At 31.5% G+C, this 72089-nt stretch overlaps 1 protein-coding gene and 1 pseudogene across 1 annotated transcript; one reads left to right on the top strand and one right to left on the bottom strand.

Annotated features, from left to right (window-relative positions):
• Positions 1–39649: 39649 nt before the first annotated feature.
• LOC137834358 (uncharacterized) lies at positions 39650–40534 on the bottom strand. The gene has a single exon (XM_068642416.1). It carries the CDS (start codon positions 40532–40534, stop codon positions 39650–39652), a length of 885 nt encoding a protein of 294 aa, XP_068498517.1.
• A 23128-nt stretch (positions 40535–63662) lies between these two features.
• Positions 63663–66208, top strand: LOC137834357 (probable terpene synthase 11; annotated as a pseudogene).
• The last annotated feature ends 5881 nt before the right edge of the window (positions 66209–72089 follow it).

The raw sequence follows: 72089 nt of genomic DNA, 5'->3' as shown, positions 1-72089 counted from the left end.
GGTGAGAGGAAGACTTTTGGCTGTAAAATATGCATATATGTCCTACGTGGCATATACGTGATTTAAAATAAATAAATAAATAAATCATAAAGTTGAAAAGTAGTTACTTTTAAAATTTTGAAAGGTAGTTACTTTTCAAATTTGAAATTTGAAAAGGTATTTTGAAAAGTTTTTGTTTCTATATTTAAGCACATTGATGGGATGTGCTAATTATGGTTTTTTAAGAGAAAGAAATTGGTCCTCCTTCTACAAAGTACGTGAGACTTTTTCCTCTCCATCAGAAAGTCTTGTTAAAGTGAGGAAAGGGTCAAGAAGGAGAAAACCAGTTTTGTGATCATCTTTTATCAACATATTAAAGAAGAAATCTTCATGGATCAAGGTACGCATATTTATGTTAATGATATTGTGAAAATCATATAGTTCTAAGATCAAACACAATAAAGAAATTATTACATGTGGTATCAGAGCAAGGTTTAAGAACGTATGATTTTCCATTATTTTTGTCAATTATTTCCACTAATTGATAACCCTAATTTTGTTGATGAGAAAATTGATAATTTTATCAATTATATATTTCCGCTGCTTAACGCCTTTAAGGGTTCGTCAAATTAATAATTTATTGCATTGAAAAGTAGATTATTCTTCTTTATGATGATTCCAGATTTATTTGATTGCATAGATATAAAAGTAATAAATTGTTCTTCAATAGTATAGTATGAACGAGTTACATATAATAGCACTAAAGACTAAAGTACAATCATAGAAGTGGAAGCATAACAAATTATACTTTGTTATTGCGACTAGTGACATGAAATTGAAGCCATACTATGTAAATTTTGTTAATAGTTAGTATTGTTTTCTCAAAATCATGGTAGTAGGATGAAAGTAACACAAACAAACTCCACAATAAAGAACATTGTCCTTCATTAAATTATGTGTACATGACAAATAATTTGTTAGTCACCATGGTGGCCAAACTAGAATGTTTTGATAAATGTAAAATTAAATAAAATTCAATTACCCATGATTATGTGATGCTATTAATGCGATGACATGATGATTTATACATGTTTGTATTTTATAATGGGTATATTGAAGTTCATTGATTATAAAATGTTTAAGGATCACCCAAAGGTTGATTAATTGTTTTATAAAATCATGAACATGATAATAGTTCATTAATATATTTAATCAGATATGTTCAGTATATCCAAAGATTGCAAACATGTCTAATTGAAGTATATCTAATTATCATTTACGTAAGAAAATATATGTATATATATTTTATTAGCATCAATTATGATTATTGAAATGCATTGTTGGATCATCCAAAGGAGAACTTCAATGTACATTTATTGTCTATATGAATGCTATATGAATCTCTATTATTTGTTCTATGCAGCATTTGATTCCGTCTCTCTTCATTTGCAAGCCTCGTCTATTGTGAAGTTCAATGAGCTTAATTTTCCTGAATGGTGTGAACAAGTTTAATTTCACTTAGGTGTTCTGGATCTTGATTTGACACTCTTAACTAATAAGCCCGCTGCTATTACTGAAACTAGCAGTACTGAACAAAGATCTTTCCATAAGACTTGGGAAAGATCAAATAGACTAAGTTTAATGTTGATGCGAATGGCAATGACTGAGAGCATTAGGTCAACAATTCCTAAAACTGGTGATGTTAAGAAATTTTTGGAATCTGTGGAAAGTATGTCTCAATCTGATACGGCTGATAAGTCAATTGTTGGGACATTAATGGGTACGTTAACTACCATGAAGTTTGATGGTGGTCGTACAATGCATGAGCACCTCATTGAAATGAAAAACATAGCAGCAAGATTGAAATCCATGCGATTGGAAGTGAATGAAAATTTCCTTGAACAATTCATCATGAATTCCTTGCTTCCTTAGTATGGTCCATTCCAAATAAATTACAACACTATTAAAGATAAATGGAATGTGACAAAATTGCAAAGTTTACTTATTCAAAAGGAAGCAAGACTCAAGAAGCAAGGAAATCACTTTGTCAATCTTATGGGTAAGTCAGGAGTTAAGAAGAAACTAGAAAAGAAGAATCAAAGGGGCAATAAAGGACCATTAAAGGTTAATGAGTCATCTGCCAAAATCCACAAAGAACAAAAGAAGGATGTGTGTCATTTTTGTAAGAAAATTGGACACTATAAGAAAGATTGCCTGAAACGTAAGATATGGTTCGAAAAGAAAGGTAAGCCTAGTGCTTTCGTATGTTTTGAAACAAATTTGGCAGAAGTTCCTTATAATACTTGGTGGATTGATTCTGGTTGTACCACTCATGTTTTTAATACGATGCAGGGATTTCTTATGACCCAGACCACAGGCCCAAATGAAAGATTTGTGTTTATGGGAAATCGAGTTAAAGCTTCAGTTGAAGCCATCAGAACTTATCGTTTAATTTTAGATACTGGACATCATTTAGATCTTTTCCAAACTCTTTATGTTCCTTCTATTTCTAGAAATTTAATTTATTTGTCTAAACTTGATACAATTGGATATTCTTTTAAGTTTGGAAATGGATGTTGCAGCTTGTTTAAACATAATCATTTTATTGGTTTTGGTGTTCTTTGTGATGGTTTAGAAAAATTAAAACTTGATAATCTGTTTGTTGAGACTCTGTTAACCTTGCATCATAATATTGGTACTAAACACGGTTTAGTGAATGAAAGTTCAACTTATTTGTGGCATAAACATTTGGGTCACATATCCAAAGAAAGAAGAATACAAAGATTGGTAAAGAATGAAATCGTACCTGATTTGGATTTTACTGATCTTGGTATTTGTGTAGATTGTATTAAGGGAAAACATACAAAACACACAATTAAGAAAGCAGCCACAAGAAACACACAACACCTTGAACTTATACACACTGATATATGTGGACCTTTTGAAGCTTCGGCTTTTGGTAGAGAAAAGTATTTTATCACATTTATTGATGATTTTTCACGTTATGGATACATCTATTTGTTGCATGAGAAATCTCAGTCAGTAGATGCCTTAGAGGTATTTATTAATGAGGTTGAAAGACAATTAGATAGAAAAGTGAAAATTGTCAGGTCTGATAGAGGTGGTGAATATTATGGAAGGTATGATGAAATGGGACAACATCCTGGTCCACTAAGTTCCTTGAAAACTGCGGCATATGTGCACAATATACAATGCCAGGAACACCACAACAAAATGGTGTTGCAGAAAGGCGCAATCGTACTTTAATGGATATGGTTAGGAGTATGTTGAGTTATTCTTCTTTACCCTTGTCATTGTGGATGTATGCTTTGAAAACCGCCATGTATTTGTTGAACAGGGTTTCCAGTAAGGCAGTTCTAAAGACACCTTTTGAACTGTGGACAGGAGGGAAACCCAGTTTGAGGCACTTGCATGTTTGGGATTGCCCGTCTGAAGTAAAAATATATAATCCACAAGAAAAGAAATTGGATTCAAGAACAACTAGTGGTTTTTTCATTGGTTATCCAGAAAAATCTAAAGGATATAGATTTTATTGTCCTGGCCATAGTCCGAGAATTGTTGAAACTGGAAATGCTAGGTTCATTGAAAATGGTGAAATCAGTGGGAGTGTCGAACCACGTAAGGTGGAAATTGAAGAAGTTAGGGTGGAAATTCCTTTACCTATAACTTCTTCTCAAGTTGTTGTTCCTACAGTTGTTGAAACATTTGACAACATACAAGAACAACAAATAAATGATGAAACACCTCAAAATGAAGTTGTCACCAATGAACCTGTACCAAATGAACCATATGGGGCAGTATTGAGAAGATCTGAAAGGCAGAGAAGACCTGCTATTTCTGATGATTATGTGGTTTATTTACAAGAGTCAGATTTTGACTTAGGTATTGATGAAGATCCAGTTTCATTTTCATAAGCTATGAAAAGCAATAATTCTATTAAATGGTTAGACGCCATGAAAGAAAAGTTGAAATCAATGGATCATAATGAAGTTTGGGACCTTGTGGAATTGCCTGGAGGATGTAAAAGAGTTGGGTGTAAGTGGGTCTTTAAGACCAAGCGTGACTCTAAGGGCAATGTTGAAAGACACAAGGCTAGACTTGTTGCTAAAGGTTTCACTCAGATAGATGGTGTTAATTACAAAGAGACCTTTTCTCCAGTTTCTAAAAAGGATTCATTTCGAATTATCATGGCATTGGTAGCTCAGTATGATTTAGAACTTCATCAAATGGATGTAAAAACCGCTTTTCTGAATGGGAATTTAGAGGAAGAAGTCTATATGGATCAACCTAAAGGTTTTGCAATTAAAGAAAAGGAACACATGGTGTGTAAGCTTAAGAAGTCAATATATGGACTTAAACAAGCTTCCCGACAATGGTATCTTAAGTTTAATGATATTATCACTTCCTTTGGATTTATGAAAAACATTGTTGATCGATGTATATATCTAAAGGTCAGTGGGAGCAGGTTTATAATTCTAATTATGTATGTTGATGATATTTTGCTTGCTACTAATGATCTTGGCTTATTACATGAGACCAATAAATTTCTCTAAAAAAACTTTGAAATGAAAGATATGGGCAAGGCATCCTATGTGATTGGAATTGAAATTATTCATGATAGATCACAAGGATTATTAGGTTTGTCTCAGAAAGCATATATTAATAAAGTTCTAGAGAGATTTAAGATGGAAAAATGTTCTACAAGTGTCGTTCCAATTCAGAAAGGGGATAAGTTTAGTCTTATGCAATGTTCAAATAATGAGTTGGAACGCAAAGAAATGGGTGGACTTCTTATGCATCTATCGTTGGCAGCTTGATGTATGCTCAAACTTGTACCAGACCAGATATCAGTTTTGTTGTTGGAATGTTGGGCAGGTATCAAGGTAATCCAGAATTAGATCATTGGAAAGATGCAAAGAAAGTATTGAGATATTTGCAAGGAACAAAAAAAATTGCATGCTCACTTATAGGAGATCCAATCACCTTGAGGTGATAAGATATTCAGATTCAAATTATGCTGGATGTGTGGATACAAGAAAATCTACATTTGGCTATTTGTTTCTTTTAGCTGAAGGAGCAATCTCATGAAAGAGTGCGAAACAATCTGTCATTGCTGCATCCACTATGGAGGCTGAGTTTGTGGCATGTTTTGAGACCACTGTTAAGGGATTATGGCTGCGAAACTTTATCTCAGGACTTGGAATTGTCGATAGTATTGCCAAGCCGCTGAAAATTTATTGTGATAATATCTCAACCGTCTTCTTTTCTAAAAACGACAAGTATTCAAAGGGTGTTAAACACATGGAATTGAAATACCTTGTCGTTAAAGAAGTTCATAAACAAAGGGTGTCAATTGAACACATTAGCACCAATCTTATGGTTGCAAATCCTTTGACGAAAGGTCTGCCACCAAAGACATTTAATGAACATGTTGAAAGAATGGGTGTATCTAAAAACCCTTATTGACATATGATTAAGTATTATGTTCATTATGAATTAACACTCTGAGCTCATTAGATTATTGTTTCTGATATATAATGCATCCTGTTTATTTAATTAGTTATTGTATATACATAATGAGTTATGTTGATATAACAAGATTTGTCTTTGACTAAGACATTATTGTTGGACCATCATGAGCCTTTCATTTATAGGTCATATTAAGTAGAAAACTAATATTGTAGTACTTAGAAAGAATTATGTTGATCTAATGGCATAAAACCGCTAAGACTCATATTAGCCTATACTTAGTGATGATATAATGATATAACCAATGCTTAAGATATTTCAACCTTATATTTATGGTTTATTTTCAATTAACGTAGTTCTGCCACATTGGCCAAGTGGGAGAATGTAAAATATGCATATATGCCCTACGTGGCATATATGTGATTTAAAATAAATAAATAAATAAATCATAAAGTTGAAAAGTAGTTACTTTTGAAATTTGAAATTTGAAAGGTAGTTACTTTTCAAATTTTAAATTTGAAAAGGTATTTTGAAAAGTTTTTGTTTCTATATTTAAGCACATTGATGGGATGTGCTGATTATGGTTTTTTAAGAGAAAGAAATTGGTCCTCCTTCTACCAAGTACATGAGACATTTTCTTCTCGATCAGAAAGTCTTGTTAAAGTGAGAAAAGGGTCAAGAAGAAGAAAACCAGTTTTGTGATCATCTTTTATCAACATATTAAAGAAGAAATCTTCATGGAAGGTACGCATATTTATGTTAATGGTATTATGAAATATATATATATATATATATATATATATATATATATATATATATAAAAGATCAAACACAATAAAGAAATTCTTACATTGGCCTTATTTGGACAGTTCTATTTGTAACTATAATTGTTAACAAAGAACCATGAACCATAACTCTATAACATCTATACTAATGAAATTGTAATCTTCTAACATGGTTTTCTCCTTTCAAAGCCTTTGTATTTTAATTCTATAACTATGAAAGTATTTATCCCTTCTCTAAAGTCTAAAACACTAAAATCAGTAGAGGGGAACATTTGTAATAAATAAGAAGGGTGTGAGCAACAAATACCTGTTTTTTCTTTGGCGTTCTTATAGATTATGTGACTAAAGAAATCCAATTGAAGAAATTAATAAAACTGAATGCAATATTGAAAATATGATTGACGTGTGAGTGAAATAATTGTTTATTTTGTTGTTATTATTTCCTAATTATGCACTAATATACTATGTATGGATGAAGTTATAATAAGGCTTGCACTAGTCAAATTATGGTTTGAAATCCCAAGTCCACTCTCAACTTCTAGTACACTTTTTTGATACAGGTCTTGAACCTACTAATTGTGCTTGACTCATGAGCATGCCAATGTATGCACTGCAACTTCGCTCACTCAAGATATGTTAACTTATTCTTATGAAACTATGTACAGTTTAATTCTCATTCACAGTTAGAAATTTTATGATGTGTTTCCTTTTCTCATTACTGCAATGCTCCAGCATATGTATGCAGAGACACTGAGTTTTATACTAGTTCCAGCATAGAGGGGATGACAAGTGCTAAATGTTTGTAAAATAAGTGTTGTAACTTGGAATTGACATTCTAGTCCTACATTTTCCCTTGCTGCAAGTTCTTTCTAGTATCTTGAGATTGTTGGATTTGCTGTGTTACCTACTTCCTCAAATCTATTATATGTGGGTTTGTCACAAATAAAGTAGTAGTAAGCATAGATTCAAATATTCTAGTGTTGGTGTGCTTCTATAGTAGAACAACAATAGTATGGTGTTTCTATAGAACAAATTTTGACTTGTACTAGTAGAAAGGCTGAGAGAGTCATTTTAACAACTTTTGAAATTTGTATCTTAGTGTGCATACTTGTACCTTCTTAATAAATAATTTCTTTTTGCTAATCAAAATGTTTAGATAACTTTATCCACTGGGTAAATGTGAAAGAATTTCATCAAACACTAGAATTATGTACAAATTAATTTTTTAAATTTTCTTAATATAGTTTTTCTACTTTATTTTTATTTTATTATAAGTTTATTTTAATTTGAAGACAAATTTATTTTATTTTTCTCTCCTAACTATTTTTTCTGAAAAAAAATCGCCAACCATGTTTCCATAAAAATTATAGGAAAATTTCCATTTTAATTTATCTGTAAGTTAATTGTATCTTATGAAAAATATTTTTTATATATATATTTTTCTTCTAAATATTCTTAAATTTATAACTTTTTTCCACAATTTTAGTTCACGGAATGTAAATGGTAATCTTAGAAGGTGATTTTAGAACTTATAGTGGTAATGTTAGAGGTTCTTTATCAGTGAATTCCTTAAGTTTGATAAGTTTTATGTAATACTTCATTTATTAGTTGCATAACAAGAATTTACTTTATTCTTTTTAATTCTTTTCACAGGTTCTCGGAATTCAAACTTGAATTGATATCTCCAGCGTATATGTTTAAATTTTTCTTTCTTTAGACTGATATTATTATTTTTTGTCTAAATTGATTGCATTATAAGAATATCTCCCAGTCATGTACAGTATTTTTGGGTGAATTCCCCTCCAAAATCTAAGATACTACTTTATAATATAAAAACATGTTTTATGAATGCAAAATGTTACTCTCACTTACTCTTTTTGAAAAAAAAAATTATTAAAATGTTGACCTCTAATTTATGATCAATCCATCTTGTACCTATTCTCATTCAACACAACAACTTGAAAAGAAAAAGAAAAAAAAAGGTAGAGTTGAAAAAAGTGACGTGGAGATAACAGTGGCATTAGACAGATATGATAGTCAGAGATTTATAGAAACGTGATAAGACATTATAAAATTGAATTTTTATAGTCTTAAATTGATTGCATTATAAGAACATCTCCCAGTCATGTACAGTATTTTTGGGTGGATTCTCCTCCAAAATCTAAGATACTACTTTATAATATTAAAAACACGTTTTATGAATGCAAAATAAATATTAAAATGTTGACCTCTAATTTATGATGAATCCATCTTATACCTATTTTCATTCAACACTGTTACTTGAAAAGAAAAAGAAAAGAAAGGTAGAGTTGAAAAAAGTGATGTGGAGATAACAGTGGCATTAGACAGATATGATAGTCAGAGATTTGAATGGCATATTAGGATACCATAAAACTACAACTATTATTTTTAGATGATTTTAGGAAAAGGGTGAAAAGAAAAGACCATGCCGACATCCAATGGATGTGTACACTTTCAAAGATTTGTTTGTTGCTAAGCAACTATTTTCCAGACACTAATAAAAATAATTGAATCCTAAAGTATGAAGACTTATAGAAACGTGATAAGATATTATAAAATTGAATTTTTATGGTCTTAACTTTTAGGTTTTGTTTGGATTAGAGGTTGTGGGTGAGTGGAAAGTTAAGGGTGTGGAGGAGTGGAAGTGTGAAGAAAGCATGAAGAAAGTTGAGGGTATTTGGATTGAGATATGTTAGAGTGGATGTGTGAAGAAAGTTTATTGGAAATTGTGAATGATATGATAGTTGTGAGAGTATTTTAATATATTTTGAATAGTATAAATTGTAAGATTACAAATTTACCCTTGTATATAAATAAATAGGAAAATGAAATATTAATGTTAAATTTTGTTTGTAAATAATTTTAATATTATTAATGATTATTTAATATATTTTATGTTATATAAATATATAATTGTTATTAATTATGATTTTGATTACTATTAATAATAACATTAATATAATTTAAGAAAAGATGTCATGAACATTAATTAGTTGCAAAAATATATAAAGTCATTACATTTGATGTAGAGAGAGATAAATACATGTTAATTTGAAATTAAGCAAATTATAACAATATTTTTTATAATTTTTTTAATTTTAACATTAATAAATTATGTTAAATCTACAAAAATTAAAATCCTAAAAATTATAAATTTTGAATTCCATTTTGTCAAAATAAATTTTTAAATAAAAATTTCTATTTTTTTATAAACAATTAATTTTTTTAAAAATAATTACTTTCTATATTTATTATTAAAAAATCAGATTTCTTCTCAAAAGTGTGACTGGTTTTTTTAATTAATACAGATTTTTTATAAAGTTTTTAATTATAACATTAACCATTTATGTCCGATATAAAAAAAACCCTACAAATTTTTAATTCCATTATGTAAACATATTATTTTTAATTTCATTAGGTAAACATATTCATTTTATAACATAATAATTATCTACATTTATTACTATAAACTGAAATTTCTTATCTAAACTTTTTCTGCTTTCTTAACTTACTAAAAACATTTATTTTGATTTTTTAATTTATAATATTAATTTATAAAAACCCTACAAATTAAAAATTTCTATTTCCAGTTGTAAAAATATTCAGTTTAAATAAATAATTTCTTTTCTTATAAATAATTAAATGTTATAAAAAAATGACTACAACATTTTTTTTAATGTTTCAATGATAACATTAATAATTTATGTTAAATCTAAAAAAAAATTAACTAAACATTATAAATTTTTATTTTCATTATGTAAAAATATTATTTAGAAATAAAAAGCTATTTTTTTAAAACAATTTAATTTTTAAAAACTAATAACTATCTACATTTATTATTAGAAATTTAAATTTTTTCTCTAAACTTTTTCTGCCTTTTTAAATTACTATAACATTAAAATAAATAAATTAAAAATTAAAAAACCTGAATAGGATGGAGGCCCTGTGATTTATGGTAGCATGTAGGAGAAAAGAGAAAAGAAGAGTAAAAAAGTAATTTTATACATCTGATGTGGCACTTGCTATGCACTCTCCCCTTTCTCTTCATTTTGGAGAAGATGCAAGATCCCCTACACTTTTCCTGCAGTCTCTCCCTCACCGGTACACATAATTGGAAGCAAACGGGGTGGTACTGTGACTTCTGTCGTCGCAAACAGTACCACCCCTAGAAGCAAACGGTACCTTAGGCTCTTTACTTCCATAGATGTACTGTTCACATGGAAAGAAGTGAGAGAATATCACAGGTTTGGATCCAAGATTTTGCAGGGAAGAGGAGGAGAGGATATACTTGTTAAGAGTAAATATCCTCTCCCCTCAAAATGAACAGATGTAGAGGAAAAACCACATCAGCATGTGCTATTTACGTATTTACCCTCATTCATCTACAAGGATTTTTAATATTAAAAAACAGTCTTTTATTTATTTATATAAGATGTGATTTTTTTTTCTAATTGTATAGTATATATTTAATATTTAAAGAAATTATTTAAAGTTCTTTTTTATTTAATTTGTTGTTGCGTTTATATTAATATATTTTTTATAATTATTATATTTATGAGTTTGTAATTTATTTGATAATAGTTTTTTATGAAATTATTTTCTATTGTTAATTACGTTATATATTTTTAGTATTTTTAGTATTTTTTATTATTATATGATATTTAATAATAAAAAATATTATCTTTATTTATATAACATCTAATTTTATTTTTTATTTTTTATTTTTATAATACATGTTTAATATTTTAAGAAATTATTTGAATTTTTATTTTTATTTAATTTGTTGAATTTTTTTTTTCTAATTATAATTTTTAAATTATATATATTTATATTTAATATATATTTATTTTCTAATTTTAATTTTTAAATCTATGAAATATGTGAAATTTGTTTATTTCTAAAAAAAATTAACTCATTTCATTATTAAAAAAAGTTAATAGGCATGGATAAATTTGTAAAGTAACATTTCACAATTAAAAAAAAAAAAAGAACTCCCTCACAACCATCATATCACTCACAAACTCCCATAAACATTCCTCACACATCTACTCTAACATACCCCAATCCAAACAACTTCACTTTCTTCACACTTTCTTCTCACATCCTCACATATCCACTCCCTCAAATCCTCACACATCCACTCCCCAATCCAAACACACACTTACCCTAAACACACACTTAGGGTGTGTTTGGATTAGAGGTTGTGGGTGAGTGGAAATGTGAAGAAAGTGTGGAGAAAGTTGAGGGTGTTTGGATTGAAAGATGTTAGAGTGGATGTGTGAAGAAAGATTATTGAAAAGTGTAAATGATGTGATAGTTGTGAGAGTATTTTAATATATTTTGAATAGTGTAAATTGTAAGATTACAAATTTACCCTCTTGTATATAAATAAATAGGAAAATGAAATATTAATTAGTTTAAAAATATTTAAGTTAATTAAAATAATTAGTATTATATTATTTTATAAAGTTTTAAATTATAACATTAACAATTTATGTCATATAAAAAAAACCTATAAATTACAAATTTTTATTTTCACTTCTAAAAATATTCATTTTAAAAAAATAATTTTTTTTCATATAAACAATTAAATCTTATAACAAAAATTACTAAAACATTATTTTTTAATGTTTTTAATGATAACATTAATAATTTATGTGAAATCTAAAAAAATATTAACTAAACATTATCAAATTTTATTTCCATTCTGTAAAAATATTATTTACAAATAAATAACTATTTCTTATAAACAATTTAATTTTTAAAAACTAATAACTATCTACATTTATTATTAAAAATTCAAATTTATTCTCAATTCTGTAAAAAATATTTCTGCCTTTTTTAATTCTAACATCAATAATTTATGTAAAATAAAAAATAACCCTAAAGAATACAAATATTCATTTTAAATAAATAAATCTATTCTCTTATAAACAATTAAATGTTAAAAAAAAACTATGTACATTTATTATTAAAAATATAAACAATATTTATCTAAACTTTTTCAGTTTTCTTTAATTTCTACAACATTTTTTTAATTGTTTTAATTATAACATTAATAATTTATGTTAAATATAAAAACACCTAAACTGTACAAATTTCTATTAACATTCTAAATCATTAATTTTATACAAATAAATATTTTTCTTAAATGTTCAAAAAATAATAACTATCTACAAAAATTAAAATAAATAAATCAAATAAAGGAATTAGAAACAACATTAATTTACTAACTAATTAACTAAACTAAACCATAAACAAATTATATTGCAAAACAATAATTATCCAAACATAAATATAAAACAAAAATTAAAAATAAAAACTTAACATCAAAAAATAAAAAACCTGAAGAACAACAGTGAAGAACAATGGAGATGAAGAACAGCACACTAGGAAGCACAATGGGGATGAAGAACACACCAGGAGAGTGCCTAAAAATTAAGAAAATTATAAGCAATCCAAAAAATTTCACAAACCAAAAAATTAGAACATAATCGATTATCCCATCAGTTATAAAGAAAGGATAATCGATTATCCAAAAATATCAACCATAATCGATTATTCAACAAGGCAAAAAACAAGGATAATCGATTATCAAAAAGCCATAATCGATTATCACCATTTATTAAGGCTTGAGATAATTGATTATGTCTTCATCTCTTAACACATAATCGATTATGTGGCCAATGCATTTTCACCCATAATCGATTATGCACCATTGCATTTTCACCCATAATCAGGAATCTCACTGTTTCATATGGCATGCATGCGGGGCAGTGGTTTGTCCTGGAATGGAGAGCAGAAAAGCAAGAAAGCAAGGGCACAGAGGTAACTTCCAAGGTTTGACGTGACACTCCCTCTCATGACCCCTACTTTCTCTTCAGCTTGGAGAAGAGCCCAAATTCACTCAACTTTCTCCGCCATTCCCCCCTCACCCGCATTGAAACCTGGAAGCAAACGGGGTGGTACTGAGACTTCCGTCGTCGTGAACAGTACCACCCCCAGAAGCAAACAGGGCCTTAGGCTTTGTTTGGATTAGAGGGTGAGGGGGAGTGGAAAGTTGAGGGTAGAGAAGTGGAAGTGTGAAGAAAGTTGAGATTGTTTGGATTCAGTGTTAGAGTGGATGTTTGAAGAAAGTTTATTGAAAAACGTAAATGATGTGATAGTTGTCAGAATATTTAAATATATTTTAAATAGTGTAAATTGTAAGATTACAAATTTACCCTTGTATATAAAAAAATAATTTTGTGTAAATTTTAGTTAATTAAAATAATGTAAAATTTAATTATAAATAAAAGAATAAAAGAATATAAAATTAAAATAATAATTATTAATAATATTATTATTTAGTACATTTATTTAATTATTATTAATTTATTTAATTTCTATTTATTATCATTATTTTAAAACTTTAATTTTAATTAACATTATTATTTTATAAATTAATTTTACATATATTTTTTTTTAATATTTAAACATTTATATTATTAATATTAATAAAAAATTTACTGTTATAAATATATAAATATTTATAATATTATTATTTATTTTATTATTATATTATATAATTATATTATATTATTATAAAGTCTAAAATTTCAAATTATTTATTTTATTAATTCTGATTAATAAGGAAAAAATAGATAAAAAATAGATGTATAGGATTAATAAATACTTTTTTTAGATATTTACAATTTACATGGAATAAAATCAAATAAAATTAAGTAATTTAAATTATTTTTTATTATATGTGAAGGGTAAAATTGTATTTTTAAGAATGCTTACGTGGCTTTCTCTCCTTCCTTACTATTTCTCTTCAATTTTGCAAAACCCTCAAAATCACTCCTCTTCCCCTTTCTGCGTCCCTCCTCCCTCATTGATCTCTAGATACAAATAAGGGGATGACTCTCACATCCGTCCGCATGAGCAGTACATTCCCTAATCCAAACGGTGCCTTAGAGAAAAAACTATTGTCAGTCTCGATCTATGGCTTCAAGAAATAGAAACAAAATAAGTAGTAGTAATATATATATATATATATAGGTAAGAGAAGACACACTGATAACAAAGATTTTGGTTCGTAGTAAATATTTAAATGCACATAAAAAAAATCTCTTGCTTTCCCTTCATCACGCAGATTCATCCGTAGATACAACCACAGAGAACGTTGATTCAACACCACCATTAATTGGTAAGCATGTATTAAGTTAAACAACTTCAAACTTTTTTGACTTATATGAATGTGTAGTGGGATTGTTGAACCATGCACTTGAATTTTAATATTTTATGTCTCACCAACACGGGGTTGGGTTGGGTACATGACGTTACTAAATCTGAAACATTTAGTAGATGGGGGTAAAGGAGCATCACAACGTACGTGAAGTATGATCTTGGATCCTTTACTTTTTTAATAAAGAACTATTGTCGAAGTAGCTTTCCTAATTAAGTTAAAATTAAAAACAACTACAGTTTATTAAGTGCGGCTTTATGAACCGACGCAGTCTTTAAAAATGCGGTAAAATTTTTGAAATTAAGTTCATTTACAAATAGTCGCATTCTTAAATAATTTTTACCCTAATTTCTAAAACACACAACTTACTCTTTCTTATTTTCTTTCTCCTCTCTGCGTTTCGCGTTTGCACTCCTGCTCGCATTTGCGCTTACTGTTCATCTCTTCTTGCAGCTTAATTGATTTTGCTTTCGTGCCTCTGTAAGTTTCTTTGAGCTCTCTTTCTTCTTCACCAATGTATAAAATTATTTTTCCTTTATCTTACTTTGTTTGGTTTGTTGCACTCGAAGTACTGTTGCATAGCCTTTGTGGGTTTTTCTTTGGTTTCTGGTGTGCTCTGTCGTTGCTTCCGCATCCACCGCTGCGTCCATTGCGGCCGTTGTGCCACTCTTGGCCAACGTTGCCTTCACACACAAGGTTGGTGATGTTTTCTATTTTTTGAATTTTTTTTAATGTTATGAATTTGATTTTTTTATGTATTATAATTTGCATTTTTTAAAATTTATATTATTTAGTGTTTATTATAATTTGTATTTATATTATATTAGTTGTTAGTTTATATTAGAATTATCATGTTTGTATTGAGTTCGAGGGTGTTCCCCTCTCAGCAATTGATACGTGCTGGTATTGAGTCTGGGGGTGTTCGACCCTAGGCAAACGGGTGAGATAGAACACTGATTAGAAAACATCTGAATGACTATTTCAGAATATAATGGATCAAAATTGGATTAATTCTCTTCGCATAAGTGATGAGTACGAAAGAGGAGTAGAAGAATTTATACAATTTGCACAACGTAACGCGATTAATAGTGGTCATGATGGAGCAAAGATCAGGTGTTCGTACATTAACTGTTTAAATGTAAGGATACTGGATGTTAAGATAACGAGCACCTGCTATGTGATGGGCTTCTTCGATCTTATAAAACTTGGACATGGCATGGATTGTTAAATTTACCATGTGTTTTCATAACTGAAGAATATGTGGGGTCCATCATGGATGATGCAGTACATGATGATGTAGATGATGATCGATTGGAGGACATGATTCGTGATGTAGGAGCTCAGTCTTTTGTAGAAGCGCATGGATATGGAAGTATGTCAAGTGATACATAGACTCCATTGTATCCTAGAGCAACTAACTTCACACGGTTGTCGGCGGTGATAAGATTGATGAATTTGAAGGCAATAAATGGATGGACTGATAAAAGCTTCACGAAATTGCTTCAATTGTTGAAGGATATGCTTCCAGAGGGAAATACTCTATCTAATCGTAGTTATGAGGCCAAAAAGATTCTTTGTCCAATGGGTATGGAGAACAAAAAAATACATGCATGTCCTAATGATTGTATATTATACCGGAAAGATTTTGAATTATTGAAAAGTTGTCTGAGGTGTGGGTTATCACGTTATAAGTTGAAACAAAAAGAAGATGATACTATTGAAGATATAGAAAAGCGTGGACCCCCAATGAAGGTTATGTGGTATCTTCCCATCATTCCAAGGATGAAGCATTTGTTTGCAAACCCAAACAATGCTAAGAATCTTAGATGGCATGCAGATGAGAGGAAATGTGATGGCATGTACCAACATCCAGCTGATTCTATTCAGTGGAAGAAATTTGATGATGGGTTTCCAGAGTTTGGTAAAGAATCAAGAAATATCCGACTTGGTTTAGCTACTGACAGAATGAATCCGTTTGCTAATATGAGTACAAATCACAGTTCATGACCTGTTTTACTAGTTATTTACAACTTACCTCCTGGATTGTGCATGAAGCGAAAATACATGATGTTGTCTATGATGATATCCGGTCCGAAACAGCTAGGGAATGACATAGATGTTTATCTAAGTCCTCTAATTGAAGATTTAAAGTTAATGTGGGACCAGAGTGTTGAAGTATTTGACGAATTTGCTAATGAAACTTTCAAGCTTCATGCCATGTTATTTTGCACCATCAATAACTTTCTAGCATATGGTAACTTATTAGGTTATAGTGTTAAGGGTCATAAAGCATGTCCAATATGCGAAGAAGACATTGTTTCTCAACAATTGAAACATGGAAATAAGACAATATATCTTCGGCATCAGAGGTTTCTTAGAAGTCATCATCCTTACCAGATGTTGAAAAAAGCTTTTAATGGACACCAAGAGACTAATGGTCCACCAACTCCATTAACAGGTGTTGAGGTTTACGAAAAGGTAAATAACATAGACCACACCTTCGGTAAGTAAAAAAAAAAGTCATCTGCGACAAATATTTGGAAGAAGAAATCAATCTTCTTTAATCTTCCGTACTGGTCGAGGTTAGAAATCAGACATTGTATAGATGTAATGCATGTTGAGAAGAATGTGTGTGATAGCTTAATTGGTACACTTCTTAACATTAACGGGAAGACGAAGGATGGTCTAAATGCTCGTTTAGATTTGATTGAGATGAACATACGCGGCGAGTTGGTGCCCATAGAAATGGGTAAGCATACATATTTGCCCCTAGCCTGTTACACCATGTCAAAAGATGAAAAAAAATAGTTTTTATCAATGTCTAAAGGGTGTGAAAGTGCCACGAGGACGTTCCTCAAATGTGAAAAGCCTAGTGTCAATGCAAGATTTGAAGTTAATTGGGTTGAAGTCTCATGATTGCCACACCTTGATGCAACAGTTGTTGTCGATAACTATTCATGGGATCTTACCAAAAAGTGTTAGGCATACCATAACCCGTTTGTGCTCATTCTTCTCTTCCATCTGTTGTAAAGTCATTGATCCATTAAAACTAGATGAACTTCAAGATGAAACTGTTGTTATCTTGTGTGAACTGGAGATGTTTTTTCATCCATCTTTTTTTGACATCATGGTTCATCTAGTTATGCATCTGGTACGAGAGGTTAGATTGTGTGGATCAGTGTACTTAAGATGGATGTATCTAGCGGTATATGAAAATTTTGAAAGGTTATGTGAAAAATCATTATCGTCCAGAAGCTTCAATGATTGAAAGGTACATAACTGAAGAAAGTATTGAATTTTATTCAGAATACATGTCAAAAGCAAATCAATAGGTCTTTCAGCTAATTCATGGCACCACAGGCATTCTACAAGTAAATGTTTACGTGGTGTGAATATTCTAAGCAAATCTCGATCAGAAGTCTTGCAAGCACATTCGTATATATTGAATAACACAAATGAAGTTATACCTTACACAGAAGCTCATAAAGCCATGTTGAAGGCAAATAACCCAAGACAAGCAGAGAAATGGGTCTTGATGGAACATAATAGAACTTTCATGCCTTGGTTTAAAGACAAAGTGTTAAAGGATTCAACGGCATCGGAGACCTTGATCTGGTTGGCTGCTGGATTGAAGTTTGGTGTCATTTCTTGTAAAGCGTACGAAGTGAATAATTGTATATTTTACACGAAGTCTATGGATGAAAAAAGTACAGTTCGAAATTCTGGTGTTACTCTTGAAGCCGAGTCAATGCAGTTTTCGACTTCGAAAGATACAAATCCAATACTTGGATCAATGGCATACTATGGGATTATAGAAGAGATATGGGAGGTTGACTACACTAAGTTTTCCGTTCCAGTTTTCAAGTGTAAATGGGTTGAAAATAAAAGTGGGGTTAAAATTGATGAATCAGGATTCACACTAGTGGACTTTCGAAAGATAGGGTATCGAGATGAGCCATTTATAATGGTTCAACAAGCATTTCAGGTTTTCTATGTGAAAGATCCTACGTCTGAATATTGGTATATCATTTTACACGAGAAAAAACTGTTAGGTCTATTAGTGTCTAAGTTCAAGAGGGGAGGGGTGAATTGAAGTTATAAAATTTTCGCAAACACAATCTGGTTTATGTTGAAGATGGATGTTGTCCCTTCAAGACTAAGTGTTTGATGAAGCCAAATGTGTCTTTTTCCTTAGTGTTTGTATTTGCTTTAAGGATGTCTTAGGTATAGAATAGAGGTTGTTTAAAGTAGGCTTTTTGATGGGTAACTCACCTCTTAACCCCTGACCATGTGATAAGAACAAGCACAAGTTTTATGAAAATGTTTTTCACATGTTTTGCAAAAATATCCTTTACTGCATAGAAAATGAATCTGTTCTTCTCTAAATGAATAGATTCTTTTCTTAAACTGATGCCTTGATTAAGTGTTTTTGAAAATAATGTTTTATGCATCAAGTATCTTAACTAAGTTTTCATTCCATCAAAACGATTGTGTTTCACTTGTTAAAAAGTTATTGTTATCGTTTTGAAAATGAATATGTTCTTCTGTAAATTAATAGATTCTTTTTAGTCTGGTGACAGGTTACTCTTAAAAAGGTTTTTCACAGTTTTATCCTTGCACCAGGGAGTTTGACTAAGTCTCCTACATATAATAAAATCTCTCACTGCCTTTGAAAATAAATCTGTTCATTTTATTTTCAATATGTTCTTTTTATAACAACTTTAACTGTTTTTTGAAAGTTTGTTATAAAATGTTTCCTATAAAAAGAGAGTTTGTTCTGGCTTTAAAACGTTGTTCATATAATTGAGAAAACTGGTTTTTACAACTGAGATATAAGATTTTTCAGACGATTAGCACGAGTTCTTGAAAGATTTTTTCAAATTCCAAAGTGTGCTTGTTCTTGGTTGGTTCTAAGGCTTGGTTAGAGGTGTTGTCCCTGTGTGAGCAATTTGTTCTACTGGTCTAAGGCAGATTTCTACATTCTTTATCAGGTGTATTCGTTTCATATTTCAATTCCTTGTAAAGTGTGTTTGTAAACTCTTCTTGATAGGGTTTCTTGAAGAGTTGTGTGTGTTGGAATAGTGTTTTTCAGCAAAGTGTGTCATGTTCTTGTAGGGTTCAAGAACAGTGGTTTTTGTAATTGTTTTTGAATTGTGGTTTAATGGATTTTACCTTGGATTAGGTGAAGACTAGATGTAGCTCATTTGAGTGAACCAATTTAATTGTTTTATGTTCATTCTCTCTTAATCCCTGCACTCAATAACCGTTGTTTAAACTAATCTGTCAAGAAATAAATCTATTCAATTGTGTTTGAATCTGTTCTTTCTGGGTACGTTTATATTGTTCTTGATTTTCTAGAAAACCTTATGAAGAACTTCTGTGTAAATATGTATGTGTTGTGGAACATAATTAGAATTCGTGTTCTGTAAAAGTAAACTCAATTTGTTAATTGGTTTAATAAACGAGAATTGGTTTTTGTCTTCAAGGTTGTGATTAATTGTTTAGCCCTCTGATTTTATCCTGTGGAAATCAATTTGAACTTTGCCTGCAGATCATCTTGCTCAACATTTGAAATCACTGCATTGTGTTATTGTTTCATTAAAAAGAATAAGAAAAATAAATCGATTTATTAGTCTCTGTTCTGTGATAAATTCAAATATGTGCGAAAGTTTTAAAAGCTCAATCCACGCCCCCACCCCCCCCCCCCCCCTTCTTCTGAACTTTGACACTATTGAACCCAACAATTGGTATCAAGAGCTAGGACTTGTATTTTACTCAAGTTTGTTTGCAATAATGTCTGAGTTTAAAGTGGTTTTTGTTGAGGGATCGTCTATCAATAGACCCCCTATGTTCAATGGGATGAATTATGCTTTTTGGAAAATTAGAATAAAAATTTTCATGGAATCTATTGACTCTTGTATTTGGGAGGTTGTGGTCCATGGACCTTATGTGCCAATGCAGGTTGTCAAAGATGAAGAAGTGGTAAAGCCAAGATCTGAATGGAGTGAGAGTGAAAAGAAGAAGGCTCAATATGATCTTGTAGCCAAAAACATCATAACTTCGTCGTTAACAATGGATGATTTCTTCAGAATATCTCAATGCAGTTCAACTAAGGAGATGTGGGAAGTCTTGGAAGTTATTCATGAAGACATTGAGGATGTGAAGAGATCAAGAAAACATTCTCTCATCTAGAGTATGTGAACTTTTCAGAATACAACCCGAAGAGAGCATTGCTGATGTGCAGAAAAGGTTCACCCACATTTTGAATCATCTTACTGGATTGGGAAAGGTATTTGACAAAGAGGAACTTAACATAAAAGTACTGAAGTGCCTCGATAGAAGCTGGCAACCTAAAGTGACTACCATATCAGAAAGTCGTGATCCGTCAAAGCTGTCCACTGCTGCACTATTTGGGAAATTAATGGAGCATGAGCTGTAGCTCAAAAGACTCAAAGAACAAGAAACAGTGGAAAGGAAACCCAAGGGACTTGCACTGAAAGCAAGGGCACAAAGTGACATCAATGGGGAGAAAGAAGATGCCGAACATGATGAAACAATCAACCTACTTACAAAAAGGTTCAGCAAATTCCTAAAGAAGAAAAGCAGAGATAGGAACCAACAGAAAAGAAGGTATCCCAAACCGAATGAATCCAACTCCTCTAACTACATGATGGAAGATGAAGGATCAATCTCTGATTCGGTAAGTGAATTTTCTATGGAATCTGATAACTATGATCAATTGCTTGCTGCTTTCAAAGAAACACATGATGAGGCAAATAGATTGGTTGTAATATGCAGTAAGTTGCAAAAGGTAAATAATGTGCTTGCACCTAAAGTGAAATCACTTGAGGAAAAACTGCATAAGGCTAAGACTGATCTTGTAAGTCTTAAATTAACATGCTTGCATGCTTCTATTAAAACCTGTGAAAACTGTAAAAAATTGGAAAAACAAGTGGAGTATTTGCTAAAAACCCTATCTAATTTTACTAAGGGAAGAGAGAATCTTGAGTCTCTTCTAGGTTCACATAATGTTGTTTTTAACAAAAATGGAATTGGTTGTGGTGTAAATAGCATAAACTTGATTCCATGAGACTTGACCTAGATTTGCTAAAGATTTGGTCACTTTCTAGAAGGATTCTCCACATGGCCATGTGCTCCTTTGATGTAAATTTGCATTTCATTTTGATTAGCATTAGGGTTGCATTATGGTCCTCCTTAGCCTATAAAAGGAGGAGCCTACACCTTGTATTTTCAAGATTGAATAGAGTATTGTTATGCTGCCAATTTAGTGTCATACATTACTCCTTGCCTAGCTTCTAGGTTTTAATCTTCATTTCACCACCTTCAAAGGGGTTGGCCGAACCTCCCCATTTCCACACTCTTCATGCACCTTCAAGGTCACCACACCTCTTAGGAGGACCTTGTTCATCTCTTCCATTAAGCTTCCGCACCATCTTCCACAAACATCCAAGAAGAGCTCATAGGAATGTCATCATTTGGTATCATGAGCTATGGTTCTTCAAAGATGAGTATCTCTTTGTGTCTTTTCTTTTGAGTTCTTATTATTTTCCTAGTTGTTCATCTTGTTTCCATATTGTCTTGCTGTTTTAATTTTCGTTTTGAATTGGTGTGCTGTTTGGAATTTCCAATCGGTGCATCTTGTTCAATTGTTCTTGAGCAATCTTTGTGCAATTTTTGGTAGGATTCCATATAGTTTGTGTTGCTGTTTTTATTTTAGGTATTTGAGTCCTTATTGCAATTTTAATTGGTTCATATTGTGTTCATTTGAGTCTTTTAATTTCTGAATCTATATGTGTTTTGTTTAGTCATGTTTCTTCCAAAAATGTCATCAAATCCTAGTAGTACTTTTTTTGGCTTAGTTGTTTCTTGTTTTTGGTATAAATGCTTGATCTGAATCTGCTGTGTTTTTTATCCTTTGGTGCTTTTTATTTTTAGTTTGAGTTCATATTTGTGTGTTAGATCCACACAAATTCCTTTCACTAATTCCATTGTGTTTCCTTTGGTATATCATTCTGTTTTTATTTTCCAGATTTACAGAATCCTCTGTTTTACACCATTCTGTTTTGGCTGATTTTGCTTATGAAAATTAAAATACACATAAGAAATTTCTGAGCCTCTGGATTTTGCAAGATTGAGGTGTTAGCAAGAGGACAAAAAGAGAATCAGTTCAAAAAAACAAATAGAGAAAAAATGATAAATATTACAAAAACAGTGTGCAATCTTGACGCTACAACTAGCGAATCTGAGCACTGATTTTAGAAAATTTATTAAAAAAAAATGGTGCATGCGTTTGGAGTGAAACCAACGCCAAAAATTTGTTGAGATCTTGATCTGTTTGAATATCAATTTTCAGAAGCAAATTTTAAAAGGCCAGCTCAGCATAAATCTGGGAAAATCACGCTTTCTGGACCACAACAACTTGTTTCAGTGGTGCTATTTTTTATTTTTAAATCAAATCTAGTGCTATTCCTTAGGTTCCATTTTGTGTGCCATCCTTTCTTTGAGTACCTTTTATTTGCTTGTCTAATATTTCATTGAAACTCTTTCTAGTTGTCACATTTAATTCCATTTGTGTGGTACTGTTTTTCAAATTAATTTGTTTCTTGCTTTAATTCTTTGACATCTAAGCTTGGTGGTGGATTAATTATCAATTGGTACTTGATTGAGTGGGAATTGACTTGAGAAGAGTCTAGTTTGCTTAATAGGTGCTGGATTGAAGAATTAATTACCTAATTCCAAGAGGAACAGAGGCAAGGGGCAGAAACAAACACTTTCTAAATACACCACATACATTGGAGGGCCCAACAAAGAGGAAACAACAAAGGAAGTGCTAATAGAAAATCAAAAAAGGGAGTTTCATCTAATTTCTTTGCAACTTAACTCTTGTTAATTACTTGTTTAATTACGGAATTAGACGGTGAGTGTGTCTTCAAGGGCTCCAAGTGTCCAAGAAGCCTCACCTAGGGCCGACTAGTTTAGAAATATCTAGCTTAGCAATTCTTAATTGTTTTAATTGCATCTTTTTACCTTTAATTAGCTACGCTTATCAAACTGTTTTGTCCTGTTTAAGCTTTGTTAATTTTGCTTGGTTGATTAGATAGTTTGCATTGTTTTCTTGCATTAAAAATTTGATTTCTCCAACTTAATCGTGTTTTAAGTGGTTTACCAAGAGAAATATTTGTGTGAAGACATTGAGGGATAGTTTTTGGCTAAGGCAAGACTTGGTATTTAAGTAGTCCATTGTGACTCACCTCTCTTACCTAGAAAACTATCTTCTTTAACTTCCCTCATTTTTCTCAAAGTAAAACATTTCTAGACCCAAAGCTCTAGTCATGTCTTCTCATTCTTCAAAGTCTATGGAAAGTGATATGAAATCCATCAAATCCCTTTTGAAACAACTCTCCAAAGATATTCAATCAATTTCATCTAAACAATTGGAGAATGAGGCTAAAACTAATAAATTGACTAAAGCAAAGGATGAGAAGTCTCAAATTTCAAAAAAATTACATTCTCATTCATATAGCTCTCAAGTTTATGATTCTTTTGGGGAAGAAAGTCTTGGGATAAATGAACCACCCCCTAGGAGAGCTAGAAAAGAGAGACAAGAAGACCTAAAGGAGGTTAAGGTAGAGCTACCTCATTTCTATGGAAAAGAAGATGTAGAAACATATCTATATTCGGAGATGAGGGTAGAGCAATTGTTTGCTTACAACCATGTGAGTGAAGAAAAGAAAGTACCCTTAGCTACCTTAAGTTTTCAATGTGATGCTCTGTATTGGTGGAATGCCCTAAAAAGAGAGAGACATCTCCACAAGGACCCTCCCATTACATCTTGGAATGACCTTAAGGGAGCCTTGAGATGTCGCCATATTCCCTCACATTACAATAGGAAGTTGATGGACAAGCTCCAAAGACTTCATCCAAAAGATATGAGTGTAGAAGAATATTGGCAAAAGATGATATCATATATTGAGAGGGCAAGGATTAACGAGGACAACCATACCACCATAGCTAGGTTTCTAAGTGGTCTCAAACTTGAGATAAGAAACAAAGTTGAACTTTTACCTTATAGAGATTTAAATGACTTGATTCAACTTAGCATTAAAGTTGAAAAACAAATTTTGAGAAAACAATCAAGTCAAAAACAAAGTTCATACTATGTATCTTATGACAAGGATGAGTTCCATAGAGAGGAAGAACATATACAAGAACCATCTCTAGAACTTTCCCAAAACCTAACCAAGCATATCTCTCACACTCAAGCTAGAGAAATTCCATGTTTAGAATACCTTGGCAATGATCAATTAGCATCTCACTGTTCCAATGAAAGATCTATGATCTTAAGGGACAAAGATGAGAATAGTAGCCAAGAAAAAGAAGCTAGTGAGAGTGATGAAAATGTAAAAATAGAAAAGAAAGAGAACCTTGTGAAACAAAAGGCGTGGGAGAAGAATGTTCCTTCCCACAAGGTCATTCAACAAGGCAAGCACATTGAAAATACCCTTGAAAACATGCTTCTTGTTGAACAACCTAGCCTTACCTCTTGTAAAGGAACACTTGCAAGCATGAGCAAAAAAGAAGAGTCTTTAAAAGAAGCTTGCATAGATAAAGATAAAGTAGATTATTTCTCATATGTGCTAGGATATCACCAAGTGAATGTCAAGTTATCTATAAGCATCTACAAAAACAAATTTTTATGTGAAGTAGTGCCTAAAGAAACTTGTCATGTCTTATTGAGACAACCATTGCAAAGTGTACAAATTCTCATAAACAATGGTTGTAACAACGAGACTATCTTTACACAGAAGAGAAAAAGTCTTCATGAAGGAGAACTCATGGGCAAATTAGAGTTGATAAAACTCTAGAGCTTTTAAAAGGAAAACTTTTGTCACCCATGAGAAAAGAGGTTCAAAGACATTACCTTAGGTACAATTCTTGTTTTCAAACTACACCTAAGGCAATGTCTCTAGAACTCTATACTCCTTCACCTTTTGTAAATGATCCTTGGGAAGACACAAACTTCATATTAGAGCTTCCTAGGACAACAAAAGGTTTTGATTCGATTTTCATGGATAAACTCTTCTCTAGAGAAGTGCTACATCTTCATGGTTTATCCTCAAGCATAGTGTTGGATAGAGCTCCAAATTTCACAAACCATGATTTGAGGATTCTCTTTGGAAAACTTGCAACTAAGTTGTACACTTTAAATTCCTATCATCCTCAAAGGCATGGTCAAAATACATTTGAAAATCTAGCTCTTTCTACTATGCCTAGAATAATCATAAAGGACAAACACAACTCTAGAGATGAGCATACTTACCATAAAGTAGTTCACAAAACTACTTGTATTTCTACTTTTGAGGTTATATGTGGGCTAAATCATCTTTCTCCTTTTAAGTTGTTACCATCTCCTATAGAATTTATGCCTAAAGAGAAAGTAACCATAAATGAACATTTCAAAATGCATAAGATGATTAGAGAACACGTACAACAATCAAAAGAGAAACATTGTCCAAAGTTGCCAAAACCTAAAGAAAAACAAAAATGGCAACATAGTAAAATTGATTTTCAAACTAACACCTATGCTTTATTTGATGATTTCTATAGGTGGACGTTTGATCCAGGAGAACAAGCTTTGGCGAAACAAGAGGCTGCTATTCGAGATCAAGTCTGTAGATCTGAGGATAGATCTTCTCAAGAAGGAGGAGATGATGGACACCATCCAGCCACATCCATCCCCCTAGTGGAAGAAAAAGTGTTGGATTTGAGGACAAATCCTTTTCAAGAGGGTGGGGATGATGGAAGAGGGCCAAGCACAACCTCATATAAAAAGACAAGAGCCAAGACGTGAGCATCCAAAGCCAAACCAAGAGCGTCTAGGCCAAAGGAAGGAGCGTCTAGGCCAAAGTGAAGAGCGTCTAGCACAAGGTGGAGAGCGTCTAAAGGGAGAGCGTCTAGAAGGAAGGGTAGACCGTCTAGGACCTATTACTAGGTCCATGACCAAGCTACGGATGTGAGACTTGGGGCAAGCTATGGATGGGAGAAGAAGCAACTTGTGTATGCTACATGAAGGCCCATTAAGGATAGCTTAATATTAGTTGTGGTGTAAATAGCATAAACTTGATTCCATGAAACTTGACCTAGATTTGCTAAAGATTTGGTCACTTTCTAGAAGGATTCTCCACATGGCCATGTGCTCCATGTGATGTAAATTTGCATTTCATTTTGATTAGCATTAGGGTTGCATTATGGTCCTCCTTAGCCTATAAAAGGAGGAGCCTACACCTTGTATTTTCAAGATTGAATAGAGTATTGTTATGCTGCCAATTTAGTGCCATACATTACTCCTTGCCTAGCTTCTAGGTTTTAATCTTCATTTCACCACCTTCAAAGGGGCTGGCCGAACCTCCCCATTTCCACACTCTTCATGCACCTTCAAGGTCACCACACCTCTTAGGAGGACCTTGTTCATCTCTTCCATTAAGCTTCCACACCATCTTCCACAAACATCCAAGAAGAGCTCATAGGAAATCCATCACCTTAAATACTATCACGCACATTTTTCTCTACATGCATGACATTTATACAATGTCTCACATTAAGCACCCTCCATTATTGGAGATTAAAGAAGATGGATCTTTTCTTCCATATATTTTTTTGTTGTGACTTGCTTTTGCGACTTTCTAGTCACAACTTGAATGTCCTTCACACGTTCATATATTTGTGACCCACTTAATGTCGTCAAAGCTATTTCATTCTCTTGACAACCGTTAAATGCTTTCTTTAATTTACAAAAAAAGGGATGGATTGAACTAAGAAATATTCAATGTCCAAGTTACATAGTTTTTCTTCCATGTTGTAGTTGATAGCGACATGTGTCTTCTTCACATATAGGGCATGCTTTGTGGACTTTGGTGTTGTACCCACTCAAATTATCATATGCTGAAAAGTCAATGATTGTATAAAAAAACATGTCATGTAACTTAAAAGAGTCACATGTGTACTCGTCAAAGACATCAATGCCTTCTTCCAATAACATTTTCAAATCTTCAACTAATGGGCTTAAATAGGCTTAAATAAACATCAATGTTGTTTCCCGATTATCTTGGACCTGAGATTATCAAAGATAACATCATGTATTTGGGTTTCCTGCACAACCACGACGATAAGTTATAGATCACTAACAAAACATGTCATGAACTATGTTTACTACTCAAGTTATCATATGGGTTCATTCCATCTGTAGTAAGTCCAAACTTGATATTTTTTAGATCATTGCAAAAATGTGGAAACATCGAATCAATTTTTCGCCAATACAAACATTTGTTGGATGCCTTAACATACCATCATTTTTACATTTGCATGCCATCTAATCAATTTTGCATCATTTACATTAGTGAACAATCGTTTCAACCTTATAATTATAGGAAAATACCACGACACCTTTGCAGGAACACCCTTTTTAACATCATATTCAGAATCACCATCTTTCTTCTGATATCGTGATACCCCACATTGTGGACATTGACGTAACTTTTCATATTCCTTCCTATAAATCACACAATCGTTTGGACATGCATGAATATTTTTACCGTGCAAACCTATTGGACAATAATTTTTTCGCATCATAATTACATGTTGGCATCATGTTACCTTCAGTAAGCATGTCACTTAGTAACTCAAGCAATTTTGTGAAATTTTTATCAATCCTCCCATTTTTTGCCTTCACATTGAACAATTTTAATATCCCCAACAATCGACTTTCTCTCTCATGAGCAAAGAAAGGAGAGCAAAACCATGTAAACCATGTGCATGTTATTGAAATACCCTTTGTTACCCTACGTATGCATGTGAAATCTAGGGCACTGAGATGTGTAAGAGCAATAAGAGGAATCCATGCATCAAAGAAAGGATTTCTGGAAAACATGGAAATTTGGATCCCGAAGTTCGAGGTGAGTGAAATCGATTATCATGCATGATACATGGAAGGAAGAATCGGTTTTAAGGTTCCAAAGATGTCGAAAATCAATTAGCATGCACCTTATGTTGAAGGAAGAATCGATTTTAGGGTTTTGTTGGTGTTGAAAATCGATTTTGATGCACCTTATACACTAGCAAGAATCTCACGGACGTTATACACAACATATAATCGATTTTGCTAGCTTTAATTTTTTAACTTCTTCATTGTTATTTAGGATTTGTACTTATTTAAGATTTTGAATATTTTAAAAAATTTATATGTTTCATATTTTTATTTAAATAAGATTTTAAATATTTAAAATTTGTATTTATTTATTTATGATTTTGAATAGTTTAGGAATTTCATATATTTTATATTTTTATTTAAATATGATATTAAATATTTATAATTTTTATTTATTTATGATTTTGAATATTTTAATAATTTCGTGTATTTCTTTAAATAGGAAAAAAAATATTTAGAATTTATATTTATTTAAGATTTTAAATATTTTAAAAATTTTATATATTTCAGATTTTTATTTAAATAGGACATTAAATATGTAGGATTTATATTTATTTAAAATTTTGAATATTTTAAGAATTCATATGTTTCAAATTTTTAATTAATTAGGACATTAAATATTTAGGATTTGTATTTATTTAAGATTTTGCATATTTTAAGATTTTTATATATTTCAAATTTTTTTTTAAATAGGACATTAAATATTTAAGATTTTATTTATTTAGGATTTTAAATATTTTAGAAATTTTATATATTTCACATTTTTATTTAAATAGGACACTAAATATTTAAGTTTTTTAATATTTTAAGAATTTTATATATTTCAATTTTTTCTAAATAAGACTTTAAATATTTAGGATTTGTATTTATTTAAAATTTTTGAATATTTCAGGAACTTTATATATTTCATATTTTTATTTAAACAGGACATTAAATATTTAGGATTTGTATTTATTTACAATTTTAAATATTTTAAAGTTTTAATATATTTCATATTTTAATTTAAATAGGACATTAAATATGTAAGATTTATATTTATTTAAAATTTTGAATATTTTAGGAATTTATATATTTCAGTTTTTTTTATTTAATTAGGACATTACATGTTTAGGATTTGTATTTAGTTAAGATTTTACATATTTTAAGATTTTTATATATTTCAAATCTTTATTTAAATAGGACATTAAATATTTAAGATTTATATTTATTCAAGATTATGAATATTTTAAGAATTTTATAAATTTCATATTTTTATTTAAATAGGACATTAAACATTTAAGGTTTTGAATATTTTAAGAATGTTATATATTTAGGATTTGTATTTATTTAGAATTTTGAATATTTCATAAATATTATATATTTCATATTTTTATTTAAATAGGACATTAAATATTTAGGATTTGTAATTATTTAGAATTTTGAATACTTTAATTTTTTTATATATTTCATATTTTCATTTAAATAGGACATTAAATATGTATGATTTATATTTATTTATATTTATTTAAAATTTGAATATTTTAGGAAATTATGTATTTCATATTTTTATTTTATTAGGACATGAAATATTTAAGATTTGTATTTATTTAAGATTTTTGAATATTTTAAAAATTTATATATTTCAAATTTTTATTTAAATAGTGTAAGGACCAAGAAAAATAGTGTAAACACATTCTCGCTTATCAGTTCGACGATCAGAGATTCGTGACAGCGAATACTATAAGAGTGTCTGATTATAATCTTTAATAGAGTAGGTTCTCTTAGCTCAGGGTTCTAGTGATATAGTTAGATTTTTTAAAAATAATAAGCTATAATAAACTAGGCTTTTAAAAGAAAAAATAAAAAAAAATTAAGATTTTTTTTTACAGAGAGTTTAGCTTGAGCGAAAATTTGCTCATTTGAGCAAGAACGGATCTCGCCCAAGTGAAAATTCTCTTGCTTAAGCGATATCGAACTCGATCTCGCCCATTTTTGTCTGAATGAGATTCCTTCTTGCTTAAGCGATAATGAACTTAAGAGCACCCCATCTTTCCATTCTATTCTCGCTTGAGCGAGAATTAGCTCGCCTAAGCGAAATTTGCATAAAAATCTGCATAATTATGCCTAATTTCATCATTCATAGTCAAACAAAAATAGTTTTAAATAACTCATTTCACTTCAAAAGTAACTTACACTATATCAACCATACAAATCAACCAAATTTTAAATTCAAACAAAAACATCTACCATAAATTATTCATAACAAAATCAAAATATTCAGATTTTATTTCAAACAATATTCTGCATTACTCATAAACAATCATTCCTACAAACAAAATTTGGAACTAGTGACCACGACCCCCGCATCCAAATCTTCTAGCCTAGTGTTCTATTGAAAATTTAAACTAGCTTCCCTTACCTAAACTGGAGTAGATTCTCACTGAGAGCTCCAAACCTACCAAAAGCTCAATGATAGCTTAACCTGTACCATAGAGTTATGATAAAAATCTAACTATATCACTAGAACCTTGAGCTAACAGATATTAACCCTGAAACTAAAAGAGTCACATGCAAAGTCTATGCAGACACAAACCTAACAAGTTTAAAATTTGACTAAACAAGAATAGGAAAAATGAACTTACTCTATTACATATTCTAATAAGACAGTCTTGTAGTATTCACTGCCAGGAGTATCATCAGACAAACTTTTTTTTACAAATAGGACATTAAATATTAAGAATTTTTATTTATTTAAAATTTTGAATATTTTAGGAATTTTATATCTTTTAGATTTTTATTTAAATAGGACTTTAAATATTTATGATTTTTATTTATTTAAATATTTAAATATTTTAGAAATTTTTATATTTCAGATTTTTATTTAAATAAGACATTAAATATTTATGATTTGTATTTAATTAATATTATTATTACTAATTAGAAAAAAAAATACATAAATAATTTAATTAGTTTTTTAAAATAATAGAGTAAATTTGTAATATTAATTTTATTAGGTAATAAACAAATCAATCACTCATCACATCACTCACAAACTTATTTTTGGAAAAAAATTTCATGTTTGAAGAAACTCATTTTTTTTTCAAAATAAATATTCAATGGTTCTGAAAATAGTTTACAAAATTTTAATTAACTCAAATGTACACAAAAATACTTCATATTTGGTTACTCAAATATTTTTAAAGAAAAGGGTAAATTGGTAGTATTACATTTTACACAAGTGAATTTTCCTCACACATTCACAGTAACATATCCCATTCAAAATACATTTACTTTCTTTACACTTTCTTTTCAAATCCTCGCACATCTACTCCCTAAATCCAAACACACCAATGGTGTTTGTTATAGTAATATGCACCTGATTTACCTATCTTACAATACAAGTTTTTTACTTGAGTGTAGCTCTTAGAATTAGTTATATGTTTTATTTTTTAAGCTTAGTACGACAGAGTACTAATAATTTCCTTCTTTACATTTGTACTGGAAGGATCTAGACGACCGACATCATGGCACAAGGCTTGGTCATTGGGTCGATCGACGCCTTAAATCCAATTACGCTTAAGCAAAAATTAATGAGGCTAATAAGCAGTCAAGAGCTAAGTAATGTATTTCTAAACATGACCCAAGTTCCCTAATCTGGCCCACTAAAATAATATCAATAACACAAATTCCAAGATCCAAGTACGTCATCATATACAGTGCTCTAACAACCGAGTGTCAAATACTAAACTGACTTGAGCATCAGAGTGCCTTCTACAGATACTATCCGAGTCTGGGTTATGAGAAAACTGAGAGTTAGAAAGAGTAGAGAAGAGGAAGGAGCTTTCTTGGAGAGGAAGTGATGTGTTATCCAACCAACCGACTAAGGAAGCAAAATAAATTGTCTCAATAGTTCTCTGAGCCCCAACCCCGTTCGGAAACAACATTTAAAACTGAAACCCTTCATTGCTAGGATTCTTATCATCAACTTTTACAATCCAGTGCTTATTGTTAGTTGTCATTGTTACAATTTGTTCTGAGCTCAATCAGGATTCCTCTCTTTTTCTTTTCCTAATTAGATATTTAACTGGAGATATTAAGCTAATTACTTGGATCAAAGTTTGATGTCTGGCATCTTTGTGTCATGGGAACTAGTAACTGTTTTGTTATATTTATATTTTCCCAATTTAGCAATACTTATTAATTTGCATTTTGTAAGGAATTTAGTATGTGATCTTCTTTTGAGGTGTGAACTTCATTTTTTCACCTTTAAATAAGATACTCTATCATTACGTGTTTTTTGCATGAGTTCAACTAGAGAATAATGGTAAAGATGGATTCCTCTCAAAACTTACATTACCTATTGTTTGTTTGTTATTATAGGTTATGAAATTTTCCACAGCTTATCATTTTGGGAAAATTAGAAACAGTATTAGATATATTTTTAAATAATCGAGTTGGTAGCATATCACGTAAGAAGCATTTAGATTGGGTTAAAGAACTATTACATGGAGTTTGTGTTAGTCTTGCATTCAAGAGATTCATAAAAAGGTTAAGGAGTATGACTACACTTCCTCTAGTCTACCTTCACCAAATATTGAAGAGAAGGTAGTGAAGATGGAAAGTGAGTTTGCATCTTGTAAGAAATCAAATGCATACATTGCTAGTCTACATTGCTTCTAGACTAGACGTACCGGAACATTTTGCTGCAATGACACCAAATTTGGAGTATAAATTAGTATGCTTAAAATGTTATTATAATATTATTTTCATTTATTTTATAAAAATTGAAAATGAATAATTTTCAACATATTTTTATTTATTTCAGACACCTAATGTTGGAAGTGGCGCTCTATCACCAAACCAAAACATTATAAGATATCAAGCAAAGGGAACAAGACAAACTAAGATGTGTCTAGTATTGTGTCAAATGTAGAACACTAGTTAGTGTTCTTACAAAGTCGGGTACCTTCTAGAGTGGCTTCTTTTGTCTTCTTCTTCTGGTCTTCACGGTCTTCAGGTGTGGTAGTCTCCAATTAGGTCTTCCTTTTTACCGAATGATTATTGAGAAACCTGCAAAGGCACTCTGACGATTAAGTTAGTCTGAGTACAATATGCACTTGAGTTGAGAGAAATAAAAATTACCTCACGCACTTGGCTACCTTTGGTATTTATACCTTTTGAATGAGCCTCAACTGCCAAGGGCCCACTCGTTGGTCCAAAAGAGGTCCCAATTGTGCCTTAATCATGCTTTACAGATAAATTGGCTTTATTACGGTTAAATGAGGTTTTATGGGTTTTGTTTGGATTAGGTGACTCATTCGTCCTTCTCTACAATTCAGCCATTTTGGCTATCTGGTACTACATTTGCCCCCCAGGCTTGAGTGGAATGATTTTTTAGTGTCACGTAGAGTTTGTTTTAAAGAAAAATTGCTTTATCTTTAGCTAGATGCTCGTCCCCTAGGCTATATGCACACCAGGCCCTAGTAGAGGAACTCTACGCAGGGTCTATCTGGATGATAAGCGGTTAGACGATAAGCGTTTAGTTGTTACGCCACGTGACTGGTATATCCACCTAATTATGACTCCTTGTGATCGTTTAGATGCCCCGTAAGCTGAGTGGAGAAGCTCATTGTGGCATTCGAGGCGCGTGGATGTGACATGCTATCAGAGGTGTAGGATTAGGTGATCTGGATCGTTGACACCAAAATGATCCAATGGTTCAGATTGAGTATGACGGTTAGTATTCATCCCTTCCTCCACCTATAAATATGAGTGATGGTGGGATTGATTTCTCACATTTTACCCGTGAAATTGCTCTGAAAATTTGAGAGTCGAGAGTGTGTGTTTTTATAAAAATTTTGGGTGTAGGGTTGAAGAGTCTTCAGAGGTAACCATGTCTTCCCTTTTCATTACCACTTTGTTTTCTTCTGCGTGAGGGGTCTGAGTGGGGGAAGGTGATGTGATTTGATTTTAGGATTGCACATTTTATGGGTTGCACTTTGTTTATGAGTTTTTGTTTTAAGCAACATATGGTGTGAAACCCAAAAAAGACGTAAAGTTAAAGAAAGCTTATGGAGGAAGGTAATGAATCATGCCACTTGGAGGATGGGCTACACCAAGATAAGTGGTGAAGAGTCGCCCCTTGAGGTGTTGTGCACTCAAGATATGACCCAAGGATAATAGGAGACTGAACTCACTAAAGACTTTGACAGAGTTTCTTTACTTTCAAAATTCAATGTGTGAAATACATGAGGAAAGACACTCTATTTATAGGAGAGAGTGTCTTGGAGAACAAGATAGAGGGGTATGGGTTTCATTTGTGAGAAGCCTTCTAGAAAGTAGGTCAAGGGGCAGTTTTGGAAATGGCTTCTAAAAGCTAGGATTTTTTTATGGGTTTGGCACAAGCCCAATATTATACTAAGTACACCCTAATATAGTTTATTCTTCTATTTTGCACCCCTAAAGTGAGCCCAATTTATTTACATAAACTTGTCTTTTAAAACGACCAGAAGAAAGAACATTTGATGCTTTGGCCTATGTTCAGTTCTTCTTCTACTAAGGTCCTTCTGAAGTTTGGTGGGGCCTTGTTTTGGATGTTGAGATGACTGACTTAATTGTGAAGTGTCTGTTGTGTCCTTACTTATCACCTTGTCTAGTTGGGTTGTATCAGAAGGCCAATGGTGGTAGATATTAGTACCACTTCTGATGGTACCGAGAGTATTGGCAAATCCTCTCGAGTTGTTGTTGATCCTGTAGGTAGGAGCGACATAGCGTATGTGGCGTCCTTTTCTTCTTCCCTAGGTGCATATGAGGGGGATGAGGTCCGGAAGATCGACTACGCATGGGTGGATAACCGTGTCTGCGAGGTTTTCTCGAAATTTCGACAACCATCCATGCTTCAAACCTTTGTCGATAGTGTAGATATTCTTTTAGAAGGTACCCCTGATGGGATATTATTCTTGCGTAGATGTAGAGAGTATAAGACTGTTTGTCTGGGTAAAGGGAGTGAACCCAAAGATTTTTTTCTATTTCTATTCTTGCTTGATCTCGGACATTCATGTCCACTTTCCTTTAGATAGTTTCAGCATGGAGGTTTGGCACGTCTTAAACGTGGCTACATCCAAATAGTTGGGCCGCGATGCAAGCCTTTCAGTTGCTTTATAACGTGCTTAGACTTAAGCCCACCCCTAGATCTGTTTTACATTATTTTGGTACGAGGTCGGGAGACCAGATAAGTTGGGTAACTTTAGTCGGTCAGTAAAAAACCAACGTCCTTACTCCTTTCACCACATCTTATAAGAATTTCAAAAAGGAGTTTCTTCAAGGTCGTGATTGAAGAGGAAGGCCGCCAGTTTTTTTATGATGGCGATACTTCCAGGTTTCCCTTTTATTGGAAAAATGATCCGACACACTTTCATATGTGATCGAGGTCCCAAATGATCGAGGAAGACCTAAGTGTTATCAATTTTGGATGGGCTTTCCCGCAAGATTCCAACTCGACCTCTCGTCCGTGCCTATTTGTCCCCCCAAAAAATCGTTGACGTTGACGGTATGCTTTTTTACTCATCTTGACTTATTCTTAATTTGGTGTTGACTTAACATTTTATTGTATGCAGGGATAATGGTTGGCTTGACACCTGGTGGTGGGAATAAGGACTACTTCCAAGAGCGTCGGATGCATTGACAATCCTAGAGGACCGAAAAAGTAGTCGGATCCGGCACCCCTACCGCAGAGGCTGATATTTCTATATTCGTGATAATGACAAGATAACACCTAAACTCCCATCAATCCGAAAAAGAGATCAAAGGAAAATCATGGGAAGGATTGTTGTCGCTCTTCTCGGCATCACAAAACCAACTTTATAGGCCACCACCTTTGATTACTTTTTACAGCAAGTGCACCGCGTTGTCATAAGTAATAATATGTCCCTAAGTACAGATGTTCCCGTCGGTTGACCGGGGTCGTCTTCGGGCGTGGCTTGTCCTCGCGAGCTAGGACACCTTCGTTTTGCTCCGTCTGTGAGTACCTGAAAAGAAGTGAACAAAGGGGCGCCCTCGCGGCCGTTTGCTCTCCGACGATTAAGTCAGCTAACGAGAAACATCAAAAGTGACACACCTCCGTATCGGAACACCGTAAACGAATGCTCTGAAGGTGGTCAGAAATAATTGAGTGACCAAAACTGTGTTGCCCTAATTGCCTTGTGCTCACCGTGGGTGCGCAGCAAAAACAACTAGCGTTTGTGCTCTGTGTAAAACTGCGAGAATTAGGTTAACACTCTCCTCCCCTTCAAATGCCCCAAGGTCCCTTTTTATACATCTCTCATGTTTAAAGCGCGTTAAAGCGCATTGAAAGCGTATAAAAATATTCCTTGGAATGTTCAAATCTTAACTGAATTAACGCGTACCTTGGCAAACTTTCACTGAAACCTTTAATGAGCACGTGCGCATCGTCACGTGCCCTTCTGACTTGATCGTTATTCTGCGCAGAGGGTCCCACAGCGCCGCAACCCAACTTAGGGTTATTCCACTGTGTGAGCCCTCTTTCCTCGAAGTGCTTCTGGCGCGTGGGGTGACTTTCTGGGTGCCAACTCATGCGCCCCAATCGCTAGTCACTCGCCTTGGGGGTGTATCTACCTTTCTCTCGTATCATGCACGTGGTTCTCCCCTGGTCATGGCCCTCTCATGGGTCGTATCTGTCCCAGGATCTCCCAGTAGTAGCGTGGATACTTCACGAGTCAGGTTTACCCCCTACTGGTATTAGAACTTATGGCCTTGAAGCCACCTTTCGTCGTTACTGTTCTGAGCTATCAAGGTCCAAGGCTTCCTCACGGTGTCGCCCCCTCCACACTCTTTCCTACCCATGGGCATCGGGGGGTAACACCATCGATATCTCCGCTTGGCTATGTCTTCTCTTGGCGACGCCTTATCTTGGCGACGCCTTCTTTTGGCGAATGTTCCTCTTGGGCGATGTCTTTGCTTGGCGATGCCTCCCTCGGGCGATGCCTCTCTTGGGCGATGTCAGACCACCTGATCTTCCATTATCTAACACGTCGGTGACGCACAAAGCGGCGACAACCGATTATGTATGTCGCAGAACGCCACTTCCATAAACGGCGACTATGTACTCCGCAGAACGCCACTTCCGTAAACGGCGACTATGTTGACTTCTTGACCACCCACATTTCTCTTGTCTACGTCATCACACCCGATGACCTAATCGGTACACAAGCCCCCAGTCTTGAGCTGATAACTTGTTTCAGCAAAAAGACTAAGGCCTCGCCCTATCGTCCACGTGGCATTTTGATGTGTATATGATGTGATTGCCCTTTGCTTAATTTACATCTGTCATGGACTTTATCTGTAACTGTAACTCTTGATCCTTACCTAAATGTTTATTTGCTTTATCTTTGCATACTTGCGTCTGCTTCTGCTTTCTTTGCTATATCGCGTGCGTTACCTTCGGTACTCCTTGTCATTGTGTTCGACTTTAACTCTTAAGGTAGCACGTGATCTCTTCTCTTACTCTTCCCGTTTAAGTCGTGATGCGTACCCTTCCTTTGGCCTCTCCACCAAGAAACTTACTTGGCCTTTGTCTCTGCGAGCAATCTTTCCCATGAAAGCGTCGCTTACCGCGTCATTGCTTAAAGGCAAAGAAGGATTTGGTCTCTACTATGGCCTCAATATAGCTCAAAGGCGAGGAGGACTTATCTGCTCGTCTCTGGTGCCTCAACGTCGCTCAAGGGCGAGGAAGGCTTATCTTACCTCTGCTAGGTGTCCACACTCAAGGAGGGACCTGCTCTGGGTGTCCTCAGGGCGCCTAAATACTTTGGGACAAAGGTCGCACTCTGGTGCCTACGCCCATGGAGAGGTCTAAACAAGGACTGGGCTCCCGGATTTTAACTTGTACTGATATCTGGTACCGGGGCTAGCTGTTCATACTTGAGGAGGGGGCGTCCTGAAGGAATCCTTTAACCCCTGCTCAAGGACTAGGCTCCCGGATTTTAACTTGTACTGATATCTGGTACCGAGGGCTAGCTGTTCATACTTGAGGAGGGGGCGTCCCGAAGGAATCTTTTAACCCCTGCTCAAGGACTAGGCGCCCGGATTTTCAACTTTCACTGATATCTGGTACCGGGGCTAGCTGTTCATACTTGAGGAGGGGGCGTCCTGAAGGAATCCTTTAACCCCTGCTCAAGGACTAGGCGCCCGGATTTTCAACTTTCACTGATATCTGGTACCAGGGCTAGCTGTTCATACTTGAGGAGGGGGCGTCCCGAAGGAATCCCTTAACCCCTGATCAAGGATTAGGCGCCCGGATTTTCAACTTTCACTGATATCTGGTACCGGGGCTAGCTGTTCATACTTGAGGAGGGGGCGTCCCGAAGGAATCCCTTAACCCCTGCTCAAGGACTAGGCGCCCGAATTTTCAACTTTCACTGATATCTGGTACCAGGGCTAGATGTTCATACTTGAGGAGGGGGCGTCCCGAAGGAATCCCCTAACCCCTGATCAAGGACTATGCTCCCGGATTTTAACTCATACTGGGCATACCTGTCATCTTGCTCTAAACTCACTCGAGGGTGAGAAAGACTTTTCCTGATGCCTCAACTTGCCCAGGGGTTACATCTCCTCCTCCCCTGGATGCACTGAGGACTTTCAAACTTGCCTCAATTTGCTTACGCAAAGAGGTCTTGTAATCTGTTCTTGCCTGTACTCGCTCAAGGCGAGGAGGACTTTAATCTTTTCTCGCCTACACTCGCTCGAGGCGAGGAAGGTCTTTTTAATCTCTTCTCGCCTACACTCGCTCGGGGCGAGGAAGGTCTTTTAAATCTCTTCTCGCCTACACTCGCTCGAGGCGAGGAAGGTTTTTTTAATCTCTTCTCGCCTACACTCGCTCACGGCGAGTAGGACTTTTTAATCTTTCCTCGCCGGAAGGCGATGAGAACTTAAAAAACTTTATACTTGTGCCTCCGATCTCCAGGTGGCGATGAGGACTTAAAACTTAACTTTCACCTCCGATCGCCAGTTGAAAACTTTGATAAACTTCGAAACCTTTTTTATTGGGTGGCCTCGTTAAAAACCCTCCTTAGGAAAAAAAAGTGCCCCCTTGAAAAACTGCTTTAACTGAAACTACTTTAAACTGTTCAAGTTAATCACTACTTACAATGCTTTAACCCTGCACCCACCACCCGAGAAGCCACCAGCTATAGTGTGGATCTCACCGTGAATGGGTACCTCGTGCTGTTGTCCCTCACTGCTCGCCGGTTGTGACCCTAATGATTGACCCGTTCGCTTCTCGAGCAGATAATCCTTTAAAAACCCGCACTTCACCAACTCAGCGAGTTGATGTCCCAAGGCTAAGCACGAGTTAATGGAATGGCCAAAGCCTTTGTGGAATTCGCACCACATATCTGGCTTTGGCCCCAACACCTTATCTGACGTTTCCTCAGGCACTTTAAGCCTGACAGCAATGTTTGGGATGGTAATAAGATCAGTCAATCCCATCACAAACTCATACCTGGGAGGGCGATTAGATTCCCTTGGCCTCCCTTGCCCTTTCCCCTTGTTCTTCTTTGGGTCATATGGGTGATACACCCTCTGATCCTTCTTTCCAGGTGCCGCCTCCATCACTCGCTGCGGCTGAATCCTCGTTTGAGCTCGTGGTTTAGCTGGAGCCACGTTTCTCCTCTTTTCAGAGACTTCACTCTCTGCAGCGATGTGAGCCACAGCACGTCGCCGGATTTCAGCAAACGTGACGGGTTGGCTCCTGATCAGCGATTCACTAAAAGGCCCGGGACACACCCCCTTCCTGAATGCGTACACGATCATGGGCTCATCTGTAGTACCCACTTTTACCACCTGCGCTCCGAAGCGGCTTATGTACTCTTTCAAAGTTTCCCCTTGGTATTGCTTCACGTCAAAAAGGTCGTACGAAACTGGGGATGGGGCCCTGTTGCCTAAATACTGCTCTCTGAATAGTCGTGAGAGTTGTGCGAAAGACGTGATGTGACCCTCTGGGAGGCTGATGAACCAATCCATAGCCATCCCAGTCAAAGTGCTCATGAAGAGCTTGCATCTTACGACATCAGAACCGCCAACCAACATCATCTGTGTGTGGAACGCAGTGAGGTGTGCCTCAGAATCCTCCATCCCTGTGAAGGTTACCTTGGGCCCCGTGAACATGTTGGGGATCGTTGTCTCTAGGATCGCCTGTGAGAATGGTTTTGTGAATTCTCTAGGTTGGGAGGCAGCCTCGGGCTCGTCTACATCGCGTCATATACGGCGTAACTCCTCGTTGGCACGGTAGAGCTCATCGTTTCTCGCCTGAGAAGCTGCGAGATCTGCCTGCATGCGCTCTTGCTCCGCTTTCAACGCTGCCATTGCTTCCTGCAGCCCTTGCATCATGCCCATGAGTTGTTGCATGGTCTTCTCTTCAATCTTGGCGCGTGCAGGTCTGGTGGTCATGGCTTTCTGGAAACCCTCTTAACTTATCTGGGTTTTGAGAACTGGAACTGAAAAACGTGTGTGGTGGGACTGATGTTTTATATCTGCCCCCACGGTGGGCGCCAATGTTCCTGCCGGTTGACTGGGGTCGTCTTCGGGCGTGGCTTGTCCTCGCGAGCTAGGGCACCTTCGTTTTGCTCCGTCAGTGAGTACCTGAAAAGAAGTGAACAAAAGGGCGCCCTCGCGGTCGTTTGCACTCCGACGATCAAGTCAGCTAGCGAGAAACATCAAAGGTGACGCACCTCCGTATCGGAACACCGTAAACGAATGCTCTGAAGGTGGTCTGAAATAATTGAGTGACTAAAACTGTGTTGCCCTAATTGCCTTGTGCTCACCGTGGGTGCGCAGCAAAAACAACTAGGGTTTGTGCTCTGTGTAAAACTGCGAGAATTAGGTTAAAACTCTCATCCCCTTCAAATGCCCCAAGGTCCCTTTTTATACATCTTTCATGTTTAATGCGCGTTAAAGCGCATTGAAAGCGTATAAAAATATTCCTTGCAACGTTCAAATCTTAACTGAATTAACGCGTACCTTGGCAAACTTTCACTGAAACCTTTAATGAGCACGTGTGCATCGTCACGTGCCCTTCTGACTTGATCGTTATTCTGCGCAGAGGGTCCCACAGCGCCGCAACCCAACTTAGGGTTATTCCACTATGAGCCCTCTTTCCTCGAAGTGCTTATGGCGCGTGGGGTGACATTCTGGGTGCCAACTCATGCTTCCCAATCGCTAGTCACTCCCCCTGGGGGTGTATCTACCTTTCTCTCATATCATGCACGTGGTTCTCCCCTGGTCATGGCCCTCTCATGGGTCGTATCTGTCCCAGGGTCTCCCAGCAGTGGCGTGGATACTTCACGAGTCAGGTTTACCCCCTACTGGTACTAGAACTTATGGCCTTGAAGCCACCTTTCGTTGTTACTGTTCTGAGCTATCAAGGTCCAAGGCTTCCTCACGGTGTCGCCCCCTCCACACTCTTTCCTACCCATGGGCATCGGGGGGTAACACCATCGATATCTCCGCTTGGCTATGTCTTCTCTTGGCGACGCCTTATCTTGGCGACGACTTCTTTTGGCGACTATTCCTCTTGGGCGATGTCTTTGCTTGGCGATGCCTTTGCTTGGCGATGCCTTTGCTTGGCGATGCATCCCTCGGGCGATGCCTCTCTCGGGCGATGTCAGACCACCTGATCTTCCATTATCTAACACGTCGGTGACGCACAAAGCGGCGACAACCGATTATGTATACCGCAGAACGCCACTTCCGTAAACGGCGACTATGTACTCCGCAGAACGCCACTTCCATAAACGGCGACTATGTACTCCGCAGAACACCTGGCGACTATGTTGACTTCTTAACCACCCACCTTTCTCTTGTGCACGTCATCACACCCGATGACCTGATCGATACACAGGAAGGATCGTTGTCGCTCTTCTCGGCATCACAAAACCAACTTTATAGGCCACCACATTTGATGACTTTTTACCGCAAGTGCACCGCGTTGTCATAAGTAATAATATGTCCCTAAGTAGAAATATCGTTCCCACAAGGAACAATTGACTATTCAAGTAAAAGATTCGCTAAATATAAAAACGGAATAATAAAAGTGTGTTTGAGAATTGTTATGATGACAAGAATTAACAAGAAAACAAATCAAAGAGTTGTTGCTTCAATTGGCAAAATAGGGATTACGTTTCATCTTTCTCATTCTCATGTATTTTGATTAGCATGGTAACATTATGTTCTTTGATTGAAATTGATGTCCGTATAATTCATTTATATCGATTTCTCGCATATAAAATTATTAAGAATGTTTCCTAAATATCGATTCCTCACATATTTATAAAAACAACTTAGAATCAAGCTCACACGTTGATAGCAAAAAACATTTCAAGTCTATTCCTAGCACTCAAATATGTTAAGTATTATTGTTTAGGTCAGAACCATAAAAATACTTTCTAGTCAGATTTAAGATTCTAGATCAAGCATTAGAAACAAAACAACAGTACCAATAATCAATCAAGAACAAAATACTATATCATATTTAAATATCACCTCAATACATAAGAGATTGAACAAACTACTCCTAAATTCACAGGGTAGAATTAGTTACACATCTTCTAGCACCTTCTATTCTCCCAATTGGGTTACAAGTCACTCAACGGTGTTTTCCTCTCAATCTTGCACACTAGGGTTGTGCCTCAAGCCTCCTTTTAGCTTATATTATTCCTCTTTAGCTCATTCATCTCCATTCTTCCCTAAAAACCGAAAATTAACACCAAATTTTGGAATCAAATGTTCTTATTCAAATAAAGATCATAAAATATGTAAAAAGGTATAAATTCATAAATTAAGGATTATTATATATATTTTAGCAATTAATACTCATAAATGCCTATATTTTTATATGAAATATGATTGAAATTAGGCACTTATTAACCTTCAAGTGGACGACGGCGTAACGATAACGCTAAACTCATATGAGCATGGAGCATACCTGTTGGTCCGCGCATGACTTCCGACCTTATGAACTTCCATTAAGTTGGTTTACCACCAAAGGTTTCATAACCTCCGTTAAATAAAAACCCAAGCCACCAACCAATTAATATTACAAAGAAAGCGCACAACCAGGATTTGAACCCAAAACCTTCCAATAACCAAGGAAGAGTTAACCACTAGACCAAAGAAGTTCTTTGGTCATGTTATCATTTTTATTATACTTATTATTATTAACATAATTTATACATATTAATATTATATTAACATTATTATTAATATTATTATTATATTAACATTATTATTAATATTATTATTATATTAACATTATTATTAATATTATTATTATAATTAATATTATATTCATATTATTAATATTATTCATATTATTAATATTTATTAATATTATTCATATTATTAATATTATTCATATTATTAATATTATTCATATTATTAATATTATTCATATTATTAATATTTATTAATATTATTCATATTATTAATATTTATTCATATTATTCATATTATTAATATTTATTAATATATTCATATTATTAATATTATTACTATTATTATTATTAATATTACTATAAATATTATTATAAATATTATTATAAATATTATTATTAATATTATTATTAATATTAGTATAAATATTATTATTAATATTAGTATAAATATTATTATTAATATTATTATTATTATAAATATTATTATTATTATTATAAATATTATTATTAATATTATTATAAATATTATTATAAATATTATTATTAATATTATTATAAATATTATTATTAATATTATTATAAATATTATTATTAATATTATTATAAATATTATTATTAATATTATTATAAATATTATTATTAATATTATTATAAATATTATTATTAATATTATTATAAATATTATTATTAATATTATTATTAATATTATTATAAATATTATTATTAATATTATTATTAATATTATTATTAATATTATTATAAATATTATTATAAATATTATTATTAATATTATTATAAATATTATTATTAGAAATATTATTATTAATATTATTATAAATATTATTATTAATATTATTATAAATATTTTTATTAATGTTATTATAAATATTATTATAAATATTATTATAAATATTATTATTAATATTATTATAAATATTATTATTAATATTATTATAAATATTATTATAATGAATAGTTTTCAGTGTCTGATTCTTCAAAATTTGATACTGCAAATGTAACCAAAAAATAAATTATGATGATATATATATGTGATAAGTTAATGTCACTTCACACACAACTTATTTTTACTTATTGAAATTCATAAAAACAATCTTTAAGAATTGAATAATAATTTCAATTAATGAAGTGCCTTCTAACTTCAATTAATGAATCAACCTCTAAGACCTAAGTTCAAAGCATATTTAAATATGTATACCAGTTTAGGCTAAACTCACTAAAAAATTTAATTATATCTATTTATTAAGAATTGAGAAAATATAAAATATTTTATTGATGTTTTACAATAAACTTTTGACACTTAAAAAAAATTAAAAAACTCTATTATTTTGATGAGATTTTAGAATAAATATTTAGAATTTAACGAAGGTTTTAAAATAAACCTTTGGAAATTAATGAAGGTTAAAAAAATCTTTGTTATTTTATGGAGGTTTTAAAATAAACCTTTGTAAATTAACAAAGGTTAAAAAAACCTTCGTTATTTTGTGGAGGTTTTAAAATAAACCTTTGGAAATTAACGAAGATTAAAAAAACCTTCGTTATTTTGCGGAGATTTTAAAATAAACCTTTGGAAATTAATAAAGGTTAAAAAAACCTCTGTTATTTTACTGAGGTTTTAGAATAAACCTTTGGAATTTAGCTAAGGTTAAAAAACCTCCGTTATTTTGTTGAGATTTTAGAAAAAACCTCCATTAATTAAATCAATTCCTAAGGTTATATTAACCTCCACTAAATAACCTCTATTAAAACCTTTTTTTTTTTGTAGTGATAGTCTTCGCTCCTAGCTGGAAGAGTCAGCGGCTACCCTCCAATCGGCCTTGGATGAAAATAACAGTCTCTTGGCTAGAAACAAACACTTAGAGGCCAAGATGAATCATTGGAAGGGTCTATGCGTTGAAGTCAAAAGGGTGGGGAAGGATATGGTCACAAAGGCAGATGAGGAGATTCGAGGGCTTAAGGAAAGCCTTTCATACATGACCCTTTCGAACTACCGATCTGAGGAAAAGGTTGAGAAGTTGTTGAAGGACCTGGAGATTGTCGAGGACAACATATTGGACCAACATGAGCTCGGCTTCCAGAAGGCTCTTCAACAAGTGGCTTGCATTTATAGCATTCCTTTGGACGAGGGAAAGTTCGATGTGAGCAAGGACTTCTACCAGGGCCAACTGATTACCATTATGGAGATTCCAAGTGCTCAAGAAGTTGTCTCGGCTCCTCTTAGGACTCCCAGGGCCAATAGGATAAATGTTGACCCTTAGTCATCTTCTTTTATTTCTTTTTTACCAGGCACACGTGTTTGTTTTTTTGTAAACTTGTGCCCTATTATGTGTAAACTGACAATCTATCGATCTTTTAATGAAATTTGCTTGACCTTCATAACATTTTCCTTCTTTTACACTTTACTTATTGTGTAAATTGACTTTTCTTCCATAACCGAGTGGTTCTTTAACGTGTTCTCGGCAGAGATTCACTTAGGTAAATTCTTTCTTAAGAGGTTCTTTAATGTGCTCTCGGCACGCTTTCATATGTGGCCAACATGGTCGAATGTTAACCAAAGCAATGGATGTGAGGTTGTGTGGACGAATTTTAACAAACTACGCTCCAAACTTTGTCACCAATGTGTCAAAACAATCAATGGAATGTGTTGGCAAGCGAATAAACCAACTTAAAGTCATCTCCTTAAGAGAGGGGAGGAATATCCGACACAACAGCACATCATCTGTAGTATGCAGTCTAACTTGCATTATATAGGCGTCCACGCATTCATCTTGGTTTGTAATACCATCATACATGTCAAGTGTGGGTTTTTTCCAGGTACTCGACAAGGGTACTTTTAGGATACATTCCACGAAATAACTCCGCTGAGAGGTCGTTCCCAAGGTGCTCGCTGATGTCTGCCAAGTATTTTCGACAATACAATTAGTTTGTGTATATATCATAACTTTTTTATTATAAATTTGTGTATTTATTATCAAATTATTTTATTAGTATATTTATGAATAAGTTTAACTAAATTATGGAATTAATTTATGAAAACAAGGTTAATTATATGAAAACATGTTTAATTAGATTATGAAAACATGTTCAATTAAATCATGAAAATACGTTTAATTAAATATTAAAAATTATAATATTAAAATTTAAAATATTTAATGCTTAAATTATAATAAATATAAATAAAATAAAATATTTCAAAATTTATTATAATAATAATCAATACAGACGTCGTAACATATAAAGTGACATTTAGATGTATTGTTATTTACGTTCGTTTTGAGCACTTAAAAAATTACAATATTTAGAACTAATAAAATCATACACTTAAAAACGTGCCTTTATATAAAATATTAAATAACGGATGCTACAGCAATTTGCAATAAATCACTATATTATATCATGGTTATAAAATGAAAAAATTTGAAAGTCACTAATTAGATTACAAGAAAGTGGTGTGACAATAGAGAGAAGTTATCTAACAAGATTCTTTTCAATTAATTGTACTCCCCTCTAACGTGTGGAAGACAATATTGAGTGGTGAGATATTAGTTGAATATTCAATTATCAAGTTAGTTAATTTCCAACCATTCATTCCATTATTATTTTTTAAATTTAACTTTTGCAAAAAAATAAAACAAATCATTGTACATCACAATTATTGCCTTTCATTGTCATCCACGAACTCGTTCATGATCTGAGCACAAAAGCCACCTGTTCTTGTTTTAAGAAAATGTGTTTGAGGAGAAGTAATCATTAAACAATTTTTGAAAATTTAAAAAATTTATTCGTAAATTAGATTAATAAAAACATGTGCGAATTATATTCAAGTCAATAAATTTTAGAATCAGATTTTCTAATTATAAAACTTTTAACTCTATAATGTTTAATTTATTTAAAACTTGTCTTTTCTTCTTCCTAGGCCAATATATGGTAGGGAATCTATTCAATATAAGATGAAATAATCTCCGTTCTCTCTCTTCAAAAGGTGCTAACTACACAAATTAAATTATCTGAACGAGTGGAGCACATGAAATACTTTGTTAGTCACGGTAGTTAGGAGGAGTGAGATAGTATTTTTAATATTTATTTTAAATTTAAGATAATATTCATTATTCTTTTATTTATATCCTTATTTTTATTTGATATTTTATTTTTCTTTTATTTTTAAAATTTAATACTAGTTATTTTGTTATTTAAAACCTTTTTTATTTAATATTTAACTATTCTACATATATTTATTTATTATAATATAAAAAATAAAAATACACACTACTACAATACAATCATTAAATATAAACATATTTTAAAAATAAAAAATAGTTAATTGTTATATTATTAAATTAGATACTATTTTAAAGATTAGGGTTAGGAATAAATTTTTTTTGGGTGAACCCACTGTTCACCGTTAATCGCCACTCACTATCGCCGCCATTGAAGTCGTCACGGTCATCGAAGCAGCGACCATAATCTCGTCGGAGTCTTCGTCGTCGCCGTCGTCAGATTTTTTGTCTGAATCTCGCTGAAGCCGTTGTTGTTGTCGCTATTGTCACCCATTTGATAACATGTAGATCTATGGATCCATCTCCTACTACTAGGCCCAATCCATCTCCTACCACTATGCCGTTGGCAACTAGGTCTATGGCTTTCTAGGTTGCCACTTTGCCCAATCCATCCATCTATACTAATTATGTCAATGTTCATCTTTTTATTGACAATTTGGATAAAACTAATTATGACACTTGGACCTCAGATATTAAATTATGGCTTAAGAGTCAAGATTATGTTGATCATCTTACCCAATGTGTTCACACTATTACTGCAGATGAGGCTTCCTGTTGGTTGAAAATTGATGCTCAATTATGTATTGTTATTAAATCTAATATTCACTCATCTTTTAAACAAAATTTTTGTGTTTTTGAGACGTATTCATAAGTTTGGGAATAGGCGAAATTATTATACACCAATGATACTTAACGTCTTTATGGAGTGTGTCAAAATCTCCTTACCGTTGTTGTTCCAAAACGTCTTGATGGTACAATGGTTGAATATTTGGGTAAACTACATGCTCTTCTTCATGATTTTAATGAATTATTGCCTCCTGTCTCCACTCCTACTCAAGAACTAGAGCAACGGTCCAAGTTCTTCATGTTATTGGGCTTACATGGCCTTCCTGATGATTATTCTCATGTCCGTGATTAGATTTTGGGATCTCCTATTGTTCCCAATTTTACTTCCACATTTTCTACCCTGCTGCATGTGCCAAGTAAACACGTCACTAATATACCTTTTCCAGTTGATGACTCTTCTGCTTTAATCTCTCAGCATTATGATCGTACTCTTCCTTCCAAGTTGGGCAAAGGGCGTCACAAGTGTGACCATTGTGGCAAACTTAGTCATAAAATTGATTGGTGTTATGCCTTACATGATCATCCTCCTAGACCTGTTGCGGTTGCCCAAAATGTTCTTGTGCAACCTTCTACCATGGACCCTACTTCATATGATATATTAGGTCAACCTACAATTTTCAATAGATTTCTTAAATGGTATAAGGATCGTTAAAACTCTGGTTCCACTGCTTTTGTTGCACATTCAAGTACACCTTTTGCTAGCCTTACTCTCTCCAATTCTTTTGGTCCTAGGGTTCTCGACTCAGATTGCACCGATCATATTACTGATAATATATATTTTTTCTCTTCTTTGTCTACCTCTGGTTATTTACCAACCATTAACATGATCAATGGCTCTAGGGTCTCATTCCATGGTGTTCCTACTATTCATCTTCTTCCGTCTTTATCTATTAATAATGTACTTTATTTTCCTGGGTCTCCCTTTAACTTATTATCCATTATTCTTCTAACACGTTCCCTTGACTGTGTTATTTCTTTTACCAAAGATTTTATTTGTTTACAGGACCGAAGTTCGGGATGGATGATTGGCATCGGATGTGAGTCTCATTTTACCACCTACGAACATTTGCACACGTTGGCACGGTTATGGATTCTCCATCTCTTATTCATGCTCAGCTAGGTCATCCTAGTCTTTCAAGATGCAACACCTTGTTCCAAGTTTGTCCAAAGTGTCTAGTTTGTCTTGTGTGTCGTGTCATTTAGGTAAACATAGTCTCAGTTCTTTTCCTAGTAGTGTCTCACAACGTGCTTCATCCCCTTGTTCCTTAGTTCACTCTGACATTTGAGGATCAAGTCGTGTTAAGTGTAATTTAGGGTTTTAGTATTTATTACTTTTATTGATAATTATTCAAGATGTACTTGGTTATCTTTAATGAAATCTCGTTCTGAGTTGTTTTCTATATTTCAATATTTTTATAACGAAATTAAAAATCAATTTGGTGTTTCAATTCAAACCTTACGCAATGATAATTCTCGTGAGTATCTTTCTCATTCTTCTACCACTTTTATGAAATCTTATGGCATTCTTCATCAAACCTCATGTGCTTATACCCCTCAACAAAATGGGGTGGTTGATCTCAAGAATAAACACCTTTTTGAAACTACTCGTATTATGTTACTTCATGGTGACGTTCCTTAACGTTTTTGGGGTGATGCTATCTTTGGTTTTAGAGAACAAAATTTCTCATTCTATTTTATTTCCTCATGCCTATACTTTTGTGGCAAGATCTAGTGTTGAAGCGGAATATAGAGTTATGGTTTCAACTACTTGTGAGCTTATTTGTCTTAAACAGTTACTCAAATAATTGCAATTTTGAGAAGTCATTCAAATGACACTCATTTGTGATAATGAGACTGCTCTTCATATTAGCTTAAATCCCTTCTTTCATGAAAGGACCAAACATATTGAGATTGATTGTCATTACATTCGAGAAAATATTGTATCTAGAGACATCAAGATTGAATATGTTAATTCAAATGATCAATTAGAAGATATTTTCACTAAATCTTTATGAAGCCTAGAATTGATTACATTTGTAACAAGCTTGGCACATATAATTTATATGCACCAGCTTGAGGGAGAGTGTTGAATGTAACAGGTTTAGCCCATAGTTTATAAAGACAAATAGTTGTTAAACTCAATAATAATACTTAATAATAGTTGTAAGGACTTAAAAATTATTTAAAAATAGAAGTGGTATAATTGAATGGAGTTTGAATATTTTAATATTAAAGGGAAAAGCTTGTAAATAAATAAAAGTTAGTTATTCAATATTCATTTCAAAAGAATCATCATTTCTCTCAAATATCTTTCATTTTCTTTTTTGTCTTCTCTTTAATGTTATGTTTGGATTGGAAAGAGGATTTGAGGAAGTGAATTTGAAGTGATCTGAGACAAAAGTGTGAAGAAAGTGAGGTTGTTTGGATTTGAGTATATTAGAGTGGATTTCTCAAGAAAGTTTATTGAAATTTGTGAGTATTATAATAGTTGTGAAAGAATTTTTAAATTTTGTAAAAGGTATAAAATGCAAGTTTACAAATTTATCATAGTCTTTAAAAATATTTGAATAATAATAATAATAATAAAACAAAATTAATTTATATATTTATTTTTCTATAATTAATATTATTATTATATAAATTTATTTTTTTATATAAATAATTTATTTTTTTATTTTTATTAATTATATCATTAAATATTTGATTCAAATAAAATTATTATTCTTTAAGAAAATTATTTAATTATTATTAATAATTTTATAAATATATATAATATTTTATTTTTATTATAAATATATAATATTTTATTTTATTATAAATATATATAATATTTTTATTTGATAATATAATTAATTATTTTATATTTTTTTTAGGGGGTACTTGTGTAACTGATATAAAGTTGGATTTCTCTACAATTCTTACCTAAGGAGTAAAGAAGGCTTTCTCCAATTTCTTCACCTTTCCACGCTTTTCTTCACATATTACTAGATCCAAATAGAAACGAATCTCGCAAATCCATCTGGATGAACAGTATTCACCCAACCCAAATTGATAAGTACCTAATTTCAGTAATATTTCATATTAAAATATAGACATTATGAGTATTAATTGTTAAAATAAATATAAAATAATCCCTAATTTATGAATTTATATCTTTTTACATATTTCATGATCTTTATTTGAATACGAGCATTTTATTCCCAAATTTGGTGTTAATTTCAGGTTTTTAGGGAAGAATGAAGATGATTGGGCTAAAGAGGAATATTATAAGCTAAAAGGAGAAAGTTGGAAGGCCCTGGAACGCACAACTGCACAAAAGGCCCAAATCAGCATCAGAGCATCTCGTTCGAGCGAGATATATCTCACTTGAAAGAGATAGTGATAGACACATTGTGCCTTTTTATGTTTTATTCACCCAAACAAGCCCATCAGCGCCATGCAAGAAGTCACTTAACCTTAGCAAATTAGGTTAAATAGGGGGCTTGAGGCTCAACCCTATTGGAAAAGATTGAGAGGAAAAAAACCATTGAGTGACTTGTAACCCAATTGGGAGAATATAAGGTATAAGAAGATGTGTGACTAATTTTACCCTGTGGTTTTTGGAGTAATATGTTCAATCTCTTATGTATTGAGGTGATATCTGAATATAATATTTTGTTCTCGATTGATTATTGGTATTATTGTTTTGCTTCAAATTCTTGATCTGAAATCTTAAATCTGACTGGAAAGTATTTTTATGGTTCTAACCTAAACAATAATACTTAACATATTTGAGTGTTAGGAATAGACTTGAAATTTTAATATCAACGTCTAATCTTAACGATAAGTTATTTTTATAAATATGCGAGAAATTGATATTTAGGAAGCATCTTAATACTTTTATATGCGAGGAATCAATATAAATGATTTTTATACGGGCATCAATAGCAATCAAAGGGCACAATATTGTCATGCTAATCAAAATACAAAAGAGTGAGAAAGATGAAACTCAATCCCTATTTTTTCATTTGAAGCAACAAACTCTTTGACTTGTTTTCTTGTTAATTCTTGCCATCATAACAACTCTCAACAAACTTTTATTATTTTTTTTATTACTTAGTGAATCTTTTACTTGAATATTCAATTGTTCCTTGTGGGTTCGATATCCGTCCTTAGGGACATTATTACTTCTGACAACGCGGTGCACTTGCCGTAAAAAGTCATCACAAATACAAATGAAGCATAAGAATCTTACCAATTTTTTCATCCTTTTAAAGATTAGAGTTTAACATAGGAATCATAGTGAATAATTGAACAAGTTTATCTAATCAGTTTTTTCTTAAGAGTAAGTTCCTCTCCACCCCTTTTTTCTTGTTTTGAGAAATTATGCATGTCTTGGGGGAAATGTGTTGCATGTAGTTTTTTTAGAGTTAAGACGAGTCTCTACTAGTTCAGGATCGTAAGAATATGTTCATATCATTTATTAGGTTTCTATGTACATGATCAACTTCTTGTGTGTCTTATGGAGGGTTTGTGTGTTGATCTTATTTGAGCTTGAAATGAACTTGTTGACTTTTGAATGATTTTGAATTGTTGTATGCTTTTATCAATTTTATGTTAGAATACTAGACATGAACAACAAGTTCAAGTTAGTTTGAAGTACTTTATTCTATGATAGGTAGAAAATGAATTGAAAAACACATCTTGAACTACACTGGATCCATATTATATTCTGCAAAAAAAAAAAACACTTATTTTTATGCAGACTCGTTGAAAAAAATTCATTCAATTAAAACCTGAGAGCTTTGGTCGCTCTGTAAGCCAAATTCATTGGACAAGCCTTTTAAATAAACAATCCCAATGTTTTAGTCACTAGGTGAACCATTTCTCGGGTGAAATGTTTTTATGAAAAACTCCTAGTGGAGTAGTTGTTGGAAGAACGTTTTGTTTGTTGGACGACTAAAAGTGGTTGCTTGTGCTGATGCCTTTGGCTGAATGAGCATAATGGTGGTTGGACGATTTGCAAGATGTACTTAATTTGTTGGGCGAGAGGGTATTTTCTAAACTTTGAAGAAATGTTTTTAATTATATCTAAATTATAAAATTAGTTTATCTTTCACTTTATTCTCATAATCGATTAATATATTGCTTTTGAACATCATTATAATGTAATGGTTGATAAATTTCAATTTATTAGCATTTAAATTGAGTTGGATGTATATGTATGAATGAGTTTTATACCAAAAAAAAGGGTTTTTTTTTATCTTTCAGTGTATGATTATATTAGATTATGAAATGTATGGTTGATTTATCTTATAGAATAAAGACATGACAAAGTTTTCATATTATTGACATTTGAATTAAATTTGAAATGCATAAATAGCTTGCATATGATATGAAGTACGATGTAGACATAACTATTTTCAAGGAAAGGAATACTGGATATGTATTGAATTTGATATTAGTACAAAGGAGATAACTTAACTCTACTTGTATATTGAAATCAGATGAATAAAGATTATCAAGTGATGAGAGTCGATAGAGGTTCTTATGACTTAGTTTATGGTGTGAAAAAGAACTAGTTTGCCAGGTCATATGGATTTTACCCTTTCATATGAGAGGACTTAGTTCCTATTGATGTAGTTGTATTTGAGAGGCTAGTGAAAGTAGTATGAGAAGTGCAGATCTCTGAGTCAAAATCAATGCATGTGTCTTCCATAAGTAAAGTCAATTATTTGTGATATTAATGTCTTTGAGTTATGACATGAGAGATAGTCAGTGGGGCTGAAATTTAAATGTTTGGTTCTAATAAATGTTAATATTTGAAATGAAATTGTATCCATTATAGTATATGAGATATGATTGAAGTGTGTGTATATGATGGAATTTATACATGTATATATTTTTGTTTTAAAATTTTGGCTTATCCCATGTGGTTTGTGTTTAAAATTTTATGTTACATGAGAATAGAGAATGATGCAGGAGAATCTCAACAAAAGTAGGTTAAGGAATTAGAAAATGGTTTTACTATGTTTTGTATATTTTTCTTTTGTTAGATATGTTTATGTATATATGTACTTTTATGTTTATAAGTAAAAGTTTATTTTGAAAATTTTAAAAATAATAAGTATAAACGTATGTAAATATAATAATGATAAGTATTATAGATGAATGTTAAATAAATAATATAATTGTAACCGGGGATGTTACAATAACAACTTTTAACTTTTATTTAGGTGTATTTTTTAAATTATTATTATTATTTTACTTTATCTTTTATACTGATTATTTATAATTTGTATAATTGATAACATATGATAATTTATTTGAATTTAAATTAAATTATCATGAAAAGCCATTTTTTTAAGAAAAAATACTATATAAATTTAAAAGTAATTTTTTTTATATCTAAATAAGAAAAACTAATCTAAATATTTAGATGAATAGAACTAAGAATGATATTAATATCCTAATGCATTTGATTAAATTAAATAATATATGTTTTATTTTAGATGTTCAAAGAAAAACTAAAATATTTATGTAAAAGTTGTGATATGTTTGTTTTGATTTTCTATTTTGGTATCCTATTTTGATATCCTTATGATGAAGCTAATAGTTAAGAGTTGATGAAGATTGTTTTAGAAGTTGTTATATGTTTTATACTTGTTATGTTTTATTTATATTTGTACATACTACTTGATTGTTCGGTTGGTCATTCAAACAATGCTCAAATGATAACATTAAAAGTATGAACAAAACACTATTGTCAAGTGTCTAATGGTCGTTTAAGTGATAATGTTCATTGTTTTCAAGTTGTGACTTAAAGTTTGAACAAAAGAGATGTCAAAATATTTCCCTTTCCTCTTAAACTATGGTCACTCAAGAGGTAGTTGGAAGTTTAAGTGAGAAAGAGAAAAAGTTAATATTTATTCTCTCTCCTCCAAAAAAAATAGATCCTTCAAACATTGAAATAACACTCAATTGACATATCTATTCTCAAGAAAAATCACACTCAAGTGATGATGAATTATTCAAATAACATTTCTCAAATTTTAAAGACGTGTTTTATTTATCAATTTAAATAATTTATATAAGTACATTTTTCTATTTCCAAAGATATGTTTTATTCTAAATTTAAAGGATTTATATATGTATATTATTGAATCGTGTGATTTTAAATTGGTATTTGGTTGAAAATTATTTTAATAAACTGTATGAAGTGATGTAATGATTTGCCTATATTAAGAAAAGGTAGATATTTAGGATGATAGTATACCTAAATTATGGACTTTAGTATTAAGTAAAAGAATTTATTAAGGAAAGAAAATATCTTAATTTTATTAATAGTCTAAATTGCGTAGATTAAGATCATATAGTAAGAAGTAAAAAAAAAAGGTCTTATACTATTTATGTATAGATTTTGTGTAAATAATTATCTTAATATCATTGTGTTGAGGTCAATATATAAAAAAAAGCCTAAGTATATCTACAAATAAAATGTAAAAGAAATTGTGCATTGGGTTGATAACTTCAGTATATTTTAATTAAATTGAAGTTGTCAACAAAATTGGAACCTTCGGTTGAAATTAATGATAATTAAATAAAAATATAACATCCCTAATTTTATCCATATATAATAAAATAAAAACAAAACAAGCAATATTTAATTAACATATAAACATATACTACTTTCTCATGTTTGTATCTCAAAAAGATATCCCTCTTCATAGAGATTTAATATATATACAAACGTTTACAAAAATAAACATTCAACATAAAAACATTTGTTTCTCTGGTTGCTCAATGAGGAACTCTATCACCTGCAACTTCATATGCTCTAGTGTAAATTAACACTATCATCACAGATTAAAGAAAACAAACACAAAACAAAGCACTCAGTAAGCTAGCTATTTTTTATTTTATTTTATTTTATTATTATTTTTTTATCGGCAGCTGGCTATTTTTAATAATTCTAATATAAATTTGACTTTTAAGAACAAACATAGTCCATCAAATTTTCATAATTTACACAAAGTCATCAAGTGTTTATCACTTTTATCATCCACATTATTCCTTTCAGATTTCTACTGACTCACACACTCAGACACTTGACTCTACTTCCGGAAGACTCGTGTATTGAAATTAAAATCCCGAGACCTGCACTGGTCATACTACTAGCTATGAATCCACACAGTCATGCATATAAACATCTCAATATTTCATCATCTCATCATTTCATATGACAGAGTAAGTTCATATGACCTGAAAGACTAGATTATATTTCAAATCGCAGACAAAGTCATATGAACCTCCTTCGACTATCACTAGATGAATAACTTCATCTATGTGATTCCATTATATCAGTAGAGTCAGAATCGTCTCATTACAGGCCTAATAAATCAATACACCCTAACAACAATCTCAAGGTATTTCCTTTCCTGAAAATACTATGTCTTGATCACACTTTCACACCATTCCATAACTCATTTAATGTCAAACAACCAATTCTCATTAAATATCACATTTGAATTAATTCAACAAACTATTCAAATACATTCGTTAACTCATTAATTCCAAACTCATATACATTCTACAACATCTATTATATCTACAATTTCACATTTCTATCTCAAACAAATTCCATTTTAATTCTCAATTAAAAACACTTTCAATTCTCAATCACAAACACTTTCAATAACTTATTCACTTTAAAATCAATATATAATATTCAAAATTAACCATTTCAGTAAATATATTACTTTACTCTTTGAAAAGACAATCCTGCAAGCAAAATTTGAGAATGGTAACCACTTCACCCCCACATTCATATCTTCTAACCTAGGGTTCTATTGAAAATAATAAGACTACATTCCCTTACCTTTACTTGAGCAAATGCTCACTAAGAGCTCTAAATCTACCAAAAACTTAAAGATAATTAACCTACAACACAGAGCCATGATAAAAAATATAACTATATCACTAGGACCTTAAGCTAACAGAGATTCACCCTGAAGCTAAAAGACTTACATGCAAAGCATAGACAGAGACAACCTAACAAGTTCAAAATTTGACGCAAAGAGAAAAGCAAAAATGAACTTACTCTATCTGAGATTTTGATCAAGCAATCCTGTAGTGTTCACTGCCAGAAGTTCAATGGTAGACTCTGATCGTCAAACTAATAAGCGAGTATGTGAGAATCTTAGAGAGAAGGAAAAGAAAATGAAAAAAAGGAACAAAAATGAACTTACTCTATCAGATTCTGATCGGGCAGTCTTGTAGTCTTCGCTACTAGGAGTCTAATGGCGTACTTCGATCGTCAAAATGATGAGCGAGGAGGTTAGAATCTTAGAGGGAAAGAAGATGAATGGGAAAAGAAAACTTCTAAAGAGTTGTGATTCTTTTAAAATAAAACTTAAATAACTGAATTTTCTAGTTATATGCTCTTTTCATTTTTAATATCAAAATATTCAAGTGTCATTTAAATGTAGCACTTCTACTCTAAAGTTATTTTCTAGATCCTTACAAAACATATATATGTAATAATAATTTATAAATTATTTAAAATTACATGAATTGAATAATAATATTGTGAAATTTGTTATTTTATAAATAATAACAAAAGTTTAATTTTGTTTTATTTAAACAAAGCCTTTATAAAGTTGAAGAATTAAAACAATTTTTTTCAAAAAAATAAACTTATCCTAAATCATTGATATATTAAAAAATTGTATATGAAGTTTTTCAAGTTTATATACATTATTGAGTGATTGCAGTCAACAATAAGATATTATTTTAATATTTAAATTTTATGTATACTTTTCTTAAATAAACTAAATTAAAGAAATAATTTAACAACATTATTATTTAGTTCATATAATTTTAAATAATTATTACATATATATTTTTATTTTAAAATAATAATTATATTTTTTTATGGAAAAAAATTTCAACAAATTGCAAATTGAGTTGTGAACTTCAATTTAAATAAAATATGATTTTGACTATAAAATATTATTTATATAATTTTTTTCTGCATTTTGACAATTTCATAATTAAATTGCATCATTTATGTGAATTTGCCATTAGTTGAGTGGTCTACTATCAAACCAAGCATTAGGGAGTACCAGGTAGATTTGCCCCCTGTTTGCTTCCATGGATGTACTGTTCAAGAGGAAGGATGTGAGTGGATATCCATGGTTTGGATCAAGGGATGTGCAGGGAAGTGAAGGAGAGGATATACCTGTGAACAGTAAATATCCTCTCCCCTCAAAATGAAGAGATGTAGAAGGAAAGCCATGTCAGCATCCCTTATTTCCAAATTTACCCTCATTTGAATGTATCACAATGCTTCATTGGAATGTATTAGTATTTTAAAAAATTTATTGTACTATGTTTAAAATATATATATATATAATATTTAAAATGAAGAAATAAATCATAATAAATTTTAAGGAAGTTTTAAGTTTGTTTATTATTTTATAAAATATTATAAATCAGTGTAAAAAAAATATAATTAAATAAAATATTTCATTTATATATTAGTTATTAGAGTAGATCATGTGATACCTATTTTTCAAGTTCTAATCAGATATTTTATTAAATGTGGTTGAATTTAGTTTTTTTTTAAAGAAAAAAATATACTATATCTAATTAAAATTGAAAATATTACCTGGGTTGGATCATGGTCATCACCAAAAGTTATACTAAACATTTTTCATTTTATTTTATACTAAATATTTTATTTGTTTAATACAAAAAAAATCCCTAAAAACAATCCATCACTTAAAATAATTTTATTCTAACTTAAATTATTCATTAGAAACTGAAAATATAATTAATATATTTTCACGTATTTTTACATAATTTATTGATAAAAACTACACTTTATTATAAATATTAGTTATTAAATAAATTTAACTAACACAAATATTTAATAAAGATAATAATAATAATTAATTATTGAACTATATCGGATTATACTACTAATACGTTTTTATCCTTATTTTTTATGAAATCCTTTTCTATGATTAATTAAGTTATATTTTTGTTATGTTGTATTTTTTAGATTGCTTTATTGTGAAGTTTTTTAATATTAAAAAATAGTAATTTTTTATTTATATAAGATGTGATTTATTTTTTAATTTTATAGTATATGTTTAATATTTAAAGAAATTATTTGAAATTCTGTTTTTATTTTTTTGTTATGTTTATATTAATATATTTCTATATATAGTTATTATGTTTATGAATTATAATTTATTTTATTATAATTTTTTATGAAATTTTTTTTATTGTTAATTACATTCTATTTATGTTGTTGTAGTATTTTTTATTTTTCATTTCTAGAGGGTTTTTAATATTAAAAAATAATATCTTTTTATTTATATAAGATTTGATTTATTTTTCAATTTTATTACTTGAAGTTCTGTTTTTATTTAATTTGTTGAATACATATTTTTTTTTCTAATTATAATTTTTATATTATACATATTTACCTTTAACATATATTTTTTTAATTATAATTTTTAAATTTACGAAATGTGTGAAAGTTTTTCATTTTTAAACAAAAAAACTTATTTTATTATTAATTTTTTTAATAGGCAAGGGTTAATCTGTAAAGTAACAATTCACACCTTTAAACAAAATTAAAATTTCATCATAACCATCACATCACTCACAAACTCTCATAAACTTTCCTCACACATCCACCCTAACATACCCCAATCCAAACACTCTCACTTTCTTCACACTTTCCTCACACATCCACTCCCTCAAATCCTCACACATCCCCTCCTCAATCCAAACAGAGCCTTGATGTCAACGTTAATAATTACTACTCTTTGACATATTCTTTTTAAAGAAAACATAACATGTGGGTGTGGGTTTGTTCTCAGATCATCAACTAGTTTGCGGATTTTTTTTTTATCAGCTAGTTCGTGAAAATATAATTTAAATAAAATGTAAAATTTATTTTACTACTTTTATTCATTTTTATTTTTCTATCTTTTATTATGTTATATTAAATCAATAAAATTTATACATTTGAAAAATCATAAGCACTTTATGACTTTTTTTCTCCTTTTAACACTATTTTTATTTTTATTTCTTATTTAACACTGTTTTTTCTCATGGTTTTATTTTTTATTTAAAAAAAAAAACGTTTTAGAATATGGTTTTTGAGGATGGTGCTTTTAGAATTTTTTATTTCTTTATCTAGAGTAAATGAAAAAGAAAAAAAGAAATATAAAATAGAATAAAAATAAATTTAAAAAACCAATAAAATAATTAAACTTTTATATGTTGTTGTAAAGTTTGATTTTTTTTTCTTCATTTTAAAAGAAAAATTAAACTATACATTTTAAATTTATTATTTTTATTTTTATTTTGTAAAAACTCATTTCTTTTTTCAATAATTATATTTCTAACTATTTAAAACATTAAAAATCACCAATACAATAATATTTTTAATGCATTCAAAATTTTATTTTTTTAATTTATTAATTCTTTTTAAAATTTATTTTATTTTATTTTATTAGTTGTTAAATTTATTTTTATTCTATTTTATATTTATTTTTTTCTTCTCCATTCACTCTAGATAAAGAAATAAAAAATTCTAAAAACACCATTATGAAAAATCTTTTTTTCAAAATAAAAAATAAAATCATGAATGATATTAAATAAAAACTAAAAAACAAAAGAACACTAAATAGAAAAATAAAAAAAATACTAAATATAAAAATAAAATTAAAAATAGTGATATATGAGAAAAAAAAAAGTCTCAATTTGTTTCTTACTGCACGTGAATAATGTTTACTTGTTGAACATGTGGGCAGGCATAACTGGTGACTAAGTCTATATAAGTCTACCTCAGTAACTGCTGAGGTCTATCTCACTCGTCATTCCCATGTTTATATATATATATATATATATATATATATATATATATATATATATATATATATATATATACTGTAATAAAAAGTTAATATAATAAAAAAACAATTATGAAGTGGGAGATATAGTTATAAAAGTAAAATACAATCTGAAAATGTTTGCGTCAAATCTTTTATCTTTAGGGTTTAGTTATAGATTATAAATATTTTTTAATTTTTAGTTTTAATCAACTCAAGTAAAATTATCTTCTGTATAAATAATTGTATTCTATATTTAAAAATGGACTATATCAACTTTCAAAAGAAAATAACTTTATTTTATTTATTAAAATAGGAAGAAATGTAGAAAGATAAATATTTTTATAATGTCTCGAAAATGAAAAAGACAAACGAACGGCAAGAAAGAAATATATGCACATAAGAAATAAAGAAAGTTGTATTTATTTGTGAAATGGACGTTAATAGATGATCGGTACAGGTCTTTTACATTATTTTATTCATCTTTTAAGTTTATAATTTAGTATAGATAAGTATTTGTAAATTAACACATACACGTTTAATGTATTCATAGAAAAAAGTTGAATCTGAAGAGTCTCATAATAAATTATTGGTACAGTTTTTTATTGTTGGTACAGTCTTTTGTTGTTGGTACAATTTTTTATTGGTTGAAATTGAAACCTTGACTGAACATTTTAAATATGATGTGACATCAAGAACGGAGTTGAAACCTTGACTGAACATTTTACATTAAATAATGTTGTTTAAGAAATTTTATATAAATGTTAATTTTTTTAAGTTTTAAAAAAAAAATGTTTTAATATTAAAACGAGGATCAGTAATAGAACTTATAAGATCAAATTAATAACTCATATTAGCAATATAATATTATTTAATTTTTTGTGTTTCCTAAAAGTTATACTATAGACCAAGAACAAACTTTCAATATCTGAACTCATATTTGCATCTGTTCCTCACAAAGCCCTCACCATGTGTGTTGTAGTTGCTTTTCTTATAGTGATCTTGAATCATCTTTCACTGAAGGGCACAGATTCCAACTTGAATTACTTATCATTGTGCCAATAAAGAACAGAAACCTGGGCATAAAACTTCATCCATTACAATCCCCCAGTATGTGGCCTCCAGCATCATCCTATTTGTGTTAATCAACTCCCCCCTCAAACACCTGTTTGTTCTTGTTCTTCACTTGCCTAAACTCCACTCTACACCAAATCACCTTTCATTTTTGTTCCTCCACTTTATTTGCAAAGGTAAGAGTTTGTTGACAAAATTTCGCAACTAGATCACAAGGCAAAGAAGTCTTCAGATTTAACCACTCATAACAAGTATACATAATTGTGAGACTTCTTGATAAGTAAAGAATATGTGATAGGAAAAAGTTGTTCTAGGATATCCTCTCACATACCTTGACAACCTAGATTCACTTTTGTTAGAAAAAAATATGTTTATGGTGTCATGGTTCTAATTAAAAAAAATTCTACCAAAATCATATGACATATGCAATGATTCATAATTTTTTCATCTAATAACTCTAAAGATTTGCGTTGTTTGTAGTTATTTTCTTTTTCTTAGTTTTTTTTTTCTTGTACGGGTTGGGAAGGTCTCATTTTTAATGTTACTTAGATGTCTAGGCGTTGCTGCTAGATAGGTCTTGGCTATCGTCTTCGATTAGAATGGGGATATCTGCAAAAGGTTTTCCGACGTTTAAGTTAATACTTGGTATTCAGTGGTTATAAGGGTATTAAATGTGTACATTGGCTTGATGTTGATCAACATATTTACATATATGTGTTGGGCCCTCATAGTGATGAACCTAAATTAACACGGATCCCACAATTAATCTCTGCATTAGTTTGACATCAAATACAAATTCTTTGCAAAACCTATGTTTGTGGCTTTGTTCTGGGTTACTGAGATGTTCTCGTCCCTGGTAGTCCTGATCTGCATGTACAGGAGTTTCTCGACCATATCGATGCATTGCCAAAATCATCTCGACAACACATTACAAATTTTATTAACAATAATATTTTTTTTGAGTGGGTTCTTTTAGGTGATAGTGTTACATATATGTATGATTGTGTTTTGGGGAACACACTAACATGATTTTTACCAGTTTCCTTCATTGAATTTCTTCATGGTGATAACATTACAGGTGCCTAGTCAAACTAATCCCATGCTGACAAGTTTGGTGCAACTTAAAATAAGAAGCCAAGAGGTATTACTAAAATCAAATGATTCATTGAGAACATTGAAGTTGATTGACACCATTCAAAGACTAGGAATTAAGCACCATTTCAAAGAAGAGATTAACTTACAACTTGGAAGAGTAGGAGATTGTAACAATGTTCAAGACCTCTTTGCCACAACTCTTCAATTTCACTTGCTGAGACATAAAGATTGGTCTACATCTTCATGTACACTTATTATTTGCCCTACATTTGTTAAACTTATTTAAGTGCTTTATTCTTTTTTTAAAGCATGAGAAAATTTGTGCTTCTATCTTCCAAGAAAGATATTGTTTGAATATTAAAGACTATTCAAAAGCCAATTTTCATGAATTATAATATCATTTTGTTTTCATCAATACCTAGCTACCTAATTGTTGTTACACAAACATACTAATTTGATCATGTATTGCTTATTAGATGCAGATGTTTTCAATAAGTTTTTGGACAAAAGTGGAAATTTCGAGGAATCGGTCACCGGAGACATTTAGGGCATGTTAAGTTTGTACGAGGCATCATATTTTGGTGCACAAGGTGAATAAGTACTACATCATGTCTTGGAGTTCTCAAGGGCTCATCTGCACCAGTCAGTCACTACCACTCCTAAGTCTTAAAGTAGGAATAGTAGTTGTTGAAGCCTTAAAACTTCCAAGACACCAAAGAATGAGTAGGTTGGGAGCAAAAAATTACATGGTACAATATAACAAAGAAAAGAGCCAAATTCCTGCTCTTCTAGAATTTGCAAGGCTAGAGTATGACACAGTTCAATCGATGCACTAGAATGAATTAGTAGATATCTCAAGGTAATTTTGTGTTCCACCCAATGATAATAACAAAAAATTGAACCAAGATTGAGATTGTTTTCAAATCGAGATGAAAGATGGTCTTAAATATATATCAATATACGTCTAATCTACATCAAAATATTTTATCAAATGTAAGATGATTTAATTTATGCAAAACCAACACAAATCATGTCATCATATGGAACTCCATGTTTGATGACCCGCAAACATGAGTTAAAACTACAAGAGAATAACAAACAATCTACAAATTATTTTTAATTTTCAAAACATTTATGTTGAAAAGAATTCATTTTTACAACGTAACATGTTTCAAATGAAAATTGGTTGTGTAGCTTAATGTTAAATTTGTCCTTAGTTTTATTCTTACCATTTTCAATTTATTGTTGTATGACATGATTTAAATATGCAACATAAGACTGCTTCTTTGATTTAGTTAGGTGGTGGAAAAACATGGGACTTATCGAAAGACTTGGGTTTGGAAGAGATGGACCAAGAGAGTGCTTCCTCTAGATGTTGGGAGTATTTCCAGAACCATGTTATTCAAATTGTCGTATTGAACTTGCGAAAGCTATTTGCATTTTGCAAGTTCTTGATGATATGTTCGACACTTATGGAACATTAGATGAACTTATTCTTTTCAACGAGGCAGTACAAAGGTTTGTATCTAGAGTTTTTTTCAATCAAACTTAACTAGCCAAATTAATAATCAAAATGTGAAACTATCGCTGTTTACAGGTGGGATCTTGATGCAATGGGGAAACTACCTGAATATATGAAGATATGTTACATGACCTTGTATAACGTCACCCATGAGATTTCATACAAAATTCAAAAGGATCATGGGCAAACTGTTGTTGCTTGTTTGAAAAAAACAGTAAGATTATACCATCGTCCTTTTAAATTGAAACATTGATGAAAATAAAGGTAAAAGTACGAGGTTAATGAGAGAATGGTGTTTAATTGTTGCAGTGGATAGACTTACTAGAAGCTTATCTAATAGAAGCAAAATGGTTCAACAACAAATATGTTCCTGCTTTTGGGGAATATTTGGATAATGGGGTGATTTCTTCAGGATCATGTTTGGCCTTGGTACATGCAACTTTCCTCATCGTGGATGACCTCTCAAAAGAAACCATTTCCATGATGAGTCCATATCCAAGACTCTTCTCTTGTTCTGGAGAAATTCTTAGGCATTGGGACGACTTAGGAACCTCCAAGGTATCCCACTCTATATTCACTTGTAATTATGCTAAATTTTTAAATTATATTATTGTTATATTCAAACATGAAACTAGAGAACAAGATGAGAAGTGAATGATGTTTCCTTTCTAGGATGAACAAAAGAGAGGTGATAATGCTTGTAGCATACAATGTCTCATGAAAGAAAATGATATCTTCGATGAAACTTTTGCTAGAAAGCATATAAGGCGAGTCCTGGGAAACTTATCACCTGAGCTAAGTGGTCTAGTTATGGCCACGACCACTCTACCTTTCACTATTACGAAGACTTCTCTCAACATGGCTAAAACTTCTCAATTTATTTATCAACATCCCAAACCATGCCTACAGTTAATGATATAGTGAAAGTATTACTTTTTGCACCTTCTTCCAAATCCGAAGAAGAAAGTGATACCAATTATATTGTATGATTCAAATTTTAAAAAATTACAATTTTTTTTAGTGATGAGTCGACTCACCTAAAATATGCTAATAAATATAAACCCTAAATCCTAATAAATATAAAGTTGCACATTAAATAAGAAAGATATACCATTAGTACGCTCCTTATAATATATTTTATTATTTATTAAAATTTATTGAACACTATAAATACAAGAGAATAAAAAAAAATATAAGAATGACTCACTAGAAATTAAATTCTATGCAAAAGTTATCGAAAGAAGAAATGTTATAATAAAATTATATAAAATATTAAATATAAAGTCGGTGTAAAATATGAAATTAAATGTTAATAAATATATATAAAAAAAATAGAAATTCAATTCAGCTCTTGTGCAGTAAAAATCGTGTGCGATTGGAGTAACAACTCGACAATGAAAGAAGAAAAAACAATATTAATAACGAAGAGAGAATTATTCCTAACATTAATGTTAAAAAAAACATATATAAAAGAAACTCTTTAAATATAATAGAAACTCTTTAAAAGCTTCTCTCAAAACTAGTAATTATGAGTACTAGCATAACGCTGATAAAAAAAAAAAATACTGGCATAATCATGCTAATTTTAAATTTTAAATTAATTTATAGTGTAACAATATTTTTATTTTTTTACATTTTCATTTGATTAAAAGTTATTATCAAAATTAAACGCTTCATATGGAATTTTTTATTTATTTATAAGAAAATGATCATTAACTTACATTTACACTTCAAATGTGTATTAAAATTAAATTAATAAATTATATTTTTCTCATAAAAAATAAATAAATATATATATATATATGAACGTGAATATTGCTACAACTTTATTTGGTGGATGAATATTGTTTTTTCACATTGTATAAATAATATCTTTTATGCATAATTTTGTACCAATGGTAAATGAGTATCAAATTAAATAAATTAATAAGTTGGATATTGTACTGGATCAGAGCGCTCAGAGCTCAGTGCTTGGTGGTCGGACCTCAGCACCTGTCATAAACAGATCAATTCGGCTCTTGGGCCAAGTTGGCGGGTCATGTGATTGGGCCACAAATGTATATATTAGTCCCTTCTTTCGTATAACCTTTCATGCATAAGGCCTAGGCGGATAGCGAGGGGTAGTAATGGACCTAGGGGTGTGCTTAGTGCACATGGGGTCTAGTTTAAGTAAATACTTTCTTTTAAACCTAAGCCCGTGTGTGCTAGGACATGTAAGGGTTAGGTTGCATGCATGATGAAGAGGAGTGTAGTGACAAGTTGAGGGTGCCTATGTAAACAGACTGGACCCTTGATGTTGGTACATGAGTTGGTACCCTGGTAGTTATTCTGTTATTATTTTATGCACTCCCTGGAGGAAAGATTCCATAATATCTCAATGTGCTTTGTTCTTGAATGTTGAATCTGATTTTTTTCACTTTCTTTCGAAAACATATCTTTTTCAAAAGAACTTGAATCAAGCAACCTTGGATCATAACTATGAGCGAATTAACAAATTCAAACTACAAAACACACACACACACACACACACACACAAGCAGCAACAGAGTCTTTAAGCAATCCACTTGGATTTGGAAACATCAAAGCCTATGGTCAACATCTTATACTTGATAATTCATTTGTTCCTTGTGGATTCCATATTCGTTCTTAGGGACACATTATTACTTCATACGCAGTACACTTGTTGTAAAAGAGTCATCAGGAACCTTTGCACCCCTTAAAAACTCACATAAACTCTTGTTCTCTTATTTAGACAACGTGTGAAATGTTGGAGGCAAGTATGTCCTTTTACCATGAGACTATAGAGTTAATTGTTGTCTTATACCCATTTCAACCATGTCCAAACTACCATTAACACCTTTTTTGTCTTGCCTTGAATATTGAGGAGTGTTCTGATAATACTATCACACACATTTTTCTCTAGACGCATGACATCTATACAATGCTGAGCACACTAAGCATCATCCAATATGAGAGATCAAAGAAGATGAATCTTTTCTTCCATGTGTTTTTTGTTGTGACTTGCTTTTGCAACTTACTAGTACAACTTGAATGTCCTTCACACATTCATATACTTGTGACCAACTTAAAGTCGTCGAGCTAATTCATTCTCTTGACAACCATTAAATGTTTTCTTTAATTTACCAAAGGGATGGTTCGAACTAAGAAATCTTCAATGTTCAAGGTACACGTTTTCCTTCCATGTTTTAGTCGATAGTAACATGTGTCTTCTTCACATATATGGTATGCTTTGTGGCCCATGGTGTTGTACCCACCCAAATTACCATATGATAGAAAGTCATTGATTGTACAAAATAACACAAAATGGAATGCAAAGAGTCACTTGTGTACCCGTCAAAGACATCAACGCTTACTTCCCATAACATTTTCAAATCTTCAACTAATAAGCTTAAATAAACATCATTGTTGTTTCCTGATTGTCTTGGACCTGAGATTATCAAAGATCACATTATGTATTTGTGTTTCATGCACAACCATGATGATAAGTTATAAATCACTACCAACACATGTCATGTACTATGTTTATTACTCAAGTTATCATATGGGTTTATTCCATCTGTAGCAAGTGCAAACCTTAACATACCATCTTTTTTATGTCCATATGCATGCGATCTAATCAATTTTGCATCATTTGCATTAGTGAACAATCGTTTCAACCTTAGAATTATAGGAAAATACCACAACACCTTTGTAGGAACATCCTTTTTTAACATCATATTCAGAGTCACCATCTTTCTTCTTGTATCGTGATACCCCACATTGTGGACATTGATGTAACTTTTCATATTCCTTCTTGTAAATCACACAATCGTCTATGCATGAATATTTTTACACTGCATATCCATTGGACACAATATTTTCTTCGCATCATAATTAGATGTTGGCATCATGTTACCTTCAGGAAGCATGCCACTTCGTAACTCAAGAAATTATGAGAATTTTTTATAAGTTCACCAATTTTTTGCCTTCACATTGAACAATTTTAATATCCTCAACAATCTAGTTCCTCTCTCATTTGTAGAGAAAGTCGAGTAAAGGGGAGCAAAACCACGAAGACCACGTGCGTGTTACTGAAATACCCTTCGTTACACCATGCATGCATGTGAAATTCGAGGCATTGAGACATGTAAGAGTTGTAAGAGGAATCGATGCATCAAAGGAAGGATTTTTGGAAAACGTGGAAACTTGGATCTAGAAGTTGGAGGTGAGTGAAATCGATTATCATGCATACATAGAAAGAAGAATCGATTTTAAAGTTCTAAAATTGTTGAAAATCGATTAGCATGCACCTTATACAAAGGAAGAATCGGTTTTAGGGGTTTTTTGGCGTTGAAAATCAATTTTCATGCACCTTATACAAAAGGAAGAACCGATTTAGGATTTTTGTTAATGTTGAAAATCGATTTTCATGCACTTTATATATTTCATATTTTTATTTAAATAAACATTAAATATTTAGGATTTGTATTTATTTAATATTTTGAATGTTTTAAGAATTTAATATATTTCATATTTTTATTTAAATAGGACATTAAATATTTATAATTTTTATTTATTTAAGATTTTAAATATTTTAAAAAGTTTACATATTTTAAATTTTTATTTAAATAAAACTTTAAATGTTTAGAATTTGTATTTGTTTAAGATCTTAAATATCGAATTTTTTTATATATTTTGAATTTTTATTTCAATATGCCATTGAATGTTTATGATTTGTATACATTTAAATCTTTTATTAATTTAAAAAATAAAATTTTAATCACTTATCACATCACTTATAAACTTATACTTATGAAAGATTTTCATGTTCTAAAAAACTTGTGTATTTTTTTAAATAATTATTCAGTGATATTGAAAATAATTACAAAGTTTTAATTAAATTGTTTATTTTAAATAATTATTCTAATAAGTGTTGTTACACTACAAGAAAATTATCAAATAGAAACCAATTTTTAGAAACCAAAATAATTAGTTGTAATAGTAATTAAATTAGAAACCATTTTAGAAACTAAAACAAAAATTGGTTTCTAAATTAGTTTCTATTATTTTCTATTATTGTTAAATAGTTTATAAATTGGTATCTAATTAGCAACCAAGGTTTTATCTACCAATTATTTAGTTTCTAAATTTAGTCTCTCTAAAACCTTGGTTGCTAATTAGAGACCAATTTAGAAACTATTAACAATAATAGAAAATAATATAAACTAATTTAGAAACCAATTTTTGTTTTAGTTTCCAAAATGGTCTATAATTTAGTTACTATTGCAACTAATTATTTTGGTATCTAAAAATTGGTTTCTATTTCATGATTTTCTTATAGTGTTATATCTAGATTTTTTCACTTTAAAAATACTTATTAAATTGCATTTTGTAAGGAATTTGGTATGTGATCTTCTTTTGAGGTGTGAACTTCATTTTTTCACCTTTAAATAAGATACAGTTGTTTGACCATCATGGAGTTTTGTTTTTGTTTTTACCAAAATGGGTTGCTGTCAAAAAAATTATAAATCTGGGGCAAGTCGTGCCAAGTTGGCACGACTATGTCCACGTCATATTTTAAAAAAAAATTCTTATTTTTAAATAAATATATATATTATAATTATTTAATTAAAATTAAAATTATAAGTTATGTAATATTTGAAATTAATTTGATAAATAAATTTTTTATAAAGGAATAAATACTTAGGTAAAGAAAATGAGAAAATTAATAATCAAACTTGAAATTGAATTTTATTATCAAGCGTTTGTGCGGACAATTGTTTCTATTGTGACCTTCGGTTCTGCAATATGAACATTTTTTTTTGTTTATTTAGAATTGAATCGTCTATTTCATGGATTAAATTAGACCTCATAAGCTTAGAAATATTATGGAGACTGTACAGTGGGGCGATAAATGTCGTTAGCTGTAAATGACAAAATGAGCAAACAACAATTACATGTGGACAAGGCAGACGTATAGCTTGAAATTCCCCACAATTCTCTATTTATTTTTCAAATAATTAATTCTCATTTCTATTTATTTCCAAATGCAATGACAATTTTTTCATATTTTTTATTAATCTAATAACCAAATTAATATATTACATTATCGTCAAACATGATCCATACACAATTATTCATTTTTTATTGCTTAAAACTAACACCCTTAGAAAATTATGTATCAAATTAATTTTAAACATTACATAACTTACTACTCAATATATAAATAAAAAATTTACAAGAAAAATTAATATATATATATATATATATATATGACGTGGACAAAATTGTGCTAAGTTGACACAACTTCAGAAATTGACGTGGCAGAAATCATGCCAACTTGGTACGACTTCATATGTAGAAGTTGTGCCAAATTGGCACGACTTGCACAAATTTATAATTTTTTTAAAAACAGACTCCATTTTAGTATAAAAAAAAAAAACATGATAGTCAAAACCCCAATAAGATACTCTATCATTACGTGCTTTCTGCATGAGTTCAAATTGATAATGATTGTAAAATGGAGTCTTCTCAACCTGTTGTTTGGTTGCTATATTAGAGGCTCTAACATTTTCTACAGGTTATCATTATTTCTACTAGTGAAACAACTCATTGATTTCAATTGAATGGAAATTGCCAATTGAATATATTATTTATATTCAATTGAAACAGACTCCATTTTAGTATAAAAAAAAAAAAACATGATAGTCAAAACCCCAATAAGATACTCTATCATTACGTGCTTTCTGCATGAGTTCAAATTGATAATGATTGTAAAATGGAGTCTTCTCAACCTGTTGTTTGGTTGCTATATTAGAGGCTCTAACATTTTCTACAGGTTATCATTATTTCTACTAGTGAAACAACTCA

Source organism: Phaseolus vulgaris, chromosome 5 (genome assembly GCF_000499845.2).
Source record: "Phaseolus vulgaris cultivar G19833 chromosome 5, P. vulgaris v2.0, whole genome shotgun sequence".
Lineage (NCBI taxonomy): Eukaryota > Viridiplantae > Streptophyta > Magnoliopsida > Fabales > Fabaceae > Phaseolus > Phaseolus vulgaris.
Note: the sequence above shows the minus strand (reverse complement) of the source record. Positions and strands in the feature narration are given on the sequence as shown.

What these genes read in the sequence shown, in the direction of transcription:
- LOC137834358 (XM_068642416.1), bottom strand. Translation starts at nt 40,534, where the DNA reads ATGGCTATGGATTGGTTCATCAGCCTCCCAGAGGGTCACATCACGTCT.